At 33.0% G+C, this 70820-nt stretch overlaps 7 protein-coding genes and 2 long non-coding RNA genes across 11 annotated transcripts; 4 read left to right on the top strand and 5 right to left on the bottom strand.

The window, feature by feature from the left end:
* Positions 1–4432: 4432 nt before the first annotated feature.
* Positions 4433–7707, bottom strand: LOC146934894 (putative B3 domain-containing protein Os04g0346900). The gene is made up of 6 exons (XM_085750144.1): positions 7524–7707; positions 6382–6774; positions 6039–6284; positions 5806–5910; positions 5087–5545; positions 4433–4997 (listed from the first exon to the last, which is right to left on the bottom strand). Exons 1-6 carry the CDS (start codon positions 7632–7634, stop codon positions 4725–4727), a joined length of 1587 nt encoding a protein of 528 aa, XP_085606270.1. The 5' UTR covers positions 7635–7707; the 3' UTR covers positions 4433–4724.
* A 2102-nt stretch (positions 7708–9809) lies between these two features.
* On the top strand, positions 9810–11611 carry LOC146934893 (B3 domain-containing transcription factor VRN1-like). The gene is made up of 3 exons (XM_085757508.1): positions 9810–10084; positions 10817–11209; positions 11297–11611. The coding sequence occupies exons 1-3, from the start codon at positions 9974–9976 to the stop codon at positions 11609–11611; spliced, it is 819 nt and encodes a 272-aa protein (XP_085613634.1). The 5' UTR covers positions 9810–9973.
* Positions 11612–11669: 58 nt separating this feature from the next.
* LOC146934892 (B3 domain-containing transcription factor VRN1-like) lies at positions 11670–13690 on the top strand. The gene is made up of 3 exons (XM_085750140.1): positions 11670–11772; positions 12115–12573; positions 12663–13690. Exons 1-3 carry the CDS (start codon positions 11680–11682, stop codon positions 12921–12923), a joined length of 813 nt encoding a protein of 270 aa, XP_085606266.1. The 5' UTR covers positions 11670–11679; the 3' UTR covers positions 12924–13690.
* Positions 13691–16301: 2611 nt separating this feature from the next.
* LOC146934891 (B3 domain-containing protein LOC_Os12g40080-like) lies at positions 16302–19395 on the top strand. Its single transcript, XM_085750146.1, has 6 exons — positions 16302–16488; positions 16811–17200; positions 17296–17541; positions 17664–17768; positions 18189–18647; positions 18738–19395. The coding sequence occupies exons 1-6, from the start codon at positions 16378–16380 to the stop codon at positions 18996–18998; spliced, it is 1572 nt and encodes a 523-aa protein (XP_085606272.1). The 5' UTR covers positions 16302–16377; the 3' UTR covers positions 18999–19395.
* Positions 19396–21215: 1820 nt separating this feature from the next.
* On the bottom strand, positions 21216–26592 carry LOC146934890 (putative methylesterase 12, chloroplastic). Its single transcript, XM_085750139.1, has 5 exons — positions 26235–26592; positions 24643–24882; positions 24414–24557; positions 23560–23694; positions 21216–21757 (listed from the first exon to the last, which is right to left on the bottom strand). The coding sequence occupies exons 1-5, from the start codon at positions 26478–26480 to the stop codon at positions 21485–21487; spliced, it is 1038 nt and encodes a 345-aa protein (XP_085606265.1). The 5' UTR covers positions 26481–26592; the 3' UTR covers positions 21216–21484.
* A 5596-nt stretch (positions 26593–32188) lies between these two features.
* On the bottom strand, positions 32189–43638 carry LOC146934889 (uncharacterized). Its single transcript, XR_015030067.1, has 4 exons — positions 35664–43638; positions 34884–35371; positions 33201–34509; positions 32189–33101 (listed from the first exon to the last, which is right to left on the bottom strand). It is a non-coding gene; the product is annotated as an uncharacterized LOC146934889 (long non-coding RNA).
* Positions 43639–48136: 4498 nt separating this feature from the next.
* On the bottom strand, positions 48137–48448 carry LOC146934888 (uncharacterized). Its single transcript, XR_015030066.1, has 2 exons — positions 48358–48448; positions 48137–48281 (listed from the first exon to the last, which is right to left on the bottom strand). It is a non-coding gene; the product is annotated as an uncharacterized LOC146934888 (long non-coding RNA).
* Positions 48310–52517, top strand: DNK (P-loop containing nucleoside triphosphate hydrolases superfamily protein). The gene is made up of 5 exons (XM_085750138.1): positions 48310–48985; positions 49343–49804; positions 50034–50411; positions 50498–50565; positions 52050–52517. Exons 1-5 carry the CDS (start codon positions 48332–48334, stop codon positions 52249–52251), a joined length of 1764 nt encoding a protein of 587 aa, XP_085606264.1. The 5' UTR covers positions 48310–48331; the 3' UTR covers positions 52252–52517.
* An 8008-nt stretch (positions 52518–60525) lies between these two features.
* On the bottom strand, positions 60526–70503 carry LOC146934886 (O-fucosyltransferase family protein). 3 transcript variants are annotated; one of them, XM_085750137.1, is made up of 11 exons: positions 70022–70503; positions 69418–69490; positions 69107–69174; positions 68497–68585; positions 67356–67553; positions 64829–65033; positions 62714–62881; positions 62462–62629; positions 62186–62376; positions 61122–61266; positions 60526–60879 (listed from the first exon to the last, which is right to left on the bottom strand). In XM_085750137.1, the coding sequence occupies exons 1-11, from the start codon at positions 70385–70387 to the stop codon at positions 60805–60807; spliced, it is 1746 nt and encodes a 581-aa protein (XP_085606263.1). In that variant the 5' UTR covers positions 70388–70503; the 3' UTR covers positions 60526–60804. The 3 variants fall into 3 exon arrangements, with proteins under 3 accessions (XP_085606263.1, XP_085606261.1, XP_085606262.1); XM_085750135.1 differs by having other exon boundaries at positions 60526–61904; XM_085750136.1 differs by having other exon boundaries at positions 60526–61266.
* Positions 70504–70820: the final 317 nt, after the last annotated feature.

Genomic DNA, 70820 nt, shown 5'->3' with positions numbered 1-70820 from the left:
TATTATAGTCATATTAGATTCAAATAATCAATATAGCCTCCGATTTGTGATTAATGTATTTCAAATTGTATAATTTGAAAGGATATTTGTGGACACGTTATAATAATAATAATAATAAATATTGGTTTAATAGTCTTAGTGGCTAGAATTTACCTCTTAAACTTTGTTTTTAAGTTTGAAAGGGAAATGAATGGAGGTTTTTGGATAAAACGAAAGAGTAACTAGAAAAAGTAGAAGACTTTGAAAGGATAGGATTTTAGGGTGTTTATTTTTCTTCATAATAAAAAAGCACCATCATTTGAGAAATTCAAAAATTATATTGGAGGAGGATTTTGGAAGGTTTATATGAATTTTTCAAATTTAATTCAATTCAATTTATGTTGTTATAATAATTTTTAAATTAAAAATATATTAATCATATACATTAATTTGTTATTTTTTTTAAAAAAATTCAAAATATAAAAGATTTCTCAATTTTGTTTATTATGACACATGAGCTCATAGACACAATAATATAAATTATATTAAGAGAAAATCTTACTATATTTTTGTTTATTCATTCATCAACTATATTGTTTTATTTATTCAAAAAAAAACTATATTGTTTTATTACCCTTTTCTCCTTGCTTCTACGTCTCTTCCCTCGTTTTTTATAGTCCTTTCCGTTTGTACCAAAAGAATTACTCTCATCCTTTCTTGTTCTTTTTCATTATATTATCAAGGTTTAATTACACTTTTGGTCCTCGCATTTTAAACAACTCACGAAATTGGTCCTGTCTTTTTTAAATCGAACAAAGTTGCCCCTATACTCCGTATTTTTTGCACTTTTGGTCTTTACCCCCATTTTAGCTCCCAAAAACGCTGATGTGTCACATTTTTTATGAGTTGGCAAAAAAAGTGAAGATGTGGCAAAAGACATGTGGAAAAACCAGTCTCCACGTCATCAAATAAATAAATAATTATTTAAAATTACAATTTAACTAAATTAATTTGCTTAAAATAAATAAAACTAAATTACAATAATCTTACTTCTCACCATCATCATCATCAACACCATCTTCTTCATCACTATCTTCAACCTCATTAACCTCAACAACATGATTCTCACCATAATCTCTATCTAATAACTTTTTTTTATTAATTTAAATTAGATCTAACTAATGACGATAATAAAATTTATGGGTTTAAGCCAAATTTTATCAAAACCAACATCATAATTGTATCTATTAATCTGGGTTTGATAAAATCCTTAAAAAAAAAAAAAAAACTCCTCAGCATCATCAACAACAAAACACCAGGACATTTCCACGCCCTCAATCATCTAGGTTAGCAAAAATCCTTAAAAAAAAACCTCCTTATCATCATCAACAACAACAACAAGTCAACTACACCAAATTTTAAAGAAGGAAAAACGTCATTTTTTTTAAAGAGGGAAGAACATAATTTTAGTTGCTCTAATTTTGTGATATTTTAGTTTTTTTTTTTGTCAACGTGATTTTTGTAATTTATTTTTCATTTCAGATTTTTCCAGGTTCAGTGTTTGTTGCTAAGGATGAATAGAGAGGAATGTGAGTACTATTATTTATTTTTAATTTCAGATTTTTATTTTTGATTTATTTTCTAATTGTTAATTTATATAAATGTGTTTTTTAATTAATAAAATATGATTTGCTTATATGTACAAGTGTTTTTCCACTTGTGATTTGCCACCTAAGTGCTTTATTGGACAACTCATCAAAAAATACGACACATTAGCATTTTTGGAAGCTAAAAGGGGGTAAGGACCAAAAGTGCAAAAAATGATAGTATAGGGACAACTTTGTTCGATTTGAAAAAGACATGATCAATTTCATGAGTTGCTTAAAGAGTAGTGATATATGTACAATCATATGTGACAACTTTGATGACAATTTTCATTTCCTCTCTTCTCATTGGTCCAAAACAATAGAGTGAGAAAAAGAAAGAGAGAAAATAAGAATATGATGTGAGTATGAAAGAGAAAGTTGTCAAAAAATTGTAATAAAATGGTTGTACAAATATCATTTCTCTTGGTTAAAATGCGATGACCAAAAATGTAATTAAGACTATTATCAATTGTCCTCTGATTTTTATTTTCTTTTTATAATGAATCATCAAGAAGAAAGGAAATAAATGATGTCATTTTTCTCTAATGTTTCTTTTCTTTCTTCGGCTTTGCATTGCGTGTTGCGTAAATTCTGAAACACAGTGTCTAGTCGCATCACATCATCACCATCACACTATATGCTAGTTGACCATTTTATTTTTAAAGATAGTTAACCATTTTTTATAAAGGGTTTTGCTACAAGACACCTTTTATGAAAGTGGCTTTTAGCAAGTTATTCTACGAGCATTTGTTAAAAGACACCAATTAATTTTTATGAAGGTGTCTTTTAGCAAAGTTATAATTAAAAAGTGGAATCACACCTTCAAGTGTGGCTTGCTAAAAGACACATTCATAGGCGGCTTCTAACAAAACTTAAAATTAAGAAAAATATGTATTAATTTATTTTATTTTTTTTAACAAATCAAAATGAGATTTCAATATAACTACGATGATACATCCTGCACAAGGTGTGCAAAAAGAGTACCACCGCCAAATATTTACAAAATCACAGTGTCGTTGATGCAAAAGCACCAAAAAAAAAAAAACAGAAACAAAGATTTATGAAGAACGAAGAAATAATTTTGATTGATATCAGTTAAAATCAATAACCTCTATCCATATTTTGTTGATGGGATAATGTAATTGTTTTTATAAGTTAAAAATGATGTTAACAAATGGTTTAAAGATATTTTTTAAAAGATCTAATAAAATAAAATTGCTAACGCCGTATTAGATTGTCTTTAAAAAGTTTAAATTAAAATATTATTCATTTAAAAAGCTTTTTAAGATATTTTCATTAAAAAGTTAAATATATCAATTTCTATTGCGATGAATACAAAAAAAAATTATGAAAAATTAGTATTAAAGTCTTTAAAAAGTAAAATTAGTACACCTATTACCATTTTCAATAACAAAAAAATCATCTTAGAAATATAGCTCAAATACTTTTAAAGGTAATATTTACACAAATTTCTACATTTAATTTTTTAAATAATGTTTTAACAATAATTGTTAACATTTTTCATAAATTAATAATGAGATGGTCATTTTGGTGATCGATGTCACTATAGTCTCTAAATGTGTCAAAACTACAAACAAGATTTTTAGTATTTCTTTTCTTAAAAAAACTATAGACTAAATTGAACAATAAAAAACATATTTGGTAACTAAATTGACTATCTAAAAACATATTTGATTATCAAAATGATTAATAAAAGAGATACATATGAATCATTTTACAATTTTGATACATTCAAATATCAATATAACAATGAATTACAGTTTCAAGGACTAACCAAAATGATAGTTTGGGAAAAGTTAATTAATAAATAATTTTTTTATTATAAATGATGATTTTTGTAACAAAAAAATTTAATTGTGTTATTGACCAATCTTACTCCTCCATTATAGTAGTTGTTACTTTTTAGTTTTTTTTTTTTTTTTTGAAGGAGGTTGTTACTTTTTAGTTGTTACCCAATTTTAGATAAAATGAAGTGTTAAAAGAGTTATTTGAAAAACATAAATGAGCAATAATTTCATGGTGTATGTTGTGTTGGTATTTGTTAATTTACATGGATTTGCGCCAACTAGCAATAATTTACATGGATCATGAAGCAGTGTAGAAGATTATAAACCTACTAGCAGGGGAATTATTACTAGACGGGTTGAAAATATTATATTTTACATGTTACCTGATGAAGTTGCAATCTAAGTTCAATGTGTTTAGAAATTTTATGGGATGTTAGATTAGGCTCTATTCCTCTATCTAAGTAGCATATATACTTAGTGGTTGAAATTGATTTTCAAAGGGTGATGCAAAAGTTGCCCTAATTGACATACATCTTGTGAGTTTAGTGGAAGAGTGGGCAACGAAAATAATTCCCTGTCCTTGTGTAGAGTTGAGGTGCTACAATGCAGAGAATATGTCATGTAAATGAAATGGCTTTGTGACAACAAATGTGATGACAGACCTGAAAATCATGATAAGTTACATTAACAAGCTAAGTAGCATTCTATGTTAGCAAGCATATCTTCAAACATGATTAGTATATTCTTTTGCTCAAGGGATTGGTCCATGCATGACTCCATTAAGCATTAATGAATGCATTCTTGAATGATGATTAATTTGTTTGAGGAAGGATGCATACATACATATACATATACCTTTGAGTTGTAAAAATTGGTTTGTAAACTAAAAAAAACTTATTTTATGTTCTCCAGGTTAATAAAGGCAGAATGCAGGTCAATTTCTTGTCCTTTGAAATTCAATTTTTCCCACTATGGTGTTCTATGATAATAATCCAGCAATTTAGAAGGAACCTAATCTAGCATTGATTGCAACTTCATCAGGCAACATGTAAAATTAGGATTCCATTATAATTTCACATATAAGTTTGAAGACATGTTTAGTCCAACAATTCCATAAGCTGCTGGTAAGGTTCTAATCTTCTACATTGCATCATGTTCCAAAAGCCAAAAACATCCCATTAAAGCAATACAAAGAAAAATACATAAGAGCCTATTACTTGTTGATGCAATCCAGGTAAATTATCAAATATCAAAACAAGATATAGCATGCAACATTATGTCTCATTCATCATCACAGTAGAGAGGATTTGCCGTAGTCAACCGCACGAAACATTGTGACTTTTAGCACAACCGGCTTCTCCTTGATCAACTCAAACACACAATAATCTCCATGTGTCAGATTGTTGTCCTTTACAAATTTCGGAAATCCCATTGTTATTTGCATTGAGAATGATTTGGGATTATACAATATACAATGAACTTTCCAATGCTTTCCTTGAGAATTTTGGAGTGCGATTGGAACATTTGGCATTAGATACTTTTGAGCAAATTTAGCAGTAACATTCTGCACAATAGATGAGTGATCAATTTAAGTGACAACATAAATAACTTAACTTTTACTTTAAGCCAAAAACTACAAAGTAAAATTCTCACCACAAGATTTCGCTTAGCAATTTTTGAACAAAAATAAGGGTTTTTTGGATTGAATTCATTGGCAGCAACCTCTGCACTTTTAAAAGCATGTCCAAACTTGATTTTGAGCTTTTTCACTTGACTGCCACTTGTTTCAACCCTGGAACTTTTCATAGGAGTAGGACACTGTGTGTTTGTTTCTCCATTGGTACTTAGAGTTTTGAGTGGATAGCAAATCTCAACCGAAGTTACATCAAATATAATAACACTAAACTTTGAATTTCCTTCGTATTTGAAAGATATGTAGCAACCATATCCTAACGAATAGTATTTTGCAAACTCTTGCCATTCGTTGCAAAAGAAAATGTCATTGTCGCGTTTCTTCAATCTCATTTTCCAATCACGACCATCAGGAACAGTAACTGTAGCAACATTCTTTAGTTCGTTCCCAAATCTTGTTATAAACTCATCTGGAATTTTCTGCAGTGATAACAGCCTATTGGTTATACTATAATACCAAACTTCAAAAGGAGGGTAACACGTTTGAGATTTCCCCAATTTGATGTTTTGAAGTAGTTTTTGAAGAGACAAAAATGATTCTAGACACCTAAATTTGATTTGGACACGTCTAAGTGCTCTCAAGTATAATTTTTTTTATTCTTATCATCGGGGATTTTTTTTTTTACTATTTAGCAGAAAGCAAAGAATAACAGTAACTCAAAACAGAAAGGGAAACTTACTATCTCTTTGTCTTGAATGGGCGAGGGAAGTATGGCCTTCTTAAAATGTTTCGATTCCCTTACTTCGTTTTCTGTCATTGACTGGGCACACCTTCCGCATGGAGGCTGCATTGCAATAAACAATAACTATTATCACTTTATCCATTAAGTTCACCAACAGTTCAGACATTAAAAGAAAAAACTGTGAAAGAAATTAGAATTGATGAATAAACAAATGTGAATGATTTTTTAACCGTGCAAATTGCTGCAACTTGTAGCACAACAACAGGCTTCCTCTTGATCAGCTCAAACACATATGTAACTCCCTCTAATAGATTGTTTTCCCTTGCAAATTTACTGAATCCACTCGTTATTCGCATTGATGAGTTTCCTTTTGTATTCGAAATACAATAAACTTCCCACTGCTTTCCTTGAGAGTTTTGGAGCATGAACGGAACCATTAGCATCAAATACTTTTTAGCAAAACCAGAAGGAACGTACTACAGAATGAAGGAGAGGTCAATTCAAACAACACCGTAAGTATATAACTCAAACATTAACTTTAAAAACCAAAAAACTAGAAAGTGAAATCCTCACCGCAAAAATGCCCTTGACGGATTTTGAATGAAAATAAGGGTTTTTTGGGTTGAATTCACTGGCAGCACAATTCACTCTTTTGGGATCAGAGTTAGGACCCTTTATGCTTTGATCTCCATTAGTACTTGGAGTTTTGAATGGATAAGAAATCTCAACAGAAGTTGTATCATATATAACAACATCAAACTTTGAATTCCCTTCATACTTGAAATCTAAAAAACAACCGTAACTGATGGAATAGTATTCTGCAAACTGTTGCCAATTGTTGCTAAGGAAAACGTGCTCGCCACATTTCGTCAGTCCCATTTCCCATTCACGACCATCAGGAACAAAAATGATAGCAACATTCTTGAGTTCATTCCCAAATCTATTTATAAACTCATCTGGAATTTGCTGCAGTGTTAACAGTTCATCAGTTTTACTACTTTAGGATCAATCAATCTTCAAAAGAGGGGTGACACATTTATGAGAATTCTACAATTTAAGTAACTACTCTCAAATAGAACTTCAGCTAAGTACATGTTTGAACTAATTTTTGTGGGAGGCAACATTGATTTTGGACACAAATTATTTACAAATTTGGGTAGCATTGCTTTTGACCCTAGAATATATCCTAAACCTGTTGCCCCGACTCGAAGAATATATCCTAACTTGTAGCCCTGACTCGAAGTTTTTTGCATCCAAACATGATCTGTATGCTCAAATTTATCGTTGATATCTTTATTTAGAAAATCTAATCAGATATAAGTCACTTTCAGTGTTAGCAACAATCATGTTGTGATGACGAGTCCGCGGAGAGGCTCCAATTTGTAGGTTTATAAAATGAGAATGACATGTCTTGAGATATGAAAATGATAAGGTCTCCATTAATCCAAAACACATAACACATACTCAATCAATCAGAGATTCAAAATAAAATTTTACAACATTATTACCAAACATACACTAATAATTAATAACAAATAACAATAATAATAATAATACTATTTGATTTACATGAAGCATAAAAATAAATATAAAACAATAGGACTAGCTACACACAAATATTTCCAAAATAAGTAGTATCAGCATTATATATTCCTCAAAGTTTCAGAGTTAGAGTGATATAATATCAAAAAAGAGAGATAGAAAATGAAACATACTATTTCTTTTGTATGATCTGGAGGAGGAAGTATGGCTTTCATAAAATGTTTGGAATCTTTCTCCGGTGCCGGTGACGGCGACGGAACACATCTTTGCCGGTGAGTCTTCATTGTTTCTTTGTTGAAGGTAATAATGTTAAGTCAAATGCAATATGTTTAAACTAAGTTTACTTTACGTTATGCATTTAGTTAGCATCAGTTCACAACATTATAATAAACAATAATCAAGCGATCAATGTGACCCTGACGTTACCAAAGGAACTGAGTTATCACCAAAATAGAAACAAGAAAATTGGAGGTATCTTATTCAAGGAAATTTTATTTAAGGGGTACTTAATTTTATTACCAAAATACACCGGGTTCTTTTAAGTTTAAGGTTTGTAATTTAAGTTATTTTGATCACACATAAATCTTTTTAAAGTTTGTAAATGTTTCTGATTTAGTGCTTCTACCACATCATCGTTTTTGTAATGTTTGGTTAACATAATGACTAAATCGGGAATGTTTACAAACTTAAAAGACTTATATATATGACCAAAATAACTTAAATGATCAATATGTTACAAACCTCAAACTTAAAGGACTTATGTGTGACCAAAATAACTTAAAACTAATCTATTACAAACCTCAAACTTAAAGGAGTCCTAGTGTAATTTAGCCCTTTTAAAGACTCGCGTACATGGGCCTAGCCTCTCATTGACAAGGGGTAGCCTTGACTACCCCAAAAAATATATTATTCTTCAATTGGTTGGTATAAATTTATATCTGGCTACTCCAAATAATAAACATTGAGCTATCCCAAACAAAATCATTTGTCGAAAATTGGTATAAATTAGAAAGTAAAAATATTATTACATGCTTAATAGATTTATTTATATTGGTTTGATACTTTCGATCTTAATAACAGGTATAGAGAAAACTTTTTCAACGGTATTAAGACAATAGACATAAACAAATTAAATGGAGATTGAGTTTCTTGCAAATAACCTATTTGTTAACATTGGAAAAGACATCGTTAATCTCTTTAGTAACGGTCAATTATAGATAAAATTGGCTCCTTGAAATGCATTTTACCCAAATTTTTTAAATAGTTATTGTCAATTTTTATCCTTTGTTGTTGCTTTAATTTACATTTCATATATGTAAAAATTATTGAGATTTTTTTTCTTGTATTGATTAATTTTCGGATTAAATTTGTTTTTTTTATCAACAACACTTTCGATTTTTAAGTTAAGTTTCTAAGATGTTGTTTGATTTTAGTCCTTAATTGTTTGTTAGAGATTAAATACAAGACTAAAAACACTCTTTTTTTTTTGTAAAATTTCAAAAAATCGAGATAAAAATTGAATAAATTTTTTGTAAGGACTGAACCTAAAAAATTATAATCTAAAAACATTTTTATCCTTAAATTTAATATATTTGTTTTAAGAACATTTTATTGTTCCTTTATAGTTGGCCCTAATCCCCCGAACCGGATATGGTTTTAATGACTAGTGAAATTCTTACCAAAGAGATTTAAAAAATAAACATTTGAAAGAAAAAATAAGTTAAAAAATATATTTGTTTTAAGAACATTTTATTGTTCCTTTATAGCTGGCCCTAATCCCCCGAACCGAATATGGTTTTAATGACTAGTGAAATTCTTACTAAAGAGATTTAAAAAATAAACATTTGAAAGAAAAAATAAGTTAAGAAATAAACATTTGAAAGAAAAAATAAGTTAAAAAATAAACATTTGAAAGTGATTTTTGTGGTAGTGTCCGGGGTTCATTTTTGTGGTAGTGTCCGGGGTTCGAACCCCGGACCTTAGTGTCCGGGGTTCATTTTTGTGGTAGTGTCCGGGGTTCGAACCCCGGACCTTGCATATATATATTAAGCAATTAAGCATTGTACTTACCAACTGAGCTAAGCTCACGTAACATTTGAAAATGATTTTAAAAACTACAAAAGAGATAATGTTAATTTTTTATAGTTTTACTAAAAGCGTTATTTTTAAAAATTGAGAAGATAGTTTAACGTTTTTATTGATCAATTATTATTATTATATTTATTGTCCTCGTAAGCTTAGCTCAGTTGATAGGACAAAGCATAATATATGCAGGCTTGAGGTTCGAACCCTGCCAACAAAAAAAAGATACTATTATATATATTTCTGATAACTCCTTTTTCTTCTTCCCTCCTTTTTATACTGGTTTCGTTTGGTTTCTTTTGTTTCTATTTTGGTGATACACATTTACTACTTTCTTTCACATTTTTGTCTCTGTTTCATTCACTTTTTTCTATGCCTTTGCTTTCTCTAACTTCTGAATCATAGTTTATATATGGTCACATCAGTGTCACATTGATTACTTCATTGTTATTTATAATACTGTCAAGAAGAGAAGTACAACTAAACTTAGTTTGAACACATTGCATTTGAGTTATCATTATTATTTGCAACAAACAAAACAATGAAGACTCGCCGGAGAAGATGTGTTCCGACACCGTCACCAGCACCGGAGAAAGATTCAAAACATTTTATGAAATGCATACTTCCCCCTCCAGATCACACAAAAGAAATAGTATGTTTCATTTTCTATCTCTCTCTTGAATACTAAACTCTTATTATAGATGAATATTCAAAATTTGTATAACTCTTTAACTTTGAGGATATAATGCTGCAAGTTTAAACCTCTCCTGTAAACTAAACTGTGTGTAGTACCTTGCTTTTATAATTTTATGCTTCATGTAAATCAAATATTGTTGCTGCTGTTATTTCTTATTATTGTTGTTAGTTGTTTTTATGTTTGGTTCTAAGTTTGTAAAATATGATTTTGAATCTTTGATTGATTGAGTCTGTGAGTTCAACATTTTCATTTCTCAAGACATGTCAATGTGAGTGATTTTATAGATAAAGCTAGAAATTGGAGATTCTCATCGTCGCGTGATTTTTGCTAATAAATCTTAACACAGACTAAGAGTGAGTTGAGTCGAAAGTGACTTATATTTGCTTCATAGTGATTTAAATAATAAATTTGAGCATAAAAATCATGTTTGATGGCGGAAAACTTTGAGTCACGGCAACAAGTTAGAATCTATTCTATAGTCAAAAGCAATGCTGCCTAAACGTGTCAATCAATTTCGTATCTGAAATCACTTTTGCCTCCCACAACAATGATTCCAAACATGTACTTAACTGAGACTCTGAATGAGGGTAGTTACTTAAACTGTAGAATTCTCATAAATGTGTCACCCCTCTTTTGAAGTTTGATTGATCCTATAGTAGTATAACTGATGAGCTGTTAACACTGCAGCGAATTCCAGACGAGTTTATAAAAAGATATGGGAACGAACTCAAGAATGTTGCTAAGATTACTGTTCCCGATGGTCGTGAATGGGAAATGGGACTGAAGAAATGTGGCGAACATGTTTTCCTTAGCAACAATTGGCAACAGTTTGTAGAATACTATTCTATTTATTATGGTTGTTATTTAGATTTCAAGTATGAAGGGTATTCAAAGTTTAATGTTGTTATATATGATACAACTTCTGTTGAGATTTCTTATCCATTCAAAACTTCAAGTACTAATGGTGAGAAAAACATAAAGGGTCCTAACTCTGCTTCCAGAAGAGCAAAATGTGCTGCCAGTGAATTCAACCCAAAAAACCCTTATTTTCGATCAAAATCCGTCAGGGGCTTTTATGCAGTAAGGATTTTACTTTCTGGTTTTTAAAGTTACGGTATGATTTATATTTATGGTGCCATTTGAATTGACCTCTCCTCCATTGTGCAGTATGTTCCTTCTAGTTTTGCTGAAAAGTATCTGACCCTAAAGGTTCCGTTCAAGCTCCAAAATTCACAAGGAAAGCAGTGGGAAGTTTATTGTGTATTGCATGAAAAAGGAAGATCACACATGCGAATAACGGGTGGATTTGGTAAATTTGCAAGGGAAAACAATCTATTAAAGGGAGTTAAATATGTGTTTGAGCTGATCAAGAGGAAGCCTGTTGTACTACTTGTTACAGCGATTTGCACGGTTAAAAAATCTTCGACATTTGTTTATTCATCAATTCTAATTTCTTTCAAAGTTTTTTCTTTTAGTGTCTGAACCGTTGGTGAACTTAATGCATAAAGTGATAATAGTTATTGCTTATTGCAATGCAGCCTCCACGGGGAATGTCTGCCCAGTCAATGACAGAAAAGGAAGTAAGGGAATCGAAACATTTTAAGAAGGCCATACTTCCCTCGCCCATTCATGACAAAGAGATAGTAAGTTTCCCTTTCTGTTGTGAGTTACTGTCATTTTTTGCTTTCAGCTAAATAGTAAAAAAGCATATGTGATTTGGTTTGAAGTTAATAACTCAAAACTGTGACTTTAGATTGTTAAAGACAAAATTTCCAAATACTACCTTTCAATTTAGAACTGAATCTAGGCAAAAACAATTCTACTTGAGAACACTCGAACATGTCCAAATCAAATGTATGTGTCTAGAATCATTTTTTTCCCTTGAAAAACTACCTTTAAACATCAAATTAGGGAAACCTCAAACATGTTACCCTCCTTTTGAAGTTCCGTATTATAGTATAACAGATGAGCTGTTATCACTGCAGAGAATTCCGGATGAGTTCATAACAAGATTTGGGAACGAACTCAAGAATGTTGCTACAATTACAGTTCCCGATGGTCGTGATTGGAAAATGAGATTGAAGAAACGCGACAATGACATTTTCTTTTACAACGAATGGCAGGAGTTTGCAAATTACTATTCGTTAGGATATGGTTGCTTTCTGTCTTTCAAATATGAAGGGAATTCAAAGTTTAGTGTTATTATATTTGATGTAACTTCGGTTGAGATTTGCTATCCACTCAAAAATCTAAGTACTAATGGAGAAACAAACACACAGTGTCCTACTTCTATGAAAAGTTCCAGGGTTGAAACAAGTGGCAGTCAAGGGAAAAAGCTCAAAATCATGTTTGAACATGCCTTTAAAAGTGCAGAGGATGCTGCCAATGAATTCAATCCAAAAAACCCTTACTTTTCTTCAAAAATTTCTAAGCGAAATCTTGTGGTGAGAATTTTACTTTGTAGTTTTTGGCTTAAAGTAAATGTTGAGTTATTTTTGTTGTCACTTAAATTGATCTCTCATCTATTGTGCAGAATGTTACTTCTAAATTTGCTAAAAAGTATCTAATGCCAAATGTTCCAATCGCACTCCAAAATTCTCAAGGAAAGCTGTGGAAAGTTCGTTGTAAATTCTATAATCCCAATTCATTCTCAATGCAAATAACAAGGGGATTTTCGAAATTTCTAAAGGACAACCATCTGACACATGGAGATTATTGTGTATTTGAGTTGATCAAGGAGAAGCCGGTTGTGCTAAAAGTCACAATGTTTCGTGCGGTTGACTACAGCAAATAACAGCTTATGTATTCTCTCTATTGTGATGATGAACGAGACATAATGTTGCATGCTATATCTTGCTTTGATATTTGATAATTTACCTGGATTGCATCAACCAGTAATAGGCTCTTATGTATTTTCCTTTGTATTGCTTTAATGGGATGTTTTTGGCTTTTGGAACATGATGCAATGTAGAAGATTAGAACCTTACCAGCAGCTTGATGAATTGTTGGACTAGACATGTCTTCAAACTTATATGTGAAATTATAATGGAATCCTAATTTTACATGTTGCCTGATGAAGTTGCAATCAATGTCCGATGTGTTACGATATTTGATTGGATGCTAGATTAGGTTCCATTGCTGGACTATTATCATAGAATACCATAGTGGGAAAATTGCTGCATTCTGACTCTATTAAAGTTTGAGCTACAATAGGGTGACACAAATTTCACCTTAATTGGCATACATAAGTTGTGAGTGTAGAATTTAGGTACTACATGAAATGGTTGAGTCTGTTGACAACAGAATCAGAAGTTTCATCAACATGACATGTAGCATTCTATATTGGCAGGCATCTTCAAATTGTTCACTGTCTTCAAATGACAATAGAATATACTTTTGCCGGGCAAAATGTACAATGTCATTGTTGGACTTTGCAATTTCCAATTCCATAAAGTATTGGGACATTTAATTTGACAGTATGATTGAACATTTTTGTGTCCTTCATAATCACAAATGGATTAGGACTAGCTATAATTATGTCATCTACACAAGCCTGTTAAATGGACTATGTATAACTTGATACCATGGCCAAGAGAGAAAAGTCATTTATGGATTAAACTAACTTGGAGAACATATATAGTCACTACAGTGATTGAAAAATTGCTCAAGACCATAACAGAAGTTATTTTTTACTTTACAAACCAAATTCTCCAACCCAAAGGTATATATATTTATGCATCCTTCCACAAACAAATTAATCATCATTCAAGAATGCATTCACTAATGCTTAATGAACATTGCACAAGCAGTCTATTTGTTCTAACAGACCTTCTACATGGTTGGGGATGAGATTGGCTGTGGTGATGGAAGTGTCTCTGAGTTAATAGGTTGTTGCCAATATGTGTCAATTGTGGGCGGTGGAAAACAATTAGTAAGGCTTGATATGGTTTATTTTAAACATTATTAGTATATTCTTTTGAAATAATTTAAAGTTTAAACATAGCTGTTACTTTCTTACTTATTATTTATATAAGGTGATTGAAAATTAAGAAGGATGAGAAGATTAAATATCAATGGAGATTGATTCAATTGTTAAGGAATTGACTCATACTCCATAAAAATGTGAGTTCAATTTTCATTGTCGATGGGAGAACTTCTATCGATGCTCTCTAAGTCTTTAGATATGTCCTTGAGAGGCCCCAAAACATAATTCACTTAAACTTTTTTTTTCATCAACAAAAATATGGAGATCAAACATATCCACTACCATTGTGTCAACAAAAAAAAGCATCGAATGTGTCCTATTAAAAAAAAAAAGAAATTATATAGATTATGCATGTGTCATTCCCCATTATAAAAGAGATAGATATATGTAGAAATGACACACATTTTAGTTAAAAAAATAATATTTGTAACACTAAATTCAGTGGTTAGCTCATAAATAGTCTTAGAGTTACCTACCATGTATATATTAGATCTTAACAATAATTTAAATTTTCAAATTAGTCTCATTAATGGACAAATGCATTTGACTTTGTACTTTTTTTATTTATTTTGAAGAGGGGCAAAGGTCCAACAAGCAAAAACTTCACTATGTCCTCGTAAGCTTAGCTCAGTTGGTAAGAACAATGCATAATATATGCAAGGTCAGGAGTTCAAACCCCGACCACAAAAAAAATAACAAAAACTTCACTCTAACACTCTACAACGTAAACCAACCCTTAAAACATCCTGCAGCAAAAGCACAGGAAACAAGATAGAGGAACATGCTAAACTTGGACTCTCGATATATATGAGATTTGAACCTTCTAATTTATTAGCGTGTATCCATACACAAATTTATTAGAAACTGTATATATTTGGATTGGATTAATATTCTATGGATAGATACTCGTGAGCATAACTCAACTGGCAGGGATAATCATTATTATATACAGGGGCCGAGGTTTAAACCCCAACACCCTACTTTTTTTTTGTCAAGTAGCCTAGTGGCTAGAGCTCACACAATTTAATTGTGGAGAAGTGGAGTGTCCAGAGTTCGAACCCTGGCCTCTGCATATAAAATGTAATATCTCTACCAACTGAGCTAAGCTCACGGAACCCCAACACCTTACTTGTTCACTTTAAAAAGTGACTTTTAGCCACCAGGTTAATAGACAAAAAAAAATTATTCAATTGATAGGATTTTGCAAGACAACATGAGGTATAGTGAGCTTAGCTCAGTTGGTAAGGACAATGCATAATATATGCAACGTCATGATCACTTTGGTTTGGTTGCTACTAATTTTATTACACACGTCAAAATTTTGATGTGAGTATTGTTGGGGAAGTTCGGGGGACGACAAGAGAAATACCGATTCAAAAGCCACAAGAGAGGGAGACGCCACATCTCCGCCTAAAATATATATTTATTTTTTTTGAAAGACATCTGCCTAAAACATAAAGACATTAGGTATACGAGTCACCTCTATTATTAATTCAACATTTTACTCATTCATATATGATGTGGGAGTTAACCACTCAAACTCGAAATCCAACAACAATCTCCTCCATAAGTGTGAGTTCATCCTCCCATAACAATCCATTCACGCTCTCTGACCAAGTCGAATCAGGGCTTTGATACCATTTGTTAGGGAGTCTCTGGAGCGACAGGAGAAACAACGGTTCAAATACAAGAGAGCGAGACGCAACATATACATAATGTATACGAGTCATCTCTCCACCTAAAACTCCATATAAAAATAATTCAATTAATAGAGATATTGCGCAACGTAGAAACCAAAATTCAAACTCCAAATTTCACATTTATTCATCAATTTCTAACCATCTACTATTTAACAAAAAAAAAACAAAAAAAAAATACAAACTAATCATTAAATATTATGTTTGGGATAAGAGCATTAGACTACCGATTAAATTAAGAATATAGTTCATCAGTTATTAAATTATATATATTTCTGATAACTCCTTCCCTCCTTTTTATACTCAGTTTCGTTTCTTTCTATTTTTGTGATACACATTTACTTTCCTCTACTTTTTTTACTTCTAATATCACATTTTTGTCTCTGTTTCTTTCTCTAACTTCTGAATCATAGTTTAGTTTATATATGGTCACATCAATGTCACATTCATTACTTCATTGTTATTTATTATAATACTGTCAAGAAGAGAAGTAGTACTAAACTTAGTTTGAACACATTGCATTTGAGTTATCATTATTATTATTATTTGCAACATACATAGAAACAATGAAGACTCGCCGGAGAAGATGTGTTCCGACACCGTCACCGGCACCGGAGAAAGACTCCAAACATTTTATGAAAGCCATACTTCCCCCTCCAGATCACACAAAAGAAATAGTATGTTTCATTTTCTATCTCTCTCTTGAATACTAAACTCTTATTATAGATGAATATTCAAAATTTGTATAACTCTTTTAACTTTGAGGAAATAATGCTGCAAGTTTAAACCTCTCCTGTAAATCAAATATTGTTGCTGCTGTTATTTCTTATTGTTGTTGTTGGTTGTTGTTATGTTTGGTTCTAAGTTTGTAAAATATGATTTTGAATCTTATTTTTATGTATCCATACACAAATTAGTCCAAACATGTACTTAGCTGAAGCTCTATACGAGTGTAGTTACTTAAATAGTAGTATAACTGATTAGCTGTTAACACTGCAGCAAATTCCAAATGAGTTTATAAAAAGATTTGGAAACGAACTCAAGAATGTTGCTACCATTACTGTTCCTGATGGTCGTGAATGGGAATTGGGACTGAAGAAATGTGGCGAACATGTTTTCCTTAGCAACAATTGGCAACAGTTTGTAGAATACTATTCTATTTATTATGGTTGTTATTTAGATTTCAAATATGAAGGGAATTCAAAGTTCAATGTTGTTATATACGATACAACTTCTGTTGAGATTTCTTATCCATTCCAAACTCGGAGGACTAATGGAGAACCAAACATAAACTGTCTGAGCTCTGCTTCAGAAAGATCAAAGGATGCTGCCAATGGAATCAACCCAAAAAACACTTCTTTTCGTTCCAAAGCCTTTGGCTGCTATGCAGTGAGGATTTTACTTTATAGTATTTGGTTTTGTAGTAAATGCTTGAGTTACATTTATATGTTGCGGCTTAAATTGATTGCTCCTCCATTGTGTAGTATGTTCCTGGTGAATTTGCTAAGGAGCATCTGAAGCCATATGTTCCGTTCATGCTCCAAAATTATCAAGGAAAGCAGTGGGAAGTTTCTGGTGTATTGGATAGACCAAGAAAATCAGCAATGCGAATTACGAGTGGATTCTATAGATTTGGAAGGGAAAACAATCTATCAAAGGAAGTTTTTTACAACTTTGAGCTGATCAAGAGGAAGCCTGTTGTGGTGTTACAAGTTACTGCTTCTTGCACGGTAAAACGTTGTTTCACAGATTCATCAATTCTAATTTCTTTCACAGTTTTTTCTTTTAATATCTGAACTGTTGGTGAGCTTAATGCCTTTATTGATAATAGTTATTGCTTATTGCAATGCAGCCTCCACAGGGAAGGTGTGCCCAGTCAATGACAGAAAAGGAAGTTAAGGAATCCAAACATTTCAAGAAGGCCATACTTCCCTCGCCCATTCATGACAAAGAGATAGTAAGTTTACCTTTCTGTTTTGAGTTGCTGTCATTCTTTGCTTTCTGCTAAATAGTAAGAAAAAATCCCTGATGATAAGAATAAAAAAATTCACTGATGAGAAGAAAAGCATTAAAAATATTCAGCTTTGGATTTGTCAATGTCTCTGTGATTTGGTTTGAAGTTAATGACTCGAAACTGTGTCATTGGATTGTTGGAGACGAAAGGTCCAAATACAACCTCCAAGTTAGAACTGAAACTAGGCTAAAACAATTATACTTGAGAGCACTTAGACGTGACCAAATCAAATATTGGTGTCTAGAATCATTTTTGTCTCTTGAAAAACTACTTCAAAACATCAAATTGGGGAAATCTCAAACATGTTACCCTCCTTTTGAAGTTTGGTATTATAGTATAACCAATGAGCTGTTATCACTGCAGAGAATTCCAGATGAGTTTATAACAAGATTTGGGAACGAACTCAAGAATGTTGCTACAGTTACAGTTCCTGATGGTCGTGATTGGAAAATGAGATTGAAGAAACGCGGCAATGACATTTTCTTTTGCAACGAATGGCAAGAGTTTGCAAAATACTATTCGTTAGGATATGGTTGCTACCTATCTTTCAAATACAAAGGGAATTCAAAGTTTAGTGTTATTATATTTGACGTGACTTCTGTTGAGATTTGTTATCCATTCAAAACTTCAAGTGTTACTGGAGAACCAAACACAAAGTGTGCTAGTCCTAGGAAAAGGTCCAAGGTTGAAACAAGTGAGTGTCATGGGAAAAAGGCCAAAAGCGTGTCTAAACATGCTTCTACAAGAGCAGAGGTTGCTGCCAATGAATTCAACCCAAAAAACCCTTATTTTTGTTCAAAAATCGCCAAGACGAAATATGCGGTGAGGATTTTACTTTATATCTTTTGGTTTAAAGTAAATGTTGAGTTATTTATTTATGTTTCCACTAAATTGATCTCATCCATTGTGCAGTATGTTCCTTGTGATTTTGCTGTGAAGTATCTGAAACCAAATGTTCGTACAAAGCTCCAAAATTCTGATGGAAAACAGTGGGAAGTGTTTTGCATGCCGAATACCGTCAGATCATCGTCTATGCGAATAGTGAAGGGATTTCCTAATTTTATAACGGACAACAATCTGTCACATGGAGATTATTGTGTGTATGAGCTCATCAAGAAGAAGCCGGTTGTGCTAGAAGTCACAATGTTTCGTGCAGTTGACTATCTTGACTAACGACATGTGCATCCTTTCAGTTGTGATGAATGAGGCGTGATGTTGAAATCTATGCGTGGTTTTGGTACCAACTAGTAACAGGCACTTCCGCACTTGTGTATGTTTTGTTTGATTGTTTTAATATTATGTTTTTGCTTTTTGGATCATGAAGCATTGTAGGATGAATGTTAAGAAAGCATATTTATGAGAATCGACTATTGTTTAATATTTTGTTTTTACCGCCGAGGGTGACCGTGACTAATCTCTCTCCGTCCTTAACCAAACCTGTGGGGATTCAAATAGATGAGACATTCTAGTTGAATCAGTATTCTGCTAAGCTGAGTTAACAGTTATGGTGGAAATAATTACAAACAAATATTAGTTGTTAATATGATATATTAGTAGTGGGTTCAACCTTTGGATGATCTTTCAAGTGTTCTACTTCAGCCACTTGAGCTATGTTTTGGGGAAGTTGCCATTGAAAATCTGACATCTATCATATCTATTTTGTTGTCACTTGAGACATTGTTAAAAAAGTGAAAACCTGAAGTAAATTGATAATGAAATTGTAGGATGTTGTTAAGGTTAGTAATTGAAATAAGATAGTTTAAAATAAAGGCCATAGATAATAAGATAACAGTATATGTATATAGAATACTTTTGTAAGTTTTGTCCATGTTGATTATGGCTCCAATATCTTATGTTAATTGATTCGTTAGTTTATACACTCTCTTAGGCTTTGTTTTGTAAAACTAAGTAAGTTAGTTGATAGTTTTTTTTAGGGACGTTAGTTGATGTTTGAAAAGATAAATTGTAAGTTGTAACTGTCTAACTGATAGTTTAAAGTTGAAAACCTTCATGATTTTACATATAAAAATACATAACTTTCTTCAAAAAAAAAAAAAAAGAATACATAACTATTTAATTTTAAATATTTTTTTTGGAATGGAAATGGAGTTAGGGTTAGCATGGAAATGAAAACATCCATCCTTAACACTAATAGGATTGGTATGTCTAATCCACTCTTAAACACTACGTGTAATTTTATATTTGTTATTTTTTTCTACAAAGATTTGTAAGAAAGTATATTTTATTGTCATATCCACTCTATTTACCATATTTTAATATTAATCATATTTAAACAAAATAGAATAATAGATGTCGTAATAAATGGCAGAGACTGGAAGAGACATTCTAGTTGAACAAGTAGTTAGCTAAGTTCTTTCAAAAAAAAAAAAAGTAGTTAGCTAAGTTGAGTTATGAAAAAAAAAGAAAATATTACAGACTAATATTAGCTGGCAATATGATTCGAACTAAGGATATTCTTCTTAAAATTCTTTAGGTGTTCTACATCTACCATATCTATTTTATTGTCGATGAGACATTGATATAAAGTGAACCCCTAGATTGATTATGAAATGTGGAATGATATTTTGACATCCAATTTTCAACAACTTTTTAGGGACAACATTTTTCCTCCATTCTTATTGGACAATGACAATAGAGAGAAAAAAAGGAAGAGAGAGAATAAAAGTATAATGAGAGTATGAAAGAGAGTTGTCACAAAAGTTGTTGAAAATTAGTTGTCAAGATATCATTCCTCTTATGAAATTGTAGGATATTGTTAAGGTCGGTGATTGATATAAGATAATTTCAAAAAATTGCATAGATAATAAGATAACGTATTAGAATATTAATTCTTTAATTATTTTTCGAGTTTCATAAAGGACAACCCGATGCACTGAAGCTCAAGCATACGCAGGGTTCAGGAAGGGGTCCCACCATTTGATGTATTGTACGCAGCCTTATAATAAGAGAATATTTTATGGGGGAATTAGTCACTTTAGTCCCTGAATGGGGAACGATTCGTCAATTTAGTCCCTGAATGCAGATAAATTGCAAAATAGTCCCTGAATGTAGACTTTGTTAGTCAATTTAGTCCCTGAATGCAGACTCCGTTAATCAATTTAGTCCCTGAATGTAGACTTCGTTAGTCACTTTAGTCCCTGAAATTGACCATGCAGGGACTGTTTTGCATATTATCTGCATTCAGGGACTAAATTGACGAATCGTTCCCCATTCAGGGACTAAAGTGACTAATTTCCCTATTTTATGTTTCATGATAGATAGAGAAAAAAAAATGAAGCCACTTACATGTGATTTGTTTAAACGTATATGCATTTTTTACTATGTGTTGAATTGAATAAACAATAAACATTGGTTGCCAAAGTCAAAATCTAAAGTATAAAAGTTAATTTTACTATTATACTATACATATGAACCAAAAATATAAGAGAAGTTTACAGAAGTCCTTCACTAGTTGAATACTAAATTGTCTCAAAGGCAATAAATCAAGATCTTCCTCTATTATATTTCATGATTATAAAAAATAAAAATCTAACTCATCTCCCAGCTGGGCCATGTGAACTCTATTCTTTAATTTGGTGAGTTGGGAGATGGAAAGATAAAAGTAACAAATCATGTATTGTTGATCATTAAGCTAGTAGTTACTGAATTTGAGCTATTTCAATTAAAATTTTGTGGAGAGATTGTGGTTTGGAGAAGAATGGACAATGATCACTGCCTTTGATTTTGAAAACTCCTTCAGGAGGATTTTCCCCCACAAGCTTCTCTTGGACATCTGGGGAAAGGGCGCGGTCATCCAGTGTTTGAATGTAAAAACGGCGAGCGGTGCCATATTTTTCAGGAGATAAACACAGCTTCTCCATGAGTGGACCAATTGGACTAAGTCTCATTGAAACCATGGCTAAAGCAACATCCTGTATCAAACCACATATCAAATTTTACCAGATCAGATATTTATAGTGAGAATCTATAAATCTGGTTGGAAATTAAGGTACTGTTTTAGATAACATCCAAAGACGTCGGAAGATTGTTAAAGAAGAAATCACGCACAACTACAGAGAGGATAAGACTGACACTACGAAATGGTAACTCCCTTGAATCATGAGCAAAAATTAACTATGAAATAGAAAATAGGAGCTTCGAAAAAAGGTACCAGCGCAGTTAATAGATCAAATTCTTCTATCTTGATAGATTAATATAAGTGAGAAGAATAAAGTAAACCAAACGGGATTAAGGAAAGAAACCCTCTAAAAAAGGTAACAGTTCCCACTCACATGGATAAAACTACAGGAGGATATGTTTTTCGTGAAGAATTTGGAAAGTGGGAACATTAAACAAATCTACAATACTTAAGTTTTAGAGGAAGAAGAGATTTTGTTCTTTAATCTTAAAGCCAGGTTGAATACCAGCCAATTATTTTTGGAGTTCTGAGGGCATTATCCATTATGAATACCTTTTCAACTATCTACACAATTAGAAAGAAATCTTGTTGTGCATAACTACGTCTCAAAGAAATTACCCTAACACCAAATTATTTAGACAAAGAATACACAATTAGAAAGAAATCTTGTTGTGCATAACTACGTCTCAAAGAAATTACCCTAACACCAAATTATTTAGACAAAGAATACACAATTAGAAAGAAATCTTGTTGTGCATAACTACGTCTCAAAGAAATTACCCTAACACCAAATTATTTAGACAAAGAAAACAGCCCATCTAGTTGTTCATGTATTTAGCATTTACAATTACCTCCTTCACTCCTCTTTTCCCAATGGATGTCGATTTCGCCCCATAAGTGGGTCCCCCGCAAAGACTACCCCATTTGGGGCCCCACAGGTAGGGATTACGAGGGAGAAAATCCCACCGTAGGAAGTTTGTGAATGGAGACGGGAATTATTTACCCCCCCCCCCCCCCCCCACAGGGTCCCTGTCCCTAAGAATAATACTACAAAATCCTTTTATGAATGTACACATGTTTACAAATACATCTCTTTTGGTCTTTTTTCCATTTAAAAGAATAATAATAATAATTTACAACAGAATAACACATCAGTCACTCTTGTTCCTATTATCTTAAAAAACCTCAAGTGGATTGAAATTTATCCTAAAAATAATATAGAATTTACAATTTTTCAATGTCGATGGGGCACCCACGCTGCCCATGGTGGGGGATGGGGACGAAGGACATTTTGAGGGGCGGGGACAGCCAGACAGGGGGAGCACTCCCCACCCCCGCCTTGCCCCTATTTTATATAAATCACTAGTAGTGCCAGTGGATCACATAAAACCCCATGTATCTTCCATGACACATTTAATCATATTCAATAATAATAACTAGAACCGGTATATCTATTGATATAAAAAAATAATGTGATAATTACTTATTTGGTATTACCACAGACAAGCTTTCCTCTTAAGCTATTAACAATGTATTTGGCACCGCAGTAATACATTTCAGATGAAACCAACATTTCTTTCTGCATATTATAATATCTGATATTATTAAGTTGTATATTGCTTACCCTCCATCCAACCATTTCTTAGAAATGAAAGAGAAAAAAAGGGAGAAAGTAAATCAAGTAGTGAAACAGCTTTTAGTTCTAAACTTTTACTATTCATCACAAGTTGTACAATTTTAAGCAGCCAACTTAAATGAATAGCAACAAAATATCTAGAAGCTATAATGTTAGAAATAGACTCAACTCCTGCATACCTTTGCTGGGGATTGATTAAAATACAAGCCTTTCATCTGCTCTTTCTCAAACATAAATCCTGTCGGGGGCTTTTCTTTACCATTACCATGGATCAGAAATTTTGATTCTTGCATAAACTGTTCAGCAGATCCTAGCTGCAGTAAAGATGATTTGTTATAACAACTATAAGATCTTCCAAGAAAAATGCAAAATAGGATGTAATTTGAAAAGGGGAAAATGTTCCTTTGGTAATGAAATTTCATCATAAAGAACACTTTAATTTAACAGCTATAATAATATTTACTTTGAGTGTTTATGCAAAAAAATTACTTGTGATCACATTTGGATGTGCTTTCTACAAAATACTTAAAAGTTCTTTTGATTTCTCAGAAACAAAATGTTCAGCTTTCTAGAAACAGCTTTTATCATTAGTTTCTATATTTATACTACTTTTGTGGTTAGTAAACATTTTTTACCAAGGCAGGTATGTCATAGGCAGTCTATTAGAGCAATGAAAGTTCCCTGAATTGTTTGCTAAGACTTCAAGTTATAATCGTAGAGTCTGTTATTGAAATTGAGACAGCCGTGTAACAGTAAATTTGTGATAATAGATGAAGATATTACCCCAAATCCAATTAATTGAGATTGAACAACCGATGTGAAACATGGAAGGGCAATATATGTACCATGTTAATATTATATAATTGTACGAAATTATGACTGACATGGAAAGTTTAGTTGGCACACTATACATTGGATGAAAATGTTTTAGCTGTATATTAAGGAATTTAAATTTGATTCAAGGATTTATTCACCATATAATATGTGAACGCTCAAAAATTCAACTGGTCACATGAGTAAACGAAGAAAATACCTGATCAGCGAAAACATCAAACGGCCTTTTACCATCGGTCACCATTGTAGCACAAAGGAAAATCGCTTTTGAGATCTTTTGTGGATAGTGTTCCAATGCATAAGAAATGCAAGCACCACCGATGCTATGACCAACAAGAATAACCTGCAAAATTTCCATTTTTATGAAATATATACATAAAAGAATGCACAACAATAAATGCTTTAATTTCAATGTCAGACATCTGAACCTTTTCGTCCTCAGGAAGGTTTTCAAGATAAACAGTTAAAGGTTTTGAATATTCTGCCAATGTAGTGACATTGTTGCTGTCTGTAAGATCAATTCCAGATCCTGTAAGATCTAATGCAACAGGCTGAAGTCCTACTTCTTCTAGAAGGGCAACAGTCTTGTACCAACACCATGCTCCAAAACCTTCTCCATGGATCAATACAAACTTCTTTGTTTTAATGTTCTCCAGAAGTTCTGGATCCTGGACAGAACATAGCAGGTTATAACATGCTCAACCGAAAAGATTAAAACAGTATTGTTATACGCTTTAATTTATAATTAATTTCTGAAATATGGCTAACAAAGTTTGTTAACAAATCTTTTGTGCAAACACAAGATTGTGAACATATATATTGATTACTCAAATTCAAATCCTTTTCCATTCTAGGTTCAAGCAACACATTTTCCTCTCCCAAATATTTAAGTATAATTTATGCATTAATCCAAACAACATTTCAAACAGCCTTAAGAAAAGGAGTTAGTTAGTGTTTGTTGGTTCTACGGTGGTGGAAATTGATTTTGATAGACTTGATTTTAGTTTTTTTTTTTTTTTTACATTATAAAATTGATTTTAGTTGAAAGTGAGTTTAAAGCAAAATGAATTATAAAGACAAAATCACGTTAAAGTGAATTGAACAATAAATTTGAGTGCAAAAATCATGTTTGGAGGCAAAAGCTAGCTTCAAGTTAAAATCAATTCTAAAGACAAAATCAATTATAATCAGGAACCCGAAACGTGTCAAAATCAATTTTAAGTCTTCAAAATCACTTTTAACTCTCCCTAAAGTGAATCCAAAGATGCACTTAATTTAGATTAAATCACAAGCAATCCAACTGTATAAGAATTAAGCACCAACTCCAGAATAGATGGTGATTGACTTCAATAAAGGTACAAACTAGGAGGATGCTCAACATGAAACATCCCTAATTGCCCCCCCTTAGATTCTTCACTATAGACTCTAAAAAGTAAGAAGAAAAAAAGACATGTTCCTAGTACTCCATGCTTAACACTAATAACAACACATCAGTAATTAGTGGAGTCAACAACACTACACTAGCACTACTGAGCACCTCATCCTACACAAGTCTGGAAGTGGGGTATGGATGTATTGTAAAGAAGTACAAAAATACAGGCAAATAATCATAAATTAAAGTTTATTTATCCACTTTTCATTAGCACAGTGAATTTTGGTCCTGTACTTTTCTAGATACATACACCACCTTTTTAGCCTATAAAAAAATAAACTAAAAAGTAACCCTTGATTTCTTTTTAACAACACTTTTCAGACACATCATGTTTCCATTTACAATTGAATAATTTTTCTAACCATCTTACTTTAAGATTTAAGATCTTAAAAAATCATAATAACCCACTTTCTAAAACTTATCAAATAATTCAAAAATCAAAACTTTACTATCAATCAATAAACCATAATCCTGACAACCCACTTTCTGAAACTGATCAAATGATTCAAAAATCAAAACTTTACAATCAATAATCCAAAAAGCATGCAAACCCAAAAAATAAATTGAAAAAAAAAAAAAGAGCAGAACCTGTTTGTTGACTGGAACAGAATCAGGTAAAGTGCGTCTTCTAGAGCTAGTAGAACCAATTCTTCTAGACATAGAACCTTCAAACCTCTGAGAATGTTGTTGAAGTGCCATAGATAAAGCTTGAAGATGCAATTCTTCTTCAGTAACAAGTTTCCTCTGTGATCTACCACCACCACCCATTCTTTTGCTTCTTGATCCCACTTCTTTTGAATCCTTTTTTGTCATGCAAATTAAACGATTTCCCATTTTTTTCAACTTTTTCTTTTTTTTTTCTGGGAAATTAATGAAACAAAGAAACTTGGGTTGTTGTTGAAGTTTGATTGTGTTTTTTGTTTGGTTTTGGTGGTTTCGGAAAGATGGAGAATTTGTGGAGTTGTTGGATATAAATGCAAAAATAATATTAATTAAATAAATAAATAATTAAAAAAGAATAGAATTGTAGTACGAAACGAATGAATGAATTCACAACTGATTTTTATAGCTTATTAATAAATGTTGTTTCTATTTTCAACGATTTGATACTTCTCTTACGAAATCATTTCACTATTTCAACGCTATTTTCAATTTTGGTGGAATAGACAAATATTTTTCTCTTAATTATAATTTTATAATAATGATTATACGTACTGTATATAATAATAATGTTTGTACAGTTGTATTTTGTATGTGCATAGTGCATGGCCTTGCCATATGCTTTTTATACTGTAAAGTTTATTTGTTAGGAAAATCAAAATATATCCCCTTGATTAATATTTTGTACCCAGCAATTTTATTTTATAAAAAAAAAAAAAAAGACGTTAATTTAACGAAAGAAAAGAAGTGAATGAATAATAATAATAAAAGTGGTGGTTGGAGGAGTAGGAAGAGTGGTGGGTGAGTAGAGACAAGAAAGTATCCTGAAAATAAGCGCATTTTGTGTTGTGAAGTGAAGGTAGAGTAGTTTTCAACGTGCATTGAGGGGCAACGCATCTCATCATGGCATCACTATCTTCAAATTTGCTTCATAAAACTTTTACTTACTACACTGGACTAGACTAGACTAGACTTGTTTAAATACCAGATGAATTATAAAAGTAAGAAACGCGTGTCAAGTAAAATGAAAAATAAAAAAATAATGGGAGAGGAGTGCAAAATACTAATAGAAATAATATTATTTGTACGATCATTTTATAAAGGGTTTTGTTTAAGCATGCTAAATTAAGTAATTACTCCCTCCGTTTCAAAATACATGTCCAATTTTTGCAATGTGCACTATTCATTTGACTTACTTTGACCATACTTTTTTACTAATGTATAAATACAAATATTAGCATGTAAGATGTTGTTTGATTTGTCTCGACAAATATTTTCAAAATATTAAATTTTTATAATTTTTTACTTTAGATAATTAAAGATATTAACAGTCAAAATTGTGCATTGGCATATGTGAAGTGGTTGACTTGGACATGTATTTTGAAACAGAGGGAGTATTTTTTAAAATGTCAAAGTTTTTTATTTTCAATGCATAGATTACACAAACTTCCATAAAAATTTACCATTTAAAGTCCTTAACTAGTACCCCATTTCCCTTTTATAAAACTTTTGGAGTTCAACAATTAAAAGTGGTTGTTATATCATTCGATTGGTGGGGTTTAGTATGGGAAAGGGGAGTTCTTTCCCTCCATGGGAAAGTTGAACCACAACCATAGATTTATTACTTTTTTAATTGGATGGTTAGGATTTATGACCTGTTAATTGTTGTGAATTGTTGCATGGTATTGTGGACTGCAGCAGTGGTCCCCACCTTCTAATTAAACAACAATATTTCATTTCTTTTTGTTGCAACTTTGATTTTCGGTTGAGCTTGGTAATTGAAAATAAAATAAAAACCCAGAAAATCTTCATCTTCCCTACTATTCTTCTTCATCATAGGAAAAATAAAATAAAAAATAAAAATCCAGAAAATCCCGACAGTAAAACTCTAATTCATTAGTTTTAATTAATTAATCTTTATATCACTAATAAATTCCAAATCAACCTTAGTTTCACCCAAATCTGAAGAAATAAAGGATAATCCATATGAACACTTATTTGAAGTTTCGGTTCTCTCAACCTCTACAGTTTGTTCACCTGGATCTTCAACAATGATATAGAGCTTTTATCTGTCATAGGAAACAAAATCACTGACGAAATTGATTGCTTTGGTTACACCACTCTTTGCAATTGTTGAAAATGTTGTTATTGTTGTTGATGATTGTTGTTGTTGTCGAAATTGAGATTGGAAAATGTTGTTATTGTTGTTGACGAAGAAAAAATTGTTGTTTGTTTTTGTTAAAAATAGAGGATTTACCTTAGATCTTGAATATGGTTGTTGGAATTGTTTGGAGCAAAACGAAAGATGAATTTTATTGTTGTTTCAATCTGAGTTTTAAGCTTGAATTTTTAAGCTGCTGTTTTTATGCTGTTTTCTCCTTGCAATTTCTTATGGTTACTTTCTGTGAACTAAATGAGAGAGACATGAGAAATCGGTGAGAATAGCTTACGGCGTTTTGATTAACTAATTGAGGAGAGACAATACACTAAAGTAAATGGGAGGGTGTAACAAGAAGAAACAAAAAACATTAAAAAACAGTATTCATTTTTTTAAAATTTTTTTTAGCAACCGGTTGTATAATGCCAGCTGTCTGGGGAAAGGGAGCTTTCCCATGGTGGGAAACAACTTCTCAAGAGGACACACAACGTAATTGAACTTGATTGTTAATGTTCTAAAATTCTTTTCAATAATTGTGTACTTGTGTGTTATGCTCATCATCATGCATCTCATTTGATTTATCACATAAAGTATTCTTTAAAAATGTCCATCGATCGACTTGTCATCATTCATTTCCATAAATTTGGCTCAGACACTCTCGAAGTCAGTTCAAATCGGTGTCAATTTGGTTGGAATAATTTGAAAAAATAAATAATGTTACTTAGTTGAGGGAAAAATATGGTAATTTTAATGTATTTCAGTGTTTTTTTTTAATCCGTATATTTAGTTTATTTTTTGTCAAGTTGTCTAGTGGTTAGAGCTCACACATTTTAAATGTGGAAAAATGGGATGTCTGGGGTTCAAATCTTAACCCCTGTATATAATGTGCAATATCCCTACCAAATTGAGTCAAGCTCGCAAGGATATAAAGATGAAAGATAAATGATATTTAAGATGAAATAGTGTAATTTAGAAGAAAGATGAAGGGCCTGTTTGGTTTAGCTTTTCAAAAGCAATTATAGCCAAAAAACAATTATAAGCAGTTCTAGCCAAAAAACAACATGTTTGGTTTGGCTTTTCAGAGAAGCAATTCTAGCCAAAAAGCAATTATAAGCAATTTTCCATGAAGCTACGAATCCTAGCTTCTAGCTTTTCTAGAATCAATTATAAACAGTAAATTTTATATTTTATTATTACAACCTATTATTTTCCTTTATTGCTCTTTATCAATTCTCCTTCTTTATCAATTCTCCTTTAGCTATGTCTATTTTAGTAATTATACATTCAAAAGCAATTTTGATCAAAATCATCCAAACAACATTCAGTTTGTTTAATCAATTCTACATAATTGTATCCAAACATAAATCAATTCTCTCATAATCAATTCTGTCAGAATCAATTCTATCAGAATCAATTCTCTCAGAATCAATTATATTCAAAGTTGAACCAAACACACACGAAGAGAAAGTCATGATGACTTTTCCACCACAAAATCACCTAATCCTTGTCCCATTTACACAAGCAAAAACATTTGGGAATTTCTATTCCCACCCAATGACCTCACGCGTTCCCTATTTAAGTATTTTATCCTGTTCGGATTTTATAATCTAAAGTGTATTTGACGTTTTCTGGATTATAAAAATGAACAGTATTAACCCAATTTTGTTCAGATTTAACTCAATTCATTAAAATGACATAATATTGACAACAAAATTTACCGATTCAACACAATTTATTAGTAGTTTTAAATTTCATAATATATTTACATTAACATAACACCATGTATAGTTAAATGTTTGTTAACTAAAACTAAATTTGTAGTACAAAACTGTGGAGTGAAAAGGAGGGAGAAGACTTGTCATCACTCTCGTGCGCCCTCCAGAGAATTTGGGAACATAAGCAGAAAAATGTGGAAATTAATCTGAACAATCCCTTGTCCAAACGAATCTCAAATACAAGATGCAGAGGAACAAGCTTCTTTGACCATTCACACTAACCCCGCAAGATGACACGAAGGTCTATGTTGATCCTTCATATGAAAGGAAAACAATGAAACCATGACATCTTAACCGCCCCAAAAGAAAAGTAAGAAATAAAAGGGAAGAATGAAAGAATGAGTTTTATAAAAAAAAAAAAAAAAAAATCGTGTAAGCATCACATAAATTGTATCTACAGTCAATAAAATCGTGTAATTTAGTCAATAGAAACATGTAAAACACAAAGATATTGACCTAAAATCATCTGACCTTCCATTCTTATCTCACCAAGCCACCGCCTAAACTTGGGGATGCTTCAAATTATATAATCCGAACACATGTTCATTATTTTTTTCAATTATATAATCTCAAACATGCATAGTCTGTGTTAAAACTTATGTTTTAAAGGGTTTGACATGTTTCAACTTATATAATCTGAACCGGTCAAATACAAGATTTTTCAATGGTCCACAACACACACTTTCTTTTAATGGCGTGTTTGGTTCATTTGCAAGTCAATCCACATAGTTATGAACACGTATCCAATAGATAGGAATGCTAAGCTAGTTGTAGTTTATTACAACGGGGGAAAACCTTACTTTTTTTAGGATCCACGTTGACGTTACATTGTTTGGATTGAAGGATCAGTTGAACCAAATTAACGGTCCTCTTACCCGCACATACACTAGAAGTGTGGATAATGTTGAGTATCGTCGTCTGTCGATTAACTCAGTTGGACGCTTCCTTGGTGAGATATTTTCATGATATTCGAGAAAGTTTGATTCGATCCATGACCTACGAAGAAATCAAGGCTTACATGGATAGACCAGATTAAGAATTTAGTTTAGTTGATTTGTGGTTATGGTGCTACTTTTGTATTTTATTGTTGAATCTGTTATGTTTAAATCATGTTGTTGTAGAATTTGATCTAGTGGTAGGTAGATGTTTCTATTTTCAGTCAAACCCTTCTGAACACAATTTTTAACTATGTGCACATTTTTCGGACTATATAATCGGAACCCAGAGTGGACATGGTATGGACGATTGTGATGTTTCCTTTGATCAAAGTTACAGTCTAACATGGTGTTGTGGCTATAAATAACACTACATTCTTCTCCATTTTTATTGCAATTTACAACATCCTTCCTTCTTTTCTTTCTAACTCTTCCTTTGGGGGCGGTTATAGTATCATGATTAATGTGGACTATTCGTATCATTCTATAAATTGATTGGTGGTGGTCAATAGAGACTTTCATGTTATCTAGTAGGTGTTTACAATTTTTTACAAAATTCATTTTAGATAATCCAAAGTAAACAAATACACTTTAGATTATATAATTGGAACGAGGTTAAAATGATAATTTTGAAGGACAGAAGAAATTTGTAGTGTGTAAAAAGAAATTCTATTAAACCTAGGCCATAAAAGTAAACAAGTATCAACAACAGGTTTGTTGGTTGTAGAGAAAGGAGAATTCTGCTATTTACCCGACAGTTTTTGCTCATTCCCAACTGAAAAGACCATTTTACCCCTGCGTAAGTTAAGTTACGTTAGTGCAAAACTCAGCGTGACTTAAGTCACGCAGAGTGAGTTAAGTCACGCTAGTGTTAAACTGAGCGTGAGTTAACTCACGTAAGCTTCTGTGCTCGTACTAGAACAGGTTGTAGCGCCTTGTTCCTTGTTTTCCCAAGTTCTTTCATTCATTCAACCAAAACTAACAATTTAAAGAACATTCATTCAATAATTCATTAAATCATGCATTCATTCATTCATAATTTAGATACACAATATTAACGAAAAATAACTAAAATGTCAAAAATAAGCGCAATCGCGCAAATGTAAATATATTACAATCAAAATGTCATAAAAATACTACAAAAATAAAAATGTACTAAAATAAGACACTACTGCTGCTCTTGTGGACTATGACTCCTACTCCTCCTCGTGGAACCGGCTCCTGGTCAAACACGTTATACTCGGTCTGGAGGCCCTCCAAAATACTGAAAAAGAGTGGATTTGAAACCACCTCTGGAATCTCCATCGCATGCTCCACTCTGGCTCTCATGATGCTGATGACCTACAATGGATTGGAAGGATGTTTGGCCCACTCCTGCTCAACAAGAATCTCTTGGTAGACAGGTTGTGGAACCACGTACTCAGGAACGGGAGCAGGGCAGACGATAAGAGGATGGGATACACGGTAGAACCATTTAATATACCCATTTGAATGCTTCCAAGGCTCGTCGTCCGGGACCGGCTCACCCCTCTTCTGCTGGCTAACGGCATGCAGAGCAAACTCCAAGAAGGCAGCAGCCACATCTGCTGGGCAAGAGGCAGAATCATCGTAGGAGGTCGATGAACGGTCTGAACATAGTTGTACTGCCTCAGAACCCGCTCCGGCAAGTGACGCACCATCTTTTGTTTGCCGGCCATGATCCATCTGGAGTACCAGCACACGTCCTATAAAGGCGTCACGTTTCGTCGGCGCTCGTACGGCTTCCAGAATACATGACAATGCTCCATCGAATTCATCAAGCCGCTGAAGTGATCAGCATCAGCAAACCCCCTTTTAGGTTTCCATCTACCACATACGGGTTCTCCCGTTCGTAATCTTCATATTTCTTCCTCGGAACGACATGTCTGAAGTGAGCTATAACCCATCCCTGCAAACACAAAGAGACAAATTATATCAGCACTTAAGTATCATACAAAAAAGTATACATTTAAGATTAACTTAAAAATATAAGAACAAAATATATTACCATAAGCAAGGTCATGTAACCACCAACGACGCCAACATGTGAGCTGGAGGTAAGATTCAGCTACTCATACAAGAAATCAAGTCTCATCCCGCCCCATGACCATGTGCCTAAGTCATCCAAATTCCGAATCGCAAGTAGGCATGGCAACAAAATCCATACCCGTGGTTACCCACCCGAACCAAACCCAATTTGACGGGTTTTCCCTGTTTTGACTGGGTATGGGTATGGGTTTGGGTTTTCCCCGATTCCAAAACACGGGTATGGGACGGGTAACGGGTATATAGGTACCCACCCCAAACCCATACTCAAACCCGTCCCGAATGCAGAAAACTATTCTATGTTGATATGTCATGTTATTGTTTAATAATTTTCGTGTTATAAAAACTACCATTAATATTTAAAGGGGCAACTAAATCAATCGATCTAACAAATGTTAAAGTGAGCATATTGTCGGATAATGCATTACAACATTTCTCTAGGGGTTGCAAAAAAACTTCTATTTTTTATTTAAAAAAATTATTCAATGTGGGGACGGGGATGGGGCGGGGATACCCGAACCCGTTGGGGACGGGGTTGGGGTTCAATTTCTCATCTCCGTTGGGTATGGGTAGGGTAACGGGTAAGTATATGATAATCAGGTATGGGGACGGGGAATGTAAAACCCGTCCCCACCCCGCCCCATTGCCATGCCTAATCGCAAGCATCCACAACAGATTAATGGTTTTGCTATTCTTGCCGGCAAAAAGGGTGTAGCCAAGCAAGAGCAACAAAAACGCCTTAACACAGGCGGGCCTAATACGACTCAGCTCCTCCTCCTCCTCCTCATCTGATAAATCTCCCCCAGCAAATGGTTACACCGATTCAACGGGTGCTCATAACGCTCTTTCAGGGCTGTGTAAGTGACAAAGGCACCTGAATTATTACTCACTTGCTCCACCGTTTCCTCCACCGGAAACAATAGATGATTCACCATCAGCTCTACACCATGGTCATGATCTAAATCATCCTCCTCAATGAGTCGTCCAACGATGGGGATGTGTAGAAGACAAGCCACATCATCTAGTGTAATGGTCATCTCCCCAACAGGCAGAGGGAAGCTGCTGGTCTCCTGATGCCATCTCTCAGCCATAGCACACACTAACCCGTGGGAGATGCTTTCGTACCCAGTCAGAATGAGGGGCCTTAGACCGGATCTTTCCACCGGTTCCCAGAACCAAGGGTTATCATCTACATGCAACGGAAGTAACAAGGCAGAAAGCTTAAGTTTCCTCCCGTGCGAGACACCAATCATCTTACGCTCCGCTTGCAACTGAAATACAAAAAAAAATTAAATAAGTAAAATAAACATGAAATAATAAACTTGAAATATAATACGTAAAATAAACTAGAAATATTCTACGTAAAAAATAAATGTCATGTATTCTAACAAACACCGTTAAAAAAATTATAAACTAGAAATATTCTACGTAAAAAATAAATGTCACGTATCCTAACAAACACCGTTAAAAAAATAATACATAAAATAAACTAAAAATATTCTACGTAAAAAATAAATGCCACGTATTCTAACAAACACCGTTAAAAAAATAAAACGTAAAATAAACTTGAAATATTATAAGTAAAAATAATTAGTAAAATAAATAGTAAAATATCATTAAATTAAATAAAGCAAATTATACTTACTATTTTATCGTTCCAAAGCTTGCATGCCACATGTTTACCGAAGTTCGGTAAAAGAGACAACTCATAAGGCCCCCCTGAAAAACCCCCCATCCTCATCATCATCCTTCGTACCAGGCTGAGCCTGCTGCTGAGGATGCTACTCATACTGCTGCTGTTGAGGAGGCTGGTCATACTGTTGTTGCTCATAATGAGGCTGCTCATACTGATACCCCTCGTGATACTAAGGTTGATACCCCTCCTGATATTGGGGCTGATACGCCTGCTCCTGATAATGCTGCTGATACTGTGTCGGGTCCATCGTCTGGGATAGACCCGTCTGTGACGATGAGGCCCCCGCAACATCAACCCTACCAAGTCTTGTGGCCCCAGTCTGCCTCTCCCTCGACCAACCAAAGAGGACGTACTGCTTGATTTTTCCTCTGTGCACTACTAGTATAATTCTGCTGCCTCCCTAACCTAAGTCTGTCAAGCATCTGCGGTGTATTCCTCTGAGACATATTTGCACAACATTTCAACAATAAAAAAATCAATGAGACATTTTCATACGGACAATTCAACAACATTTCTAACCATTCAACAACAACACTTATATTTCGACAGTGTCATTTCAATCCGTAAACTATCACATTGTAGTCAAACTAACTATAATCAACATTAACAAACATATTTCTAATTAATTTCATCATTAACAAAGAGACAAATTTATATCAACACTTAAGTATCATACAAAAAAGTATACATTTAAGATTAACTTAAAAATATAAGAACAAAATATATTACCACAAGCAAGGTTATGTAACCACCAACGAAGCCAACATGTGAGCTGGAGGTAAGATTCAGCTGCTCATACAAGAAAGCAAGTCTCATCCCGCCCCATGACCACGTGCCTAAGTCATCCAAATTCCGAATCGCAAGCATCCACAACAGATTAATGGTTTTGCTGTTCTTGAAGTAAAATATTTTCACAAGAAAGGGGGGTTTGAATTGTGATCTAATAAAAATTACCAAATAAAAATTCTCAAGTATATATACTTGGATTAGATTAGTATGTTAGTTAATAAAACATAATATTGTGAAGTGTGTGATATTGTATAAAATGAAAGAGATAGGGAAAAAGAAAATCACACACAAGAAGTATCCTGGTTCCCCCAATATGGGTTAGTCCAGTCCCCACAATACTGTGAGATTTTCCATTAGGTAGTTGCGTTAAGTAACGTTAACCACAACTCCTCTTTTGTCTTCTTTTTTCACAAATGAGTAACTTTTACTCTTTGCTAGATCCGACTGATCTTTCCTGCAACCGAGTAAATCTACCTTTGCTTTTACAACCAAAAACAAACAAGTACAAATCACCCTTGCTAGATCTACCTGATCTATCCCTACAAACGAGTGATTTAACCCTTGTTTTTACAACCAAGAAACAAACGAGTACAAATCACCCTTGCTAGATCTACCTGATCTTTTCCTGCAAACGAGTGATTTAACCCTTGCTTTTTACACACTTGTTACCTACAAGCTTTACAACCAAATAAGAAACAAATTCTTACTTGGACCGAATATCAAATAAAATTGAGTAGTGCTTTACTAAACAAAAAGCTCACTGTAAAAGAGCAAGTTTAGTTCACTGGAAAAAGAAAAGGAGAGAGCTTTGTGTATTTTTGCTTGTGTATATTGCTTGCTTTCTCACAGAAATTCGGTGCTCTTCCCTTACTGCCTGCATGTGTATTTATAGGCACCAATTGCTTAAAACATTTTGCTCTTTCTTCTCTCCCACGTGAGGAGCGTCTATTGCCACTAGTCTCACATGTGTGCAGATATTTTTAATCCAAAGGCCATGGTCCCACATGTAGCTAAATATTCCAACTAGAATACATCTTGTCTCTCTTGCTTGTCCACGTGTGTCATCAAGATTTTATCCATTGCAATCTCTTTTGATTTCAAAGCCACACATTTCATCTTGCTTCCTTTGAGTTCCACGTGTAGACATTTGGGTGAAGAAGGTACAAATATATGCAAATTAATAGCTAGCATCCATTTTGTTCTTTGTTCCTTTTACAGCCAAAACTTTCTTTGTATGTACATGTACTTGCATGTTCTCATTGAGTAGACATATAGTGGTATTGCAAAATACTTAGCAGCAAAACCATGTTCTATTGCAATACCATGTCATGTGTTGCTTTCTTATTGGTCCACGTGTAGAATTGGATTCAAGCTAGCAATTGGTTGTGACCTTTTCTTTATCTCATGAGTAGTGCTTTCCCTTGTGTTCTTCTCAGGTAGGTAAGTTCATGTGTACAAAAATATCCAAAGGCTAGTAAATCCTTTTGTAATAAAATGCTTTACCATGCAACATATTATCTCCATACGTAAAAGGCCTTAGCATTTTAAGAGTTCCTTTAATGAAATATTCCTTGAATAAAAGGTTCCATATCTGTCTCTTAAAATGTCAATTAGATGACCTTTGATGCCTTAAATTGCAATATACCAAACTATACGTTTTTCTCTTCTTTGCAAGGTTTTTGGCTTTCAAAATTTGTTGCGTTGTATGAGAACAAAAATTGACGATTGTTGCGCGCCTTTAATATTTCAACTGTGACTAAATAGAACACTCAAATACACAAGTTAAATAAAAAGATAATCATAACCTTCGATTAAACCTTCATTGATGAAAACAACAGTCTTTCAATATCTTCATGAAGCTTCTGATACTATTGTGGTAATACTCTTAAGTATTTTTATTCTCTCATCGTTGAGTATAAATAATGCACTTGTTGATGTAAGTTGATTCTAGTTTGTCCTCCTCATTTGACTTTTATCCTTTCAATTAAAAGCTCAAGTGCAAACATCAGTCGATTAATATTCATAAAACTTATTAGTTTACTTCTCAAGGTTTGTTATCATTAAAACATCAATAAAGGATTTTTAGATTTTATCTCAACAATCTCCCCCTTTTTGATGATGACAAACCTTTAGAATAAATCATAAGTTTTATGGATGGAAATAATAATAAATGCAAGAATGTTGATAGATATTTCAATTAAGCTCCCCCTAGATACATGCAAGAGTTTAGTTCTTAAAATAATAATTAAACTCCCCCTAAACACATGCAAGATATTAATTCATAACATTCTTCATTATTTAATTTCATCTTACTTTACTCTCCCATCATACATATCTCTCCCCCTTTTGGCATCTATCAAAAAGTGTTGGGGGTGAAAAAAATGAAGCACAATTGTAGATAGCAATGTAGGATATCAAATTTAAGAATCAACTCAGATATCAAATTCATCAAGTTTGCATTTTAAACATTAAAGCACATGTAGGATGAACAATGGTTATTCTCGTCAATACTGAAATCACAATTTGGTTAATATATCAAAAGCAATACAACTTAACCTCATGTAAAATTCAGTTTTTTGAAATTTTATTCATCGATGCTCTCAAAATAAAAACAAAAAATTTATTTGATCTCAAATGTCAATGGAAGTTGAAAAAATATTCTCAAACTTAGAATAACTCCCCCTCAATTTAATGACATGAATATCCTCAATTACATTAACTTGAGACAACATTTTATTTTAAAACAAGATCATGTTCCAAAAAATGAAAAATGGACACAGCTATGTTCTAGCCGTTTGAAACATAAAATGTCATATGAAAATTTGACCAATGATTATTATTTTTGAATAGAGAGAAAGTGACGCAAATGCGGAAGCTAAAAAAAATCAGAGTGAATTGACTTCAAGTCAATAAAACTTCTCTCTTTTCAAAATATCATCATGTTGAGAATATATATGAATTTTTCAAAGTTTCAGCTCCTATAATGCTTAAAGAGCCATTCTTTTCAAGATGATTTTCTCATATTTTAGCAGCACACAAAAAGAACTATCAAGTGTTTTTTTTTTGTTTCACAAAATTTATGCAAACACACTTGTAATAAAAAAAATGTTTAAGCTTACTTTCACTTGAAAGTGTTTGTGTGAGACATCTTGGTTATTTCTACTTCATGCTTAAAACATATTTTAAACATTTAATAAGAAAAAAATTCATGAGGGCTTATGCAACAATTAAGATTAATTATGCACAAATTATATTAATATGCCTCATGATGCTTGCATCTAAATAACATGTAAGTGTGACAAGATGGTCATTAGTCAATATTCAAAATATCATAATATGCAAGTCTTATTCAAATTATTCAAATTAGACCAAATTTGTATATTATGACAAATTAATACAAGATATTCTCATGAATATCAATCATGTATCTTCTTGTTGAAATCCTTCAAAAATAAATCCTAAAATAGGATATTCATTTAAATCATGTTGAAGAAGGATCATTTACATAAGCCATATCAAAATCTCAATTTTTTGAAAAGCCGAACAAAATAATACTTAGGCATCAGGCACAGTATAGGCTAATCAATATGTGAAAACCAATTGTATTGAGATAAGTGCACATCTTATAGAAATGATGTTTTTCATGAAAAGTTCACTATAAGCACAGACTTATATTTATAAAATCATGAGATTTTGGCACTTTTCTTGTTCAAGGAATTTGGTTTATCATGAAATACAATTAAGAGTTTTATTTACTCCAAAAATATTTATTGATCAATAAGAATAATTTTGACTTGCACATATAAAATATTGACCAATAATCCAATCAATACACACTTAAGGTATTTTCCACAAGATTATAAAAATATGAATTAAGACAAGTGTTAATTCATTTATCCTTTAAAAACTTATCATTGTGAAATATATAAGTCAAGCTTTGTATAAAATTATGTTTAACAAAACATCCCTTGAGAAGAAAAACTTTAAGAAGACTCATATATTTTGAAAGCATTCTTAAAAAGTTTTTCTCTAAGTCGAAAGCATCGTTAATTTATTGTATTCAATAACCACACATTTTATGGATTGAAGATCAATATGGGATATGTGTAAATTAGAAGTTATACAAAATTGATTTCATTTAAACATATGCATGTTCAAGTTATGACAAGGAGAATGATGCATCCATTTAAGCTTTTTGAATTCAAATACTTGCATAAAAAGATTTAGTATGCATTTTGAATTTCAAGAGCAACCAATCAATCACATAATAATATTGCATAAAAGTATTCAACATTATTATAATGCAAATATTATATGTTTTGGATCAGAGTTACCTCCTTTAATGACCTTTATCATTTGAGTACCAATGATGAGAATGTCTTTATTTTGTAATATGTCCATATACCCATTCATTTATCATCATTGTAATGTTGAGGTCACTTGATTGATGAGAGTTTTGTTGACGTAAGGCTGAGAGCAGCAGTTTGCAGTGGAAGTGTATTCAGCCTCTGTGGTGGATAATGCTATAGTATTTTGTTTTCAACAACACCAGCTGACTAAAGCTTCTCCTAGCAGTTGACATGCACCACTTGTGCTTTTTCTTTCTATTTTGTCTCAGGCATAGTCAGCATCAAAGTATGCGGTAAGATTGAAAAGTGATCCTTTTTTGTACCATAAACCGACACTTGGAGTGCCTACAAGGTATCTGAACATTCTTTTAACTGCAGTGTAGTGTGACTCTTTTGGTGCAGTTTGAAATCTAGCACATAAACCAACTGCAAAAACATTGTCAGGTCTACTAGTAGTTAAATATAAAAGGGATCTAATCATTCCTCTATATTCTTTTTCGGGAAAATCTTTGACATAGTTTTCTTGACAAATAAAAATGCCATCTTTGTGTTGTTTGATTTGTAATCCTAAAAAGAATTTAAGTTCTCCCATCATGCTCATCTCAAATTCACTTTCCATGAGTTTTGAAAAATCATCACACATTTTTTCATTTGTAGCTCCAAAAATGATATCATCGACGTACACTTGTACAATTAATAAATCATTTTTGTCAATTTTTCTAAAAAGTGTGGTATCAATTTTTCTTCATGAAAAACCATTTTTGATTAAAAAATGCTCAATCTTTCATATCAGGCTCTTGGAGCTTGTTTAAGTCTATACATAGCTTTGGTTAGTTTGAACACATGATTTGGTTTTTCTAAATTTTCAAAGCTCGGAGGTTGATGAAAATAAACCTCTTCATTTAAACAACCATTTAAAAATGTACTTTTTATGTCCATTTGAAAAAGTTTGATGCATTTATGAGATGCATATGCAAGAAGAATTCTTATGGCTTCAAATCTAGCCACAGGAGCATAGGTTTCCTCATCATCTATATGCCTTTTTGTTGATTGTAACCTTGAGCTACTAATTTAGCTTTGTTTAGTGTTACTTTCCCTTCTTCATCCAGCTTGTTTCTGAAAATCAATCTTGTACCAGTGATGGATTGAGTTTGAGGATTAGGTACAAGAGTCCAAACTGATTTTTCTCAAATTGATGTAGTTCTTCTTTCATAGCCTCGATCCATGATTCATCTATGATTGCTTCTTCGTTTGAAGGTTGTTGAGGAGAATTTTCTTTGTTGGAGTTGATTTGATTTTCTTCCTCATTTTCTTCAATGATTCTTTCTTGAATCTCGAGTTCCTCAAATTCATCAAATTTTATGTGCACGCTTTCTTCAAAGATCCTCAAACATTCATCAAACATAATTTGCGTATTTTAATCTATATATTGGCCATTGCAAATTTATATTCTATCAAATTTATAGAATGCAAAGTCTCAAAAAAACTTAGACATATTTTGAATCAAATTTTACCAAACTTTCTTTATTAAGCAAAGTATAGAAATAATATTCATAAAAGTGAAAATATGATATATCTTATTTTCTATTTTTCCAAAAAAAGTAAGTTTTGTTCAAGATTTTTCTAACACAAACAAGATTATAAACATAGAAGACAAATGTTTATTGAATTTCCCCACTGTGACTTACTGACAAGAAAATATATTTAAATTTTTGACTTTGAACATTTTTACCAAGAACCTAGAAAGACTTCACAATATTTGTCCTTACGTTTTTTGTTAAAAAAATGTTCAAGTAAATATTTTAATAACTCATAAAATATTACAAAGTCATAAGACTTATAAATTTTATAAGTTAAAAACATAATTGGTGAAATTGTATTAAAAAAAAACTTTTGACTTCTTTTCCTTTAAAATAAATTTCACATTCTATATTCTCATAGAACCTAATTTTTTGAATGACAGTTTGAATGATAAAGGAAAGTTCTATTATGTCAAACTTGTTTATGTTTTACACAAGACATGAAACAAGATTTGGTCGAGAAAAGCATCAAACTTTAAGACCAAAAAAATGTTTGGATTTGAAAAATAAAGATGTTTGTTTCACATCTCAAACATATGAGGTTTTAAATGTCTTCCAACAATTTTCATAAAGTTGAAAAATGCTTAAAAAAGTTATGAGTTAAACCTACCACGTATTAAAAAACCTTAAAATAAATTAAAGCAAAATTATTTTTAACAAAGATAAATGTCCCTTTGCTTTGATCATTGTAACTATTTTCAAAAGTTACGTATTATCTTTTCTCCTTTTTTTTTAAATGAGAGGAGGCATTGTCTTTCTTGGGTCATATGCCTTGAGCATCCACTCTCCAAGTATCAGGGCTTTTTCTTGACTGTCATGAGACATTCCTGCAATAGAAGTTAGTAGTGCTTTGGGTACCCATATCTTTTTGGGTCCTTGATGGTTAGTGTTACTTTTAGGAAATCCTCCTTTATGAAATCTAACAAAGTTTGATTTGAAAGTAACTCTTGTTTTTTGTGAAGCTTGTTCTTTCTTTTTTCTAAAACAAAAAGGTTCGAGATGTCCATATTTTTCACAATATGTACATTTGTACCTTTCACTCCTTTTTGTAACCTTTTCAGGAATGAAAATTTTTTCATAAAGTTTCTGTTTGTGATTAGTTTTAAAACCTATGCAAGCTTTATCGAAAACACTTACTTGTGATCCCATAATTTTTTGAAATGTTTCAGTTGATTTAACGAAGTTTGAAATGTCATTTTTCGACTGTAAAACATTTTCTTTCAAAATAATGTTTTCATTTTGAGAGTCATTTTTATTTTCAGAGACTTCTTTTGATTGAGAATTTTGAATATTTTCAATCAAATTTTTGTTCTCTTTTTCTAACATTTCTTTTTCCCTTTTTAGTTCAAGATTTTCATTTCTCAATCTTTCACATGTTTGTTCTAAAATTAGAGAGTTATAAAAAAGATTATCAAACAAATATTCAGTTTTTTCACATGATGAGCAAGGATTAGGATTTACCTCTTCATTATCTGATTTTGCCATTAGGCATAAGTTTGCTTTTTCATCCTTATTTGTTGAACAGAAGTTTTGTTGATCTCTTTTTTGTATCATTCTTAGTAATTTGCAAGTGAGAAGGTAAATTTGATCTTGACTTTCTTCAGGCATATCCTTTGCAATTTTGGACATTTTTTCTTCTTGCAAATTTTTCTTTTGAGTATTTTCTGCAGCATTGATTTTTCTCCTTTTTAGAGATTTTCTTTTTGATAACGACTTTGCACTTTTTGACATATCTTTTCTAGATCCTTTTCCTTCTACACCGTTAGGTGTTTAGGCTTTGAATTTTCTTCCTTCTACACCGTTGGGTGTTTAGGTTGTGTTGAGATCTCTTCTACACCGTTGGGTGTTTAGGCTTTGAATTTTCTTCCTTCTACACCGTTGGGTGTTTAGGTTGTGTTGAGACTTTTCTTCTGGATCTTTTTCCTCCTGCACCGTTGGGTGCGTAGGCTTTTTAGAGGCAGAGCTCTGGTACCAATTGAAGTAAAATATTTTGCTCTTTCTTCTCTCCCACGTGAGGAGCGTCTATTGCCACTAGTCTCACATGTGTGCAGATATTTTTAATCCAAAGGCCATGGTCCCACATGTAGCTAAATATTCCAACTAGAATACATCTTGTCTCTCTTGCTTGTCCACGTGTGTCATCAAGATTTTATCCATTGCAATCTCTTTTGATTTCAAAGCCACACATTTCATCTTGCTTCCTTTGAGTTCCACGTGTAGACATTTGGGTGAAGAAGGTACAAATATATGCAAATTAATAGCTAGCATCCATTTTGTTCTTTGTTCCTTTTACAGCCAAAACTTTCTTTGTATGTACATGTACTTGCATGTTCTCATTGAGTAGACATATAGTGGTATTGCAAAATACTTAGCAGCAAAACCATGTTCTATTGCAATACCATGTCATGTGTTGCTTTCTTATTGGTCCACGTGTAGAATTGGATTCAAGCTAGCAATTGGTTGTGACCTTTTCTTTATCTCATGAGTAGTGCTTTCCCTTGTGTTCTTCTCAGGTAGGTAAGTTCATGTGTACAAAAATATCCAAAGGCTAGTAAATCCTTTTGTAATAAAATGCTTTACCATGCAACATATTATCTCCATACGTAAAAGGCCTTAGCATTTTAAGAGTTCCTTTAATGAAATATTCCTTGAATAAAAGGTTCCATATCTGTCTCTTAAAATGTCAATTAGATGACCTTTGATGCCTTAAATTGCAATATACCAAACTATACGTTTTTCTCTTCTTTGCAAGGTTTTTGGCTTTCAAAATTTGTTGCGTTGTATGAGAACAAAAATTGACGATTGTTGCGCGCCTTTAATATTTCAACTGTGACTAAATAGAACACTCAAATACACAAGTTAAATAAAAAGATAATCATAACCTTCGATTAAACCTTCATTGATGAAAACAACAGTCTTTCAATATCTTCATGAAGCTTCTGATACTATTGTGGTAATACTCTTAAGTATTTTTATTCTCTCATCGTTGAGTATAAATAATGCACTTGTTGATGTAAGTTGATTCTAGTTTGTCCTCCTCATTTGACTTTTATCCTTTCAATTAAAAGCTCAAGTGCAAACATCAGTCGATTAATATTCATAAAACTTATTAGTTTACTTCTCAAGGTTTGTTATCATTAAAACATCAATAAAGGATTTTTAGATTTTATCTCAACAGTTCTTGCCGGCAAAAAGGGTGTAGCCAAGCAAGAGCAACAAAAACGCCTTAACACAGGCGGGCCTAATACGACTCAGCTCCTTCTCCTCCTCATCTGATAAATCTCTATTGGAACAAAATGTGTTTAACAATGAACCTTAAAGGGTTTTGATGATAACAAGGTATTAAAAATTGTAAATTGGACTAGCTAATATTTGTTCAAGTGTACAGGACCATAATTATAAAGTTACATCATCATTGGTTCTGAATGAGCAAATAAAGAGCTATGGAAACAACAAAAATTTGAAGCTTGGACGCTCCTGAAGGCAACTTGCTACTGAAGAGAAAAAGCGCTCCTGAAGTCAAGCTGCTCCTGAAGAAATAGCGCTCCTGAAGTAAGCTGCTCCTGAAGAATAGTGCTTCTGAAGACAAGAGGTCCAGAAGCCACATCATCAGAAGCTGCGTCATCAGAAGCTGCAGAAGTCATATCATCAGAAGCTGCATCATCAGAAGCTGCCTCATCAGAAGCCATTTCACCAGAAGCTGAATATCAACTGGATTTGCAAAGAATCAAGAATTGAAGAATTATCAATGCAAAAGCTGTTTATTGGATTCGAAAACACAAACAAAGGATTAGTGGAGTTTGCAACGGTCATTTCAAAGGTGTTTGAAGGCGTGTGTTTGCAATTTGGACGAAAGCGTTGACATTGTACTTTGTACGAATTGTACAACCACGTTCTCCACTACTCTGTTTTGTGTCCGCGCTACAGGACAAGAAAACAGCTCCAGAATACGGTTTCGCCTGCATAGATGTTCCTTTGGATAAGGAATGGATTTCAAATTTGTTCTTCATAGGACAACAGCCAAATCAGGCAAAAGATTATTGGTGAAAGATCAAGCTTCAACAACGACTCTTTGGTGTGCTGGCAATTTCACAACGTCTCTTTCACACCACTATATAAAGGAGTGAAGACCTAGAGAATTGGTAATGCATGAACTCTGAACGAAAGACTCACAAAGATTTTCACAAGTACCAAACCTCTGCTGAAATTGTTCTGCATTCACTTAGAATTTCTGTGTCTCAAAGTCATATCTTAGAAATTCTTAAGTCCATTGAGTCTGTATCTGATTTGTATTGTGAGCACCTCTGATTGTATATCAAGTGTTCAACCTTAAACAATTTTCTGTGTAATTTTGTTTAGTTAGGAAGTCTCTTGCAGTTGTGCTTGAGCAGGAAGTCTCTTGATTGTGTTCTTGAGCAAAGGAAGTCTCTTGCTTGTGTGCTTGAGCATTGGAAGTCTCTTGCTTGTGTGCTTGAGCATTGGAAGTCTCTTGCTTGTGTGCTTGAGCATTTGTAATCAGATATTACTCATAGTGAAATCTCCTTGGAAGTGCAAGGGGGACTGGACTACTTCCGGATTGTGGAAGGAACCAGTATAATTGCTTTGTGTCGTTCTTCTTCTCTCTCTCTCTGTTTTATTCCGCTGCATTTAGATTCTGATTATCACTTCAGAAGCTGTCTCGCTTAGCTTCTGATCAGTGTGTTCAGTTTTTAGGAGAAACGAAGAATTTTTCTAAAACACAATTCAACCCCCCTTCTTGTGTTTTTCTCACCTTCAATCTCCCCCAACAAATGGTTACACCGATTCAACAGGTGCTCATAACGCTCTTTCAGGGCTGTGTAAGTGACAAAGGCACCTGAATTATTACTCACTTGTTCCACCGTTTCCTCCACCGGAAACAATAGATGATTCACCATCAGCTCTACACCATGGTCATGATCTAAATCATCCTCCTCAATGAGCCGTTCAACGATGGGGATGTGTAGAAGACAAGCCACATCATCTAGTGTGATGGTCATCTCCCCAACAGGCAGAGGGAAGCTGCTGGTCTCATGAAGCCATCTCTCAGCCATAACACACACTAACCCGTGGGAGATGCTTTCGTACCCAGTCAGAATGAGGGGCCTTAGACCGGATCTATCCACCGGTTCCCAGAACCAAGGGTTATCATCTACATGCAACGGAAGTGACAAGGCAGAAAGCTTAAGTTTCCTCCCGTGCGAGACACCAGTCATCTTACGCTCCGCTTGCAACTGAAATACAAAAAAAAAAATTAAATAAGTAAAATAAACATGAAATAATAAACTTGAAATATAATACGTAAAATAAACTAGAAATATTCTACGTAAAAAATAAATGTCATGTATTCTAACAAACACCGTTAAAAAATTAATACGTAAAATAAACTAGAAATATTCTACGTAAAAAATAAATGTCACGTATCCTAACAAACACCGTTAAAAAAATAATACGTAAAATAAACTAAAAATATTCTACGTAAAAAATAAATGCCACGTATTCTAACAAACACCGTTAAAAAAATAAAACGTAAAATAAACTTGAAATATTATAAGTAAAAATAATTAGTAAAATAAATAGTAAAATATCATTAAATTAAATAAGGCTGATACCCCTCCTGATATTGAGGCTGATATGCCTGCTCCTGATAATGTTGTTGATACTGTGTCGGGTTCACCATTTGGGATAGACCCGTCTGTGACGATGAGGCCCCCGCAACATCAACCCTACCAAGTCTTGTGCCCCCAGTATGCCTCTCCCTCGACCAACCAAAGAGGACGTACTGCTTGATTTTCCCTCTGTGCACTACTAGTATAATTCTGCTGCCTCCCTAACCTAAGTCTGTCAGGCATCTGCGGTGTATTCCTCTGAGACATATTTGCACAACATTTCAACAATAAAAAAATCAATGAGACATTTTCATACGGACAATTCAACAACATTTCTAACCATTCAACAACAACACTTATATTTCGACAGTGTCATTTCAATCCGTAAAATATCACATTGTAGTCAAACTAACTATAATCAACATTAACAAACATATTTCTAATTAATTTCATCATTAACAATCCAAAAAACAAAAAATAAAATCATTGAGACATTTTATCAAATACCTACAATGCAAGTTTCAATCAACTTAAAATCAAACAATTTCAAATACCTAAAACTCACACTGGGGCAAATTCATCTTTTCAGTTGGAAATGAGCAATTTCTGTTGGGTAAAGAGCAGAATTCGAGAAAGGAAGAAATGAAAACCCTTTTGTCTCTCTTTCTCTGTGAATTTGAAAAGGGTGTATGTTTTGTCTCTGTCTGTCTGGCATATATGCCCAAATATTAATAATTATATTTATCTATCCATCGAGAACAGCGCAGCCAAGGGTACACAGGCAAAAACCCTTTCTCCTTTCCTTTCCAGTTTTTGAGGTTTATTAGAAGAAGAAGAAGCAGAACAAGATAACAAAATAAATAAAATGAAATGAATAGTGTCACCGCCACCTCCAAAAGCAACGCAACGTTACAGGAATTGCAGTAGTAAGTAACAAACAACACAACACAACAAATGCTTATTCTTATTCGTAGTAATGCATAAACTCCTTCACCGCCCAACCTCTTCACTTCCTTGTGCTGTTATTCAAATGCTTATTCTTATTCGTAGTAATGCATAAACTCCTTCACCGCCCAACCTCTTCACTTCCTTGTGCTGTTATTTCCACCCCTCTTTTTCTTCCTTTACCCCCTCCTAAACCCTTCTTCTTTCATTCTTCTTTAACAATGCCTGCACCCGCCACTACTACTACGACTTCTTCTTCTTCTTCTGCCCTTTCATTCCCTCTTCAAAAATCTCTCTCCTTTTCTTCTTCTTCTCCTCGTTATTCTAATGCTTCTTATGTTCGCACATGTTTTTGTCCAACCCTAACCCTAACACGCCACACTAGTAATAACACCAAAAACCACCTTCCATGGCTACTTATTAAACGTTCTCAACATTCAAATGCTACTTCACAATCTTCTTTTCATAATAACCCTGAACAACAACAGAGTACTACAACAACAGAGGATGATTCCTCTTCCTCTTCCTCTTCGTCTTCGGCATCTTCCTCTTCTACAAACACAACTTCATCTTTCAGACTTAATAGGAGGCAGCAAAAGGCTTCTTCTTCTTCTTCTTCTTCTTCTTCAACAGAATCATCATCATCATCTAGTCCTCCTGATTTGTTGGCTATTCCTGGTGTGGGTCCCAGGAATTTCAGAAAACTCGTTCAGAAAGGTATTCAAGGTGTTGCTCAACTCAAACAACTCTACAAAGATAAGGTTGTTTTTTCACTCCTCTCTCTTTCTCTCTCTCTAAAAATACTTGCTTTACTATCTTCTGTTTTTGGGTTTTTCTCCATTTATATTTACTGATTGTGTTGTGTGGGTAGTATTTATATCTATGTAGGGGGTTCTAACTGATTTTATCAACTTCTTATACTAATACCAAGAATAAATCTTCATTTTACTCATTAAGCTGTGTTTGCAAGTTGGTTTTTGGAGGACTAAGTCTATATTTCATATTTGAGTATGTCGCGTGTTAGTAATTTCATGAAAGGACAAATTCGAGGATCAAACTAACTAATAGAAAGTGGAAGAATGTTATACTGAAAGTTTTGACCTTTGTGTTGGGTGCAGTTCATTGGCAAATCTAGTGATCAGATGGTTGAGTATCTGCAGAGCTCTGTTGGAATTATCCACAAGAACCATGCTGAAAGTATAACTACTTTCATTAAAAAGAGTGTTGATGAAGAAGTGGATGATAATTCCTCTGGGAAGCAGCCTATGCAGAAGAAGCGACTTACGTTCTGTGTTGAGGGTAATATCAGTGTTGGCAAGACTACTTTCCTTCAGAGAATAGCCAATGAAACTATTGAACTGCGTGATCTCGTCGAGGTGGTTCCTGAACCAATTGGCAAGTGGCAGGATGTTGGACCTGACCACTTCAATATCCTCGACGCTTTTTATGCTGAGCCACAGAGGTATGCATACACCTTTCAAAACTACGTATTTGTTACCAGGGTGATGCAGGAAAGAGAGTCTTCTGCTGGCATCAAGCCTCTTCGATTGATGGAGAGGAGTGTTTTCAGTGACAGGATGGTGAGTATTTTCATTCCATTTTTTCATATTCTTGTGTGTAGTGAGGGTGTTGGTTTTCTGTTTCCTTTTCATGCCAATACAACATTTTTTCTTCAAACGTGTTGGTTAGAAACTGTGAATTTATTTCCTTTCCCTGTTTGGTTTGATTTGAGATTAACAGGAAGAGAGACATGTTTTGAGAGTTTAAAAAAGGCTTATATGTTTTATAATCTCACTGTGTTCAATAAAGGTTTTTGTACGAGCTGTTCATGAAGCCAATTGGATGAATGAGATGGAGATAAGCATCTATGACTCTTGGTTTGATCCTGTTGTGTCTACCTTGCCTGGCCTTATTCCCGATGGTTTTATATATCTCAGAGCAAGTCCTGATACTTGCCATCAAAGAATGAAGTTAAGGAAGAGAGAAGAAGAAGGTGGAGTCAGCCTAGAGTATCTCCGCGACCTCCACGAAAAGCATGAGAGCTGGTTATTCCCCTCCCAAAGTGGTAATCATGGAGTATTATCGGTCAATAAGCTTCCCCTCCATGTCGACAACTCTTTACACCCTGATATAAGAGACCGTGTATTTTATCTCGAGGGTGACCACATGCATTCCAGCATTCAGAAGGTATCAAATTTGGAAATCCCATGTCTGATTTTATGATTTTTTTAAATTTATAATAGTCTGACTTAATTACTTTTAATTACAAACAGGTTCCTGCATTGATTCTAGACTGTGAACCCAATATTGATTTCAGCAAGGATATTGAAGCCAAGAGGGAGTAAGATAACTATCTCTTTTACTCAGATATTTGTTAAAATTTACGTGACATGGACTAAACTTATGTTCCATCAGATGCTTTTTTTGGCTGTTAGAATATTATGATTTTTATTATCCTTGGAGTCTGATTATTATATCTTTGTTGGGCTGGGTTGGTCGAGTTTTATGTCCCAAGTGCGAAGTATGGAACTTAATTCCTGCACCTTAAGTAAGGACACTCAATGTACATAAGACTTGAGCTCTGCCTCCGCAATGGCTAGCATTTGTGGTGTGGTTTGGTTCTCGAGGTTGGTTTCAATTAGTCGTATATACTTCCATTGTATCTTTCAGTTGGTAATTCCAACATTTACAGTTTTTCCCAGGACTTTTTAGGAGACTAGACTATTGCAGAGCTAGTCTGTGCGGGTTTTGTGATTGTGTAACCTGGTGGGATCAGGTTTTGAATCTTTTGATTGTATGGTATAAATCTTGAGTCCTTTATTGGAACTATGGGACTCCCATACGAAGTTATTTGTATCAACTTAGGCTCTCCTGCCACAGCAGCTAGCTGTGGTGTTCTTTATCATCATGCTACACTGGTAATTGACTCAGATTGTTGGCATAATAGGAGTATTATAGTGCTTTGTAATATTTAAAGTTTAAACTATTACTACACTAATGCTCCCCCCCCTCCCCCCCCAATCAAAACACAATTTTATGAATCGTCTATCTGTTTAATGTGTTCCATTAAAGTAAAACAGTGAACTGGAGTGAAGTATTCACATGAATTTTTTTCAGTAGTCATCTTCTCATTATTTAAGGGGGGGAGTAAAGCTCATGTTTCGTGCTGGTTATTAGGACAAAGCAGTTTAATTTCTTTACGTTAATGTTAAGTTACTTCTTTTAGTTGTAAATAGTAGGTTAAGTATAGCAACCAAAAAAAGAGGTAAGTCCATCTATAAGTCAAACATCTTTTTGCAGACGGGCAGCCATTGCATTAAGAGATTTAAGTGGTAGTAATGTAACACATATTTATCTTCTGTCATTTATGTCAACAGACTGTTTATGATATACTGGGAGTGGTAGTCAACAGATAACATTTGGCCTGAAAGTAAATAATTTTAGCTATTATTTGAAGTCCCCCTTTCAGTGTGACTAATAATAACACCGGACTACCCTTCAAAAAAAATAAAATAAAAATATTAACACTGGACTAACTTACAGCAGTGATATTAATTTTATTGTCAGCAGTGATACTAATTTAATTGTTTTCATTACAACTTTAGTGAGTGAAATGCTATGTTCTCTGTGATCAAGTATCTGGAAGTAGATGCGAAGGTAGCAAATTCTATGTTTCTTTAATTAGTAAAGTTCTTGGATGTTAGTACTATGCTACTTTTTAGAATTCTACTTGTCAGAGCCTTTGTCCACTATGTGTTAAGTTAAACTACTTGTCCACCGTTCCCTAATAAGTAAATTGTCTTTTTTGTTTTGTGTATGGTGCAGATATGCGCGCCAAGTTGCAGAGTTTTTTGAATTTGTTAAGAAACAGCAAGTTCTATCTGTCGAAGGTGAGAAAAATAGCCAGAACCAACCACAGGTGCTGCTACCTCATGAAGGTAACCTGTGGCTACCAGGTGGAAAGCCTTTCCCCCGGCCACCCTTGGACTTCAGAAGGGCAATGTCATATATGTCTGGTAGTGGCTGATAGCATTGTGATTGGGATGAAGATATACTAATGGCTCCTTGTTTATGTGTTCATGTTTTTTCTGCATGTAAAGATTTTAACTCGGACCTTGACTGATGTAAAGTTGGTAGTTATTTATGGTTGTCAAATACTTCGTTAGTTGCTACTAGACTACTTGGTTTGTATTTCTTTGGTTACAAAGATGGTCTTTCTAGAAATGTGTTTTTGTTCATTAATGATACAGAATTACTTGCTAAATTCAGTTAAATGTTTAGTTTGATTACAAACGGCTGTAATAGAGTCTGCTTTACTCCCTACTATTTATCTAATACCCTCTTAATTAGTTTAGAAAAATTTGAAAGTTTAGTTAGCAGTTGGAACTCGTCTTGCTCTTTCCATGTATTAAACGCTTCATATGGCTGCTATAACATGGTTGACTATTTACGTATAGTCGAAAGCATAGGATGAGGCTTTGCAGTCTGTTTTGTATGTACTGCGGCAATTCCTATGAGATTGTGTCGCATGAGAGTACTATGGAGAGATGGATTGAGATGAATATGTTAGTAGATATGGGCAGAGGATTGCGTGATAATTGGGCAGCTTTCTGGGAAACTTGCCATTTTCTTTGGTGTTGGAGGAATAAGTCCAACCATGATGGATTTTTTCTTCCATCTAGACCGTGGCGGGATGTGATTACAAGAGATGTAGCGAAAGGTGCCTATATGGCGAAGAATTAAATGGGTGCCTCCTCTTATTGATTGGATTAAATTGAGTACGTATGGTTTGTCAAAGGATAATGAATGGTAGAGAAAGGTGTGGTGGTGTGTTGTGGGATAGTGGTGGTAATTGGATGTGATTTCTCAAAGTTCTTGGGTTCTTGTAGTGCTTATATGGCGGAGTTATGGAGGGTGTTGAAAGGTTTGAATTTGGCTCGCTCTCGGGGTTTTACTACGATTGAACTCTCTGGATTCAAAGGTGGTGGCTATGTCGTTAAACAATTAACAATGTTGCAGAATATAGATTGGTAAAGTGTATTATCCGGCTTTTGGAAATGAATTGTTGTGCAAACACTTTGGCTAATGAAGGATGTAATGGGGGCTTGTCTTCAATTATTTATATTTATGAGATGTGTCTGGATCAATCTAGGCATTTGTTATTCACCAACGGTATGGAAGTTGTGGAACCGAACCAAAATAAACCGGTGATATTCAATTTGGTTTGGTTTGGTTCTTTGTTTCACTAGTTAAATGAACAACTTGGTTGGTTCAGTGTATTGAGTAGTCACAAAGCTCGCCCGTCCTCCAAAAATGAATAATCAGCATAATCAGTTGCAAGTTTGTCATGAGTTACAACAATATCATATACAATTTCTTCAAAAAAAAAAAAATCATATACAAAGAATTATAATTTCACAGCTAACAATAACTAATAACTTCAAAAAAAAAAAAAAATCATATACAAAGAATTATAATTTCACAGCTAACAATAACTAATAAACTAGAGAAAAGTACAAAAAAGAAAGAAATAAGTGTAAATGGAAACCTTAGTTTTTAACTTTTCTTCAAGTTTGAATCATACTGTTTTTCTTTTTGAATTCAAACTTAACGATATAGATATAAATTACATCTATTGAACAATTTGATTTACCATACTACCAAGATCAAATAAATTATTGTTGGTAAAATAATTAGTGGAATAATTGTCTTAACAATTGACATCTAATTTCTCTCAAAAAAAAAAAAAAAATTGACATCTAATAATTTTTTTTTCTTAGATGAATTAGTGGAATAATTGTCTTAACAATTGACATCTAATTTCTCTCAAAAAAAAAAACAATTGACATCTAATAATTTTTTTTTCTTAGATGAAGTGGTAATCCACTGAAATTAAACTCACACACAACTGTGAGGTCCCGGATTCGAACCCGGATCATGACGTCTGGCCTTACAATTTCGACATTTGCCAGTTGAGCTAGGACTTTTAGACATATCTATATATGCCTAGAATGATATATGATTTTGGGCTGACATTTTTACTTTTAAATTTATCTTTCATTGAAACTGTTATATTTATAATTTTATCCGTTTTACTTTATTATTTAAATTACTAGCTGATAAAAATGTTAAATCCCATTAAGATACGAGCACACCACTACAATAAGAATTTATAACATTAATTGAAAATAATTAAATATCATTTAAATATAAACAACACCACTACAATAAGAACAATGTTTGAAACTATTAAATAAGGTAACTTCAAATTTATTCTGTCAAAAATATTTGATCATCGTTTGATACCTCTTTATATTTGTCAAAAAACACGTTAGTAGTCATTTTTCTGTTGATAAATAATAGAGGCCGTCTTTTGTCAAAAATAAAATAAAATAATAGAGGCCGTCTAATAATCTTATTTGTAAAAGGTCTTAAGTTGTCTTAAACTACTTTTTGGAGCCAAAATTTGAGGTTAATTTTGTCGTTTTAATATTGACATCTCATTATTATTATTAGGTAATATATATTTAAGTATTTGAACAAACTTTTGCTAAATTTGTGCCATAAACTACTAAATACGTTTTTTTTTCTTCCATAATCTTAGTTTGTTTGTTTTTTCGTTTTTTTTATTTCATAATCTTATTTTGTTTTTCTTTCATATTATTATTTAATATATGTTTAACCAATTGAACAAACTTTTGCTAAATTTGTGCCATAAACTACTAAATACGTTTTTTATTCTTCCATTATCTTTGTTTGTTTTTTTCGTTTATTTCCTTCATAATCTTATTTTGTTTTTTGTTTGATGGACATCATAGTTTGTCTTCTATTTTCTCTATTTATTTGGCAATATAAACACCGATCCCCATATATATTTTTTTTGTTTTTGTTAACTAGCTTTTCCTGAACAAACTTTTGCTAAAAAAAATTTCTCATTAAATTTGTGCCATCATAGAAAAAAAAACCCTCATCTAATGTTTGTTTTTTTGTGCCACCATAGAAAAAAAAACCTCATCTAATGTTTGTTTTTTGTAACTAACTTTGTCTACATCTGTGCCCCTTTATACCAAACTAATCCTCTCTCACTCTCTATACAAGTAACATTAAATTGCATTTATAAGTCAAAAGTCATATTTCATCCTTAATCCTTCCATTAAATCATCTTGCTTCAAATTAAAAGTACGTCATGTTTTTTTTTTTTGGCTTTGAATCTCTTTTATTTTTATTTTTATATCAACGATTAAAGTATCTCTCTATTAATGTTTCTAATTTTGTCTAACTTTATATGATTTATTTCTTCTCAATTCTATGTAGGTTGAATAATGGCTTCTCATATTACTGCTATTGATGACATTGTTGCTGGAAAAATCGATTGGATGGGAAGATACGTGTTCGTATAGTTAATCTTTGAAAAATTCTTGAATTCAACAGACCAAAACAGGCATCCAGTATTGAATTATTTTTGCTAGATGAAAAGATATGATCATGCATGATATTCATATGGTTCTATTGTACCTATAAATTTTGTTGTTAAATATCTCTGATTTATACTACAACATGTCTATGTTATGTGATGAAAAGGATTCCTATATATTAATTTTACATGGTTCTATTATACCTATCTATTTTTTATTAAATATCTTTGATTTATTCATGTAGTTCACAAGTCGTATCTTCTGTTTTTCATCACCATTAAATTAGCCTGTTAAATTAAAAGAACCATATATGAATGTGTTAGTTAAACAATTAGCCTATTAAATTTAGAGGTGGAGACTTATTTGTTTTGGCTGGTGCTGTGCAGTTTTTGGGTTCGTGGGGTTCCTGTTCCTCCACTGTAATCTTTTTTGCTATTTTGAGTTCACTACACTTTCTTTGTGGGTGGCTCTATTTTAATATAATATGCCGTTGGAAAAACAAAATTAAAACTACTATAATTTGATAATAAATGAAGTTCTTTACCGTGATTCATGACTGAAATATAGACGTATTGATAAAAAATATTATTTGGTCATTGTTTTTTGTTTTAAGTTTATATTTCACATTATCTTTTTATCTTTTTTATTCACATAAAATCATATAATGTTTTATTGATTTCAGTTGTCAAAGATACAAACTTCTATTAAAAGCAAGGATTTCAAGCAACATGGAGATTCTATTGAAGAGGGTGCTTCATATACAATAGAGAAGTTACTGGTCTCATTTAATAAAAGAGGCAATTTTAAACCAACAAATCTCAAATACAAGCTAATAACGTTGTTTTAATGGGATAGTACTTTATACTAAACTTCACAAAATAAATATTAAACATATTCCTTTATTTTTATATTTTTATAATTTCTTTTTTATGATTCTACAACCACGTTTATTTGCAGATGTCATTGGCAATGTAGTTGGAAGGACCAACAATAAGGATATTCAAGTAAAAGGAAATATAACTAAACTCTTGGACTTACTCTTGAAGACCTTGAGTTAGTTGAGTTTTTTTTTTTTTTTTTTATCTTTTTTGTTAACTATGTATATAGATGTTTTTTTTTTATCTTGAAGACCTTGAGAATGGGTCAACTACCATTGTGTTGTTTGATAGAGTTATTTCACAACACTTTGGAAAGACTGCAAAAGAACTAATGGAATCGATAATGAACTTAAGTATATTATTTTTTGTATTTTTTATATGTAATATTATTAAAACAATAAACATTGGTATTAATTGTTTAATGATACAAATCAAAAACAGGGAAAGGTCACATATGATTATCCAACAGAGTTTGACACCTTACGTGACAAGGACATGCTTTTCAAACTGGAAATCAATAAAAAAAATGTTGACCAGAGGTTTTATACCTATGCAGTCAAAAAGATGTCCGATGACAATGAAATCATTGATGAGTTTAAGAAAAAGTATCATATTGAGTGTCATGTTGCTCCTCATAATTGTGAAGAAGATGATGATGTTGACTTCATGGGTCTTATTACACCCCAAACTGGTGATAATATGAAGGTAGTTAAATATTCTTTATATCTACTTTAAAGGTATTCATAAAACTTATTATTAACCATTGCTATGAATGTTTATTTGTGTAGCTTCTTGGTTATGAAGCGAATTCTATTCCTAAGGATATTCATCCATCCAAGTCTTTGAGAAAGAGAAATGCCGACTCAGATGCAAGATATATTGACGTTGATTGTCGAACTCAGTCGTCAACCACTAAATTGCAGAAAGTTGTCAAAATTAAGCAAGAACATAAAGATTGATATTTTAGCTCTTCTCAGTCTAGACTACTTATATTTATTTTGTTTCGATTTTTTTTTACTCATTAAGTACTTTCTTAATTGTTTTGTAAATTTATTTGCTTGACATTTGCTAATTTGGTACTTTCGTACATGTGTCATACATCCAAAAATAACATGTTTTCGTTTTTTTTGTGTACATTAATATCACTCTATCTATAAAAAAAAATAAAAAAAATATTTGTCTGTTGAAAGATGTGACGGTAACCAAAATCACTTGCGTTGATGACCAAGATAACTCACCATACTTTTTTTTATTGACATTATCAATATTCCCACTTCATATAGTGGCAAAAACTATATGCATGCCTAATCTTAAATAATATTTTGATCTTTGCCTTAAAGGTGGATGTCAAATTTAGATAACTAACACTCGATGTCTACCCTACTCTTCACTAATTAAGCAAGTGAAGACCACATCAAATAAAATCACCCTATGGTCGGCACATTACATGCAGGAATCTTATTCACTAATTTTGAAATATCAATGAAATTATTTATACAATTTCAAGGTTGCTTATAACACTCCAAAGTCCTGATAGAAGTCCTAAAACAGGGACCACAAAGAAGGGGTTGAAGGTGTTGGTAGATCGTTGATCTACAAGCGGATCAAACAAAGCATGAATTGTTGGATGGTAAAAGCCAAAGAGAGGAATTGTGTTAAGATTATAGTAGTCTTAACTTTCATATGGGTGCATCAACCTTGCGTGATTGGTATCATTTTTTTTACTAAGTATGATTGGTATCAGCTTGATTAACTTCTTAATCCGTGTTCATGTATTAATACATGAGAGAAGCACATCATCCTCATGGCTTTCATCGCTGTCAACGTTGGTTACAGGGCCGGCCCTAAGATTTTTGGTGCCCTGGGCGAAACAATAAATTGTGCCATTTTAATTATTCAAACATTTATCTTCTTACTTTTTTGTTGTAAAATATTTATTTATAATCAAAGTTATCTAAAAATATATTTTCAATAGAATAAATCAAAGCGAATTAAAAAGAAATCTATATAGTACTAACTACTAAGTAAAAATAATAATTTTGGTGCCCCTAAACCAATGGTGCCCTGGGCTGCCTCCCCCCGCGCCCGCCCTCAGGGCCACCCCTGGTTGTTTAGAAACCAACAATATGTCACCTAAAATACTCATAATTCTACAAGTAATCTCAAATCCACAAATTACTCATAGTTTGTTATAAGCACAAAGTAATTTTTATGTGAAAAACCAACTTTAGAAAGATGTTAATTCTACGAAGTGGGTGTTTGAATAATCATACCACTCGCAAGAGTTCTTCTTTTTTAACTTTTTTCTTTTTGAGGGAATTTCTTCATTTTTAACTTGAAATTTATACTTATCTAAATTTTCCTTCTTTACCTTACCAAAAATCACCTTAAAAAAAATTGTTTTTTTGGATACAACTATATAAAAGGGATTATTTGTTATAAAATTGATTCAATATTTTGATTCTTATTTTAGGATTTTTTTTTTTAGATTCTAATTTTTGTTAGGAGTTGTAACAATAGGATGCACACTCTTAAACTTGATTCTAATTTTTCTTCAAACTGGATCTTCCTGTTCTTATGTCAATGAACTCAAAGAGTTCTCAGACTAAATTTTAAATGTTGGAGATGGAAACATTGGAGAAAACAATGATAGGGAAGTTGAAATTGAAATACCAGATGACATGTTGATCAAGAATTCAGGTGACCCAATTGCTTCAATTGTTTATAGCACATATCCATCACTGTTGGAGAGTATAAGTTATCTTTCATTTTTTTTCAAAGCAGGGCAATTTTAGCACCTACCAATGATATTGTTGATTCACTGAACAATTACATTTTATCAATGATACCTGGTGAGAAAAAAAACGTACTTAAGTGCTTAAGGCGCAATTATATTAATAGTTGCATTTGGTTATTTTTCTTTATCTATCTGATGTGATAACGAGAATTCTAAATTAATTCAGGTTTTCATTGTCATTGTTTTGGAAGCATTAATTCATTTACAATTACCTTATTTAATAATCAAAACTATTATTTCATTTACAATTATCTTTTTTTTATCAATGCCATAAAAATTACCTTATTTATTAGTTAATGAGATAATCAACTTCCCGTGCATCGCACGGGTCCAAATACTAGTTACTATAATAATTACTAATTAGTGACCCTGTGATGTTATTTACTTCATACTTTGGAATATATATTTTTTTTAATGGTAATACAAGTGTGACATGTGATAATACAATTTTTTTAATGGTACATGAGAAAATGTCCCATGAGAAAATAGTTGAATTATCTTATGTGTCACAATTAAATCGGTCAATGTCAATAATATTTCATCCTTAATGGTACACAAGTAGAGTCCGAGAGAGTATAGTGAGTTCATGTAAATTGTTAAGACAATGATTTACGTTTATTCAATCGTTATGCATTCCATGTTTAATATGTAAGACTTGGTATCACTAGCCACAATTGGAACATTCTTCTTCTATTTTTCGTAAGATTATCAATATATTGATCCCTTTGCCTGGGGGAGGAGAGACTTCCAATAGGATGTTAATATAATGGGTTAAATGATTATTCCCATTTCTTACCCTTCATTCAATCTCATTTCGTACTTTAATATTTTTTATAGATAGATATTATGTATTATTTGTACTTCATTTCCATGAAACTAAACATTGCTTCATAAACATGGAAGACATTGTAGTTTGAGCAATAAACATTACACTTTCTACCTTAACATATTCATTTTATCCGGTTCTCAATGAAGAAAGAAAGTTCTTTTTATTACCATTACAGCATTTACTTCTTTCTGATTACAAAAATTATAAAATAATCAATACAATAGAATATTTAAAAGGAGTCTTATGAAAAATGACTAATTTCTCAAGATCTTATGTACTATACATATAAAGATAGCAATAACAAACCAAAACCAAAAACACCACCCACCAGTTCAATGGGTGATAAATCCTGCTAATAATATATTTTGAAGAATTAGAAAGGTTACACACTACAACAATTTCAACCTTCTTATTTATACCAATAACTTTTTAAGTAATAAAACTCATCATGCACTGCTAATCTGAAAAGGTTTCTACAATGATTAGCTATTATACAATACAAAATAATATTTCTAAACTAATTTGGCACATGACATGAGGAAAATGAATCATTTGAGCAACAAGAGCAACTAATTGTTCCTCTTAAAAAAAAAAGAGCAACTAATTGTTATATTCTTTTATCATTGGTTAAATGAACTGCTTGGTCTAGTAACTTGAGTAGTCACAAAACTTGCCAGTCCTCCAAAAATGAATCTTCATCATCAGGTGGAACAAGTCTTTCTTGTGTTGCAACAATCTCATGTACAAAGAATTATAATTTCACAGCTAACTATTACATAAATCAGAGAAAATGAGAAGGAAAAAAAAAAAAAAAAACTGAAACCTTAGTTTATGGCTTTTCTCCAAGTTTGAATCAAACTACTTTTCTTTTTGAATTATAACTTGATGATATAGATAGAAATTACATCTATTGAACAATTTGATTTCCTAAAGACAATTCTTTTACACTTATAATTTCATGGTTTTCCCAATGTTAGCATTTTCATTTTTGGGTTCTACCTGTTTACACATGCAATCTGGCATGGGAAAAGTATATAGGGATTCACTAGCCTTTTTTACCTCGGTTCCCTTTTGATCACTATGGCGAAGCATGTCTTTCATTTGTTGCTTAAATACTTCCCATCTGCAAAATCAGTAATAAATATCAAACAACAAACATTACAAATGCATCCACCAGAAGGGACTTCTGAAAGATACATGTACTTGTGATAAGCGAATAAACGAAGGTTCTAATCAGCCTAAGAAGGATAAAAATAACCATACCATGTTACTTTTAAAGGAAAAATAAATTTTATTAAGAGAAAAGAGAGGATGTACAATTAGGGAGATCAGGGGTGGCCTTGAGGGTGGGCGGGAGGAGGACAACCCAGGGCACCATTTGTTTAGTTGCACCAAAATTATTATTTTACTTAGTAGTCGGCACTATATAAATATATTTATTTTTAACTCGCTTTGATTTATTCTATTGAAAATATATTTTAGAGAACCTTGATTATGAATGAATCTTTTGTAACAAAAAATGCAACAAGAAAGAAATTAGAATAATTAAAAGGATGCAACTTTATTGATTCGTCCAGGGCATCAAAAATCTTAGGACTGGTCCTGAGGGAGATCATCCGTAAAACAAGGACTGTATACAAGGTATTGCAATATAACAATCGAACAAGACTGCCTAAATCCTTTCCATAAATGAGATAGCAACTCCCATAAAGCTCTAAGCAGCCAAGAGCAGAGCAACAAAGACAGTCCAGAGAGCTAAACCTAACACATACCAAGTATATTTGTGTAAAATCCATCATAAAATTTTGAAAATTAGTAGGATGGTTCACGTATACCAGACACACACACACAGGCCCACCCATTGTTCGTCATACAACAACAACAACAGGAACCAAGCCAAATCCCACTAAATGGGGTCGGATACATGGATCAAACGCCTCCATAATGATCAAACGTCGTCATCTACTCAAATATTTTAATGTCTGGTGCAAGATACAACTTCAAAAATAGACACTAACCACTAAAGATAGTCAAAGCTGTACCTTATGTTAGGGTTATCGAATAATAGAGCCAATCTTCTTTTATCAGGTTTAATTGTCTTTGAATGCCCACCATACATATATCTCCTGTGACCCATCAAGAAGTGAGGAAAATTTCCACCTTGAGTTGTAACAAATACTTCACTATGAAGACAAACAGTATAATCAAGAGCAGCCAACCTAGATGAGTGGCCCTGCATCATAAACACACGTGTCACAAATTCCATTCTCCTGGAATTCCCTTACAGAATAAATAAGCATAAATAACTTCTCAAATACCTTAAATTGAGCAAGCTCTTCTGGAGTTGCCAGTGTATCTTTTGTTTGTAATCGTGGAAACATCTGTTTAAGTGGTGCCATGTACTTTTGTTCTTTATAAATTTTTCCAGCTGCAACATATACTAAGGTGGTATTATCGAAGCCCATGCCTCTAAGCATCATCCCTACCTGCAGCATCAAATAAAATGAGCTTCAAATATGAAGGAGATAGGAATCCTAAGAAAGGAAGGAAAAAAAAAATTAAGTGCATACCTCCAACGGAGTCAAAGGACATCTTCCATCCACCCGATTTGCACCAGGCTTTATTATCCTATGCTTTCTTTTGAATTTACCTCGCCAACTCCTTTCACGAGCGATATCCATTTCACGTTTCTCCTCTGCCCCACCGTCATACTCACAACATGAAAATGCAACCATATCCTTCATGCACAGAAAAAACTGTTATATATAATTGACGCAGAGCTAACCAAACACACACGGAACGCATGTGAAAATTGAAAATAGCATATTCATAATCATATACTAGACTTGTGGTCTACTACCATCAAATACACAAAAACTTATTTCTATTTTTAAGTTTAAATATAAGGCATAATCATTAAATTATTACAACTGAGAATAAAATAACCTAAATTATCCAAACTTTATTCTTATGCATTCTACATCATCACCCCCCCACTGGATTAACTCTACTCTGGAGAGGTAACATCTTGTACTATTCCAAGAGGTTCAACAAGCATTTATCACCTCCTCTCTAATGACAGAAGCCTGAGATTGGTATTGTATTTGTTGCCCTTGATATATGCTTTGCTACCAGCAGAAAGGAATATTGGCAATATCAAAACCGGTCTTTCTAGAGCTCAACCCATTCAGGGAGATTGGAAGGCCTTGTGGAGTTGGAAAGGACCACATAGAATTCAAACTTTTATGTGGATGGCGGCTCATGAGCGGTTGCTCACTAATTACCGTAGGAGTAAATGGGGTGTTGGAGCTTCTCCCATATGCTCTGGATGTGACAAAGATGTTGAAACCACTATACATGTGTTAAGGGATTGCCCATTAGCAACCCAAATATGGATAAGCTTAGTCCCTTCGAATCAAATATCTAATTTTTTTTCTTCTTTTGATTGCAGGGACTGGATCTTCAAGAATATCAATCATCAATTGCATGGTATTCAGCATAAAAAATGGAGCACAATTTTTATGGTGGCTTGTTGGCAGATATGGATATGGAGGAACAAAGCTATTTTTGAGGATGATTTTCAACGTCCAACTGACCACACTTACATGATTCTCAAGATGGTTGAAAATATAGACAAATACACGCAACATCCTCTTAATGTTCGCCAATGTGACACTATTTTCGTTGGTTGGAAAAGACCTCAGGAGGGGTGGGTTAAACTCAATTGTGATGGAGCATACAAAGATTCGTCAGGTCTTGCTGGTTGTGGTGGACTCTTTCGAAGCTCAGATGGCAGATGGATTAAAGGCTATTCACAAAAAATTGGAACCTGTGATGCTCTCTGTGCTGAAATGTGGGGAATGTACTTGGGAATGCAGCTTGCTTGGAGACAAGGTTTCCACAATCTTCAAGTGGTAAGTGACTCAAAAACTTTGGTTGACATGATCACAAGGAAAGTTACAATTAATGGGAACCCACCCACCTTGATTCGCCGCATACAAGACCTTTTAAAGTTGAACTGGCAGGTGCATTTCAATCATACCTGGCGGGAGGGAAATAAAAGTGCTGATTGGATGGCTAATTTTAGCTTCTCTTTGGACTCTTTTAACATTCATGTTATGGAGACTCCTCCTAGTGGGATCTTAAGTCTCATTTGTGATGACATTTCTGGGGCTTGCATGCCTAGGAAAATTCGTGTAACTCTTTAGTGTTTTTTTGCTTTTGGGCGTAAGCCCTCTTTTTCTACCAAAAAAAAAAAAAAAAAAAACTGAAGTCCTTGCCCAATTCAGAGAAAACACGCAGACCTAACTCTTTCGTCCCCATTCTGAAATTGAAGTGCTTGCCCAATTCGTAGACTTAATTACTTAATATCAATTGATGTAGAACCAAGGAACCAAAACATACCCGGAAAATAAAAATTGACAATAGTCTATGCAAAAGACATCAATAGATAGCAATCAATTGGGTATTTGTAAATTATAATCATATAGTAGGCATCTACTCGATCTCCAGTTAAATACTAAAGCCAAAATAAAATAAATTATCTAGTATCTACAAAAACATAAAATCCCTATATTATCAAAAACGAACTTAACATTGATTATCTTCAGTTTTGCATATCCATTCTGCATAAATAATGTATCTAGTAAATCTAAACGCACGAGTACAAAGATATTTTATAATACCTCCTCAAAACGAAGATGCACTGAAACATATTTCCCACCACTTTGGGAACTATGCTTCACCATCCGATCAACCATGCTTTCTGCAAGCGTTCTAATAGGTTCAGAAAATCTAAGAGCTCCAAAGTTGGCAAAGCACCTAAGCCCTTGGATTTTTGAGGGTACTGATTGAGCTAATCTGTTGGAGAAAGGTGCAATACGAACAGCCCTGCAACAAGCACGAACCAAGTCCTCTCAGGAGCCAAAAACAATATATTGGAAAAGATATGCTTCAAAGAGAATAATAGTAATCGAAATAAAAAGGCAAAAATACATCATGGGTCCTATAGTATAATTTTGTGTCCATGTAGTTAGAATTCTTTTGAAATAACTCAAGCAGAAAGGGAGTTCATTCGTACCTATAGTTTTATTAATTGCCAAAAAGAAAATACACAAAGATACTCCCCTAACAAAGGAAATTTTCAAGTCAAAGGTAAAATGTTAAAAGATACCTCTAAGATAGAAAGGGAAACCTTATATATAGACCTCCAACTAACTAACTAACAACCAAATGGCAAGGATAACAACTAACATAAATCCTAATTATCCTCATCCATATTGTTCATCCAATAATATACCAATAAGGGTTTTTCCTTGATATGATTATAATTCCCAATAGTAATCCTTTATTGTTTTTCCATGTCAAATTAATCCTCTATGTTTAAAAATGTTTACATCGTTGGACCGACCTTCATTCTCCATCCGCGTATGTTACAGATTTGTGTGCATAATCCCTAAATGATAGCATACTATAAAGACTCCTTCAACACACACACACACACACACACACACACACACACACACACACACACACACACTATAAAGAATGTCCATCACTCAGCACCACAATTAGAACCCTGTTGACAACAATGCCACAATCTTAGATATAAACTGAAAAAATCATGTTGATTTTGATGTTTTTATTGGATTAGATATTGTAACACTCATTTTGATGTGATTTAGATGCAATTTTGATGAACTGGTTATGACTTTTGGTTACATATATGAATGAAAAATGAAGTTTGGTACAACATTGTCGGCATTTTTAAACAAAGACTACCTTGACATGAAAAAAAGATAAAAGACTAAATTGATACAAAAAATTACCATAAAAGACACCTTGTGTAATTTTGCCTAATCGTAATAAAGAACTAGAACAGATTCAACAGGGTGCCTACAACTATAATGCCAGGGGATCAGGGTGTGGCATTTTTTGTAACATGCAACCTTTGACTCAATACCTTCCCTGCATCTGTTCCAAGTCAGCAGGGGGGACCACAAAACCAATAAACAATTCATGACTCGTCAGACATTCAAATTTTTTGATTTAAATCACCTATACAAGCTTTCGTTTTTCCTCTGGTTCTATATATAAGAAAAAACATGGAGTTTTCTTGTTCCAGTTAAAAGAAAAAATAGCAAATATTAAGATGCATTTACTTATTGCTCAAATGACTTTTATACCCTTTATATGTTTATTAAGAATGCATTTATTTCCCACATTAGTAAATGCATTTATTTCCCACATTAGTGGGTGTCAAGATATTTAATGTCAAGGTTATATTTGAAATAATCTTTCAAAAATAAATCATTAAATGAGCCTCCTTGGTTTTGATGATTTTTGTTTTTTCTTCTTAAATATGGGGCCAGAGCAAGTGTATAACATCTGAGTGCATTTCCACTTTTCACATTGGAACATTTAGTTTAACGAACCAATGCCAACTTTAACTTAACACACAACAAAATACAACCCATCAGTCTACCTGTTTTTAGCTGCAACAGCAACAATAACTTTACCCACCAAGCAGAGTTAGACTCTCATGATCAGTTGACACCATTACATTCTGCCAAAAGTCGAGTTTTCTTTAACGCCACAGCCATTCAAATCAAGTTCTTTTTTAATGCGTACGTTAAGGGTAACTTTTAGAATTGGCATCGTAGTTAAGAATCTAGATTTCAATTCCAATTCCAATTCCAATTTTGTGAGAATAAGACTTGACTAAGAATCTCGATTTTTATGTTTGGGAGAAAGTGATAATTGAGATAAGAGTTTCAATCAGAGCTGAAATAAAAGACTGTGATTTTAACAATTTATCAAGAAAATATAAATCAATTAAATTAAATATATTAAATATTATGTAAAATATTCAATAGAGCTTGATTGTCAAATTTGTCTCTAGTGGTTGAAGACTTCGTGTTCCATAAGTTATATCAAATCTATTTAAAATGTCAAGTACTCAGATACAATTGTATAAGTGAATATATACACGGGAAACTCAAGCAGCCAAAAATGTGATGCAAATCATGTTTAAGTTGCCAAAATAACGTATTCTCTCTATCTTCCATTAGAAAATGTGTTTATCATACAATTTTACATCTTCAGCATTTGTAATTGCTAATCAACTTTAAACATACAGCTGAAATTAATTTCAAGCCAGAAGAACTGGAAGACCAGTGAGGAATAAACAGGAGAAGAGAGAAAGGCACACACCTCATTTCCAAAAGCTGAGGAAGAACCTTCTTAAGATAGTGAGCTGGACTAGACCAAGCTTTTACTCTAAGATTGACAATGTTACTTATGTTATTGTCAAACTGTTGAAGTATGTCATCTGGAAGTTTTCTTACCACATGTACATGCTTCCCAAGTGACTGTATGAAGAAATTTTCATCGAAAATGTCACCGAAATGGCTGCAAGATGAAGGATACGTAAACTTTTCTAATTTAAACAAGAGAATTACAAAGAACCCTATGTTTGATATATACAAAACTTAACAAAGGTTGAATATCAGATGTCTCGGTTAAGCACAAAAAGGAGTGTAAATAAATCATCAAATTGTAGTTCCTTTAAATGATGTAATATAAGCCGATGTTGTGGCAACTAATGTAATGGACTCAGTTCAACATCTTTGACTATTACTTATGAGTCTTGCATTCATAAGTAAGTTTAAGATGACTTCCGACATTCAGGATATTCGATTGATCTTCTGTTCCAAGTGAATAGTGCTAGATATGTCAAAAAAGTAAAAGACCAAAACTCAAATAGATGCAGTATGCAGAGCTATCTGTTTTCATTTACAAAACTTATCAACTTTCTATAAGAGATAAACTACACACCATAGATAAATAAGTAAAAATTAAGAAAACGGTCACTCTCATTGTAGAAAAACAGAAGTATGCTCTATATAGTACCTAGCCTCACTTATTTTCCCTCACTAAAATGCATGGTATTAGTTGTGATTATTTCCTTTCTATCCATATATAACAATCCTCAAATTTGAAGTGCATCCCGAAGATTTAATACAACAACCTTAGCCTTTTACAACAAGTGGGGTCAGCTACAAAGATTTACTTAAAAAAAATTCAAGGCGATATTCCGTCCCCAGACTGTTCAATCTTTTTAAGATGAGATCCTATCAGACCTGTCTTGCATATGACCCATAAAAATGGTGGACCTCATGGAAGTAGAATGATGAAAAACGACTCATTTTTCATATTTAAACACCCATGTGAATGATATGGTTGAGAAGAAACTAAAATAGTTTGAGCAATATCAATGGGATTTGACAGCCATTAAAACAACAACCATAATCATGTTACCTATTTTACGACTAAGCATAACAAAATCAATTACCTTGAGTCTCTCCATACACTATTTAAATGAAATATTGGAATGACAAGAGTTGCATTTAGTAATCCAGCCACAGCAACTGCATCACATATCTGCATAGTGAGTAGTATAATAAGTTCGAGAACAATATGGACAGTTGGACACATGATCCAATGTGGAAAGCAAAACAGATCATCGATGTCTATCAAATAGCATTCAACATGTATGCCTGGCAGCCTACCACCATATTCAACATGTAATAGCCTCTATTTCACAATATTTTGTACTAAATAGCATATCGCAGAATAATAACAATTTGTTCAAATTCTGCTTTGCAATAGCATTATAGCCCCAATATAGCAGCTCTTTAACATCCCTGGATGATGATTCTAGAGATTGATTTCATAATAATTTATATTTGATTCTGTTTTTTTTTTTTTACAACTTGATAACAGAAACAGTTGAATAGAAAATAACAGCTTTATGATGATAATATTTTTTTCTGCTACCAAAAATGGGACTGGAGATATGAAATGGAATCATCATTCACGGGTACTATGTAAGATTCCTAATCCTAACTAAATAAATTAATGATTAGTAAAAATGAAATATTTGGTCTCATAAATAGGCATACCGACAAGCGTTGCTGATTCAGCCCACCATTTGCTTCAATTATAAGGTAACCATTTGACTTGGGAAATTCTAAGCAAAAAGAAAAGGAGAAAGGACAAGAAAAAGTTAGCAAGTTCTTTCAACAATTATAACAAACACGTATAGGTGAAGTTTGAATAAGAAATCCAAAGATAGCTAAGAAACAAAATAGAGTGAGAAAGGTGGAAAAGCTAAGCAATGCAAACGTGCAACAACCAAACAAGTAAAAGAAATGTTAAGAATTGGACAAAATGCTTTCCAGAAAAGAAGTAAAGATAAGAAACGAGAAAAAACCTATTTGAGGAAGAGTTTTATTAGCACATGGCTTCCATTGTGTATCCTCTTTCACACTCCAAGCTTTCATTAACTGTATCAATCAATCAACCACATGTTTTCAGCCAAACACTAAATATGTACATGATTCGAGCAACACAAAACACAAGAACACCATTTAATGGACTTAGATCTCACTCCGAAAAACTAACATATATACACTGACCGACCATATTTGGATTAGTTTATGAACAAATTATCTACTGACATAAACACTTGAATGGGTGTCTGAGAGAGCTTACAAAAATAGCTTATGGTGTGTCAGTGTTCATAAGCTATTTCCCTAAATAGTAGTTTATGAAAACAACTTATAGTGGAAACAATGACTCTGTTTGGCAAGAAGTGGGTGTCTGTTTAAGAAAGACTTGCAATGACTCTGTTTGCAAAGGCTTATAGTGACAGCAGAACCAAAAATAAGTCCTTTGCAAAAGCATGTTATAAAACAAGCCTTTCTTGTCATACGAGCTTATAACCTACAAACTCAAAATCAGGCATTGGCAAACAGAGCCATAATTTGAGCATATTGTCTATTTGAAAGAGAGAGAGAGAGAGAGAGAGAACTTACAACATTGAGAGAAGTTGAATTATTGGAAGAGAAGGAGGAGTCATTTAGCATGAAAGGCCAAAGATTATGAAAGAGTTGAGGACTTCTATAAAGAGAACCAGGAGGAGGAGGAGGAGGAGGAAGACGATGGTGTTTAGAAACAAGAACAATATCAAAGCTTAAAGAACCCATATACAATAACATTCCAGCAATATATAAAAGAGGTGCAAATAGCAATAAGCCTCTTCTTCTGAAAATAGCTGACATAACAAGATATACAAATTTGGACCATGATGATGATGATGATTTGGAAGAAGAGGATTTTCCAGCACCGACGCCACCGAGGCCGCCGCTCTTACTCCTTCCCAAGCGGCTGTACCCATGCATTTGGATCCGATGGCAATAAGTGAGTGTCTCAACAAAAGACTTCGATTTTGTTATTTTCAGCTGCCTTCTTCTTCTTGTTTGAATTTCATTATTATTTTATTACATATTAATTAATTAATTAATTAATGCATCATAGATTGAGTTGAATTGAATGTGAATGTGTGTGGTTGAGAGGTGAGATCACAAGTCTGAACACAACTCAAGGGATGGGATGGGATGGGATGGGATGGTTTAATTTCAGCACTTTGGTTTTCTTTTCTTTTTATAAAGTTGTGTTGTATATATGTGAGATATTATTATTATTTTATGCTAAAAGCAATAAGAAAGAGAAAGCAAGTGCGTGCGCAACTGCCAGGAAATTGCATGAGTAGTAGTAAGGGAAAATTACAGTTACCTCCCTTAAGTTTTCTTTAAATTACAAAGACACCCCTCT

This window comes from Medicago sativa, chromosome 3 (assembly GCF_051527215.1).
Source record: "Medicago sativa cultivar Bolivia chromosome 3, Bolivia_mono, whole genome shotgun sequence".
NCBI classification, from domain to species: domain Eukaryota; kingdom Viridiplantae; phylum Streptophyta; class Magnoliopsida; order Fabales; family Fabaceae; genus Medicago; species Medicago sativa.
Note: the sequence above shows the minus strand (reverse complement) of the source record. Positions and strands in the feature narration are given on the sequence as shown.

Coding starts and splice junctions, on each gene's coding strand:
- LOC146934892 (XM_085750140.1), top strand. CDS start 11,680: ATGTCTGCCCAGTCAATGACAGAAAAGGAAGTAAGGGAATCGAAACAT. Junction 11,773..12,114: donor CCATTCATGACAAAGAGATA/GTAAGTTTCCCT, acceptor TTATCACTGCAG/AGAATTCCGGATGAGTTCAT. Junction 12,574..12,662: donor TTTCTAAGCGAAATCTTGTG/GTGAGAATTTTA, acceptor TCTATTGTGCAG/AATGTTACTTCTAAATTTGC.
- LOC146934894 (XM_085750144.1), bottom strand. CDS start 7,634: ATGAAGACTCACCGGCAAAGATGTGTTCCGTCGCCGTCACCGGCACCG. Junction 6,285..6,381: donor CCGTCAAGGGCATTTTTGCG/GTGAGGATTTCA, acceptor TTCATTCTGTAG/TACGTTCCTTCTGGTTTTGC. Junction 4,998..5,086: donor TTGCTAAGCGAAATCTTGTG/GTGAGAATTTTA, acceptor TCTATTGTGCAG/AATGTTACTGCTAAATTTGC.
- LOC146934890 (XM_085750139.1), bottom strand. CDS start 26,480: ATGGGAAATCGTTTAATTTGCATGACAAAAAAGGATTCAAAAGAAGTG. Junction 24,883..26,234: donor CTGTTCCAGTCAACAAACAG/GTTCTGCTCTTT, acceptor TGTTCTGTCCAG/GATCCAGAACTTCTGGAGAA. Junction 24,558..24,642: donor ACCTTCCTGAGGACGAAAAG/GTTCAGATGTCT, acceptor GAAATTTTGCAG/GTTATTCTTGTTGGTCATAG.
- DNK (XM_085750138.1), top strand. CDS start 48,332: ATGCATAAACTCCTTCACCGCCCAACCTCTTCACTTCCTTGTGCTGTT. Junction 48,986..49,342: donor AACAACTCTACAAAGATAAG/GTTGTTTTTTCA, acceptor TGTTGGGTGCAG/TTCATTGGCAAATCTAGTGA. Junction 50,412..50,497: donor TGCATTCCAGCATTCAGAAG/GTATCAAATTTG, acceptor AATTACAAACAG/GTTCCTGCATTGATTCTAGA.
- LOC146934893 (XM_085757508.1), top strand. CDS start 9,974: ATGAAGACTCGCCGGAGAAGATGTGTTCCGACACCGTCACCAGCACCG. Junction 10,085..10,816: donor CAGATCACACAAAAGAAATA/GTATGTTTCATT, acceptor TTAACACTGCAG/CGAATTCCAGACGAGTTTAT. Junction 11,210..11,296: donor CCGTCAGGGGCTTTTATGCA/GTAAGGATTTTA, acceptor TCCATTGTGCAG/TATGTTCCTTCTAGTTTTGC.
- LOC146934891 (XM_085750146.1), top strand. CDS start 16,378: ATGAAGACTCGCCGGAGAAGATGTGTTCCGACACCGTCACCGGCACCG. Junction 17,201..17,295: donor AAGCCTTTGGCTGCTATGCA/GTGAGGATTTTA, acceptor TCCATTGTGTAG/TATGTTCCTGGTGAATTTGC. Junction 18,648..18,737: donor TCGCCAAGACGAAATATGCG/GTGAGGATTTTA, acceptor TCCATTGTGCAG/TATGTTCCTTGTGATTTTGC.
- LOC146934886 (XM_085750135.1), bottom strand. CDS start 70,387: ATGCATGGGTACAGCCGCTTGGGAAGGAGTAAGAGCGGCGGCCTCGGT. Junction 62,882..64,828: donor TGCATCTTCGTTTTGAGGAG/GTATTATAAAAT, acceptor CTGTGCATGAAG/GATATGGTTGCATTTTCATG. Junction 62,377..62,461: donor AAGAGCTTGCTCAATTTAAG/GTATTTGAGAAG, acceptor TTTATGATGCAG/GGCCACTCATCTAGGTTGGC.